The sequence below is a fragment of the Colossoma macropomum genome, unplaced genomic scaffold (assembly GCF_904425465.1).
Source record: "Colossoma macropomum unplaced genomic scaffold, Colossoma_macropomum, whole genome shotgun sequence".
Lineage (NCBI taxonomy): Eukaryota > Metazoa > Chordata > Actinopteri > Characiformes > Serrasalmidae > Colossoma > Colossoma macropomum.
The window spans coordinates 15112262-15173912 of record NW_023494788.1 but is presented as its reverse complement, the minus strand read 5'-3'; the positions used below and the strand labels follow the sequence as shown (position 1 = coordinate 15173912).

Genomic DNA, 61651 nt, shown 5'->3' with positions numbered 1-61651 from the left:
TTAAAGGGCCCATATCATGATGAACCAAGCGTTCCCTTTGTTTTGTTTTTTTTTGAATAAAGAGTGTGATGGAGCATATAACACTGTTAAAGCACATTGTTCACTCCCCAGCCCATTAGTCCAAGCCCATCAGCAAAAACAGCCTGTTTTAATTCACTGCATTTTGTGATGTCACTGAAACCAAGCAGTTAACATTTATCCTTTTTTTGAGCCTACATCAGTTTAGCTCCGCCCATTCATTCTGTATATCGGTCTTAAAGGTGTAGTGACAAAAACAGGTGGTTTAATTCTGAGGGATAAAGAGAGCTTAGAAAATGATCATGTTAAAGTGAACTGTTACTATTTTTGGTACATAAACCACATGAACGTCATAGGTAGACAATAAAAATGTAAGATATGGGCCCTTTAAAAGTACATAATAATACAGTATGGTTTGAGTCAAGTGCGTGATGACTTAGGCATGCAATTTACGTAAGAAGCAAACTTCGGACACCAGACTTGTCTTGGCTGAATGACTACATTTGGATTACATGGAAAATTGGGTTAGTTTCTTATTTCAACATTTCTTTAACATAAAACCAGTGTATAGGGTGTATATGAATGATAATACTTGAATTATATCCATATTGACAGGTCATTGCTTAAAGAAAATAGAAGGCAAAATTGGGCTACACTAAAAAGTCTGTATTTTATTGATCTTAATACATTTGTAACCCTATTAAAATTAATGTTATATTTCTCTCTAATGCTAATCAAGGTAGATGTAATCCCAATATATGTATTTCATAAATGTTTATGTATTGGTGTTAATATAGTAGCCAAATTTGTATATGTATGTATGTGTATTCCAACAAACTTTAAGCACCAATATGAGAACCTAAGGTCTAAGGTCAGTCTACCTGTCCATGCCTCTGGGCTGAGTCAGCATGCTGGCTGTATACCAAGTAGAGAGCAATGGCCTGCCGCAAGTCATTAGGCCAGATCAATTAGCCCATTCTCAGCCCTCAAGCAGATATCAGCCACCTCCTCTCGCTGCGAATAGCCAAGCAGACAGTGGATTGAGTGTGGATATCGACTTGGCATAATTGCCTCTCTGTGAATTAACGCAGCCAGGATAAAGGAGGAAAGGATCAGCATTGAAAAACAAGGTGTTTATTATTTGCTGTTTATTCCTTGAGAAGCTCCTTAAGGCAGGACAGAGTGCTTAATGTGACATTGATAAATGACTGGCCACTGAAGGTGTCATCCAGCACCGTGCGCAGTCAAATCGGCGCTAATACAGGAGCAGAATTTGGGTGAATTTGATTCTGTATAAGACCACTGAGGTTACTCTTTGATTTAAATGGCTTTTCTAAGTTGTTGGTGTTGAGCGAGTTCTGCTTCTTGGCAGGGATTGCCTCAGATGTGCTAAGCTGAAACAAGCTGGCATAACTGGAATTGGTTACAAAGTACCAGCCTGCGTTGGTGAGAAGTGGTGAGAATGTGAGTTTGTTTGTGTCTACAAAGCTGTTGATTCTCATCTGGGAGTCATTAGTGATGATGCAATGTGCATGGTGCAATGTTTACTGTGTTACTTGGTTACAATGCTCAGGTAAGACTGCAGCAAAATACATTAGATTTGAGTCTATTACAGCAAAGTTCAAAGGAAGTGGGAAATGAGTTTTTAGTGGAAATACTGATGCTTATTAAGTGGAATTAGCCTTCAGATTTTGTTATTTCACACAAGTTCAGTCTCATGTCTGGTTCATTGTGAGTCAGTCATTACTGCAAATGTCCATTAGATGGAGCTGTGGTATACTGGATGTGAAAGTTGTCTGTGTATATGTGTGCAGTGTGTATTTAATGGTTTGGCAGGGATAATGTGAGAAAAACAGCTAATCTGTCTTTATTCTCCAGAGAATATCACATTGCGTGCCTGTTTTCATCATCGCCTCTGCCAGAACATGAATAGGAGTCCAACTTAATAAGACACCAACTGTGTGACTCACACAGGCAATTATTTTACACCGCTCCCCCAAATAGAGCTTAATGTACATAGGAGCTTATTAGGATCTGGGTTATACTCATCAGCAGCTGTCTAAACATCAAGATACCTTTTTATTATTGTTTTTTTAGGGGGCTATATGGTAGTACTAATAGGTATTTTAAATGCACCACTGGCTCTTTAAAAGGTGGAGCCATCAGGCTGGTCCTGCCCTCCTCCCTTACTCTGCAGATGATGTCATTGTGGCTTCCCCCAAAACCTGGACAAATGATGTGAGGTCTCTCAGTGAGGCTTTACTCTTCTCTCTCTCTCTTTCTCTCTCTTTCTCTCTCTCTCTCTGTTCTTCACTCTTCTGCTTTCTCTCTCAGAGTTGCTGCAGCTGAAGGAACTTGATAGTACCCTGTCTTCCTCTCTCTCTCTTTCTCTGTCTTTCTCTGTCTCTCTCTCTCTCTCTCTCTCCAGCAGAGATGTAGCCCCTGTCCCTCAAACTTCTGCACCTCCGAAGCATCACGTGCCCTCCGTAACCTTTCCATCCCATTTGTTCTCCCTCTTCTCCGTCTCCATGGATCATTTCTCTCCTCTTCTTTGACCACCTGCACTCCTTCCTGCCGGGGTTTCCTCTGCTGCAGTTTGCCACCCCTTCTTTCTCCTCCTTCCTTCCTGGGACCCTCCGCGGCCGGACCATGGCCATGAAGGAGACGGTGCTGCCTATCAGCGAGGTGTCCGGCGGCCCCTCCTTCCCGGAGGTGATCGAGCTGAACGTGGGCGGCCAGGTATATGTAACCAAGCGGGCCACACTGTTGAGCGTGCCGGACACACCACTGCATGCCATGTTTGCCCGGCGGCCACCACGTGAGCTACCCCGCGACAGCCGTGGGCGCTTCTTCATTGATCGAGATGGCTTCCTCTTCCGCTACGTGCTGGACTTCCTACGTGACCGGCAGCTGGTGCTGCCCGAGCACTTTCCAGAGCGTGAGCGGCTGCAGCGCGAGGCCGAGTTCTTCCAGCTGGGTGAGCTGCTCAGGCTGTTGGGACCAAGGGTGGCCAAGCAAGGCTCGCTCAACGATGAGGGCTGCCAGAGTGACATCGAGGAGAGCTCACAGAGCAGTGAGCTTCAACTGGGACGCACTGGTGGATCTGGGGCCGCTTCTGTCCCGTCGTCCTCTTCTGGCCAGGATAAGAGGTCAGGGTTTATCACCATAGGCTACCGAGGCTCCTACACCATGGTGAGGGACAACCAGACAGATGCAAAATTCCGGCGCGTGGCCAGGATCATGGTGTGCGGCCGTATTGCATTGGCCAAGGAGGTGTTCGGAGACACACTGAATGAGAGCCGTGACCCCGACCGGCCCCCGGAGAAGTACACCTCACGCTTCTACCTGAAGTTTACTCACCTGGAGCAGGCCTTTGACCGGCTGAGCGAGGCTGGCTTCAACATGGTTGCTTGCAACTCCACGGGAACGGCCGCGTTCATCAACCAGTACAGAGACGACAAAATCTGGAGCAGCTACACAGAGTACATCTTCTTCAGTAAGTAACAGAGGTGGAATTCTCTGACATCTCAATTATTTAGTTTGATCATGATTATTTTAGAAACCATTCAGTGCTTTGTAAAATCTTAGAATTTCAACACAATTTGTTTTTATTTTATTATTTCGACTAGATGTGCTAGACTGCGGCCCTCTAGCACTGCAATTGATGACCCTGGATGTTAAGTAGTACTTAAACAGGGTCACCAGTCTTATCCACTCAGGGCTGGTGTGACTGTGGTTTTTCATTCCAGTTAAGCAGAAGGACACCTGATCCTACTTATTTAATAATTTGGTCTCAGTCTGCAAACAGTTGATTAATTATGAGGTGTGCTCCTGCTTCATCGGAGTGAAAACTTGCTGGTGACCCCTGTTCCAGAATATAGACAATAAAAAATGATGCAAAACAAGTAGCCAGAGAATTTTATTTTGGCCAAAAAGTGAGGGCATATTTTATTAAATATCATTAAAGTCAATTATACCTGGCATGAAATTCTAAAATGGGTACTGTTAAATCACCACCTCAGATGCATTATTATTCTTCAGTTCACTTTCACACCTCTAATAAGTGACCCTGCTGTGTTCAATCTCTCTCTCTCTACCTCACACGATCAGTCACTTCTTCAACCTAACTCTGTCTGGTTGTCTCTCTCTCTCTGTCTCTCTGTATCTCACCCCTTTCACTTTTACATATGTATTGGGTCCCTATGAGTTTATCTTGTATTACGGTGCATGTAAATGGGTGTGATAATTGGAGCACTTTGAGCCTTAGGCCTGAATAAGTGAATGTGGATAGAAGCCCAAAAATTGCACAAGCAACCCACACACCAGTAGTTTCACTGTGGGCCGCTGCCTCTGCTTTAAGCAGATCATCATCGTTTGTTGTTATCATATTGGTTGCTCATTGTAGGGAGGGCTGGAAGATTAGTCATGTGTATATTGAAATTGCAATTTGAACGAATGCAGTTTTCAAATCACAAAAGCTGCAGTTTTATTTATAGCCTATATTATCAATAATGTTTTAAGTTTTAAATGGGGAAATTTAACCCACTAACATGGAACTTATTGGCAGACTGGCACAGAACATTCAGAAAAAATGGATGTGCTGATGCTGATGGCCAGGAAATATGTCTGGATCTTCATTTATAGAAAATAATCATGGTCACAATATTGGTCATAGAAATCAAAATTAGACATTTACTCCAAATCGAATGGTAAAAGTATGGCATTCATTGTATAAAGTAAGTATCCTTCAGTACCCTTGCACTGTTGAATACACCGTGTTGCCTGTAGCCTGTGATATGATTAGCAGGTGCACCAGATTCAAGCCTGTAATTAAGGATGATTTGATTCGGGTGAGAGTGAGTTACCTGTGTATTCATATTCTTGATTAAACATCTGTTCTGAAGCTCTGCAGGTTTTTATAATGTTTCAGCAGAACACTGTGTCCTTATACATACACATATGTGTGTGTGTGTGTGTATGGGGCTGTGAGTGTGTGGGTGTGGATCTGCGAGTGTATAGAAAGATAAAGCAGTGTGTGTAGACTGACAGCATAGAGGAAACATGCTGATAAAAGGTGCAAGTGATTGACTAGAAGGAGGCATGGCGGTGGTCTTAAGCAAGTTAATAGAACTTCAGTGCTAATCCCACCACTATGCAGCTCAGATGATGAGGCTGCATATGTGTGTTTGTGTTGGGGGACGTGTGTGCCTTAAGCGATGCCTAATGAAGATAAAATACCCCTTCAGTAAAGTCGCTAACGGTCCTTACGCACCTTACACATCTCTCTCTCTATTGCTCTCTCTCTCTCTCTTTTTTAGCTTGTAAATAGAACTCCCCTCTCGCCACCTCACACCCATTACCCCCTCCTCTCCTCTGTCAGCCTGTATTGTGAAGGTTCACTACTCTGGATGTAGCGGCAGAGACAGGGACAAGAGGGAGCCAACACATGGAGAGAGAAAGAGCAGAGGAGGGCAGCCACAGAGGGGGAGAGAGAGAGAGAGAGAGAGAGAGAAGGAGAAGTATGAAGACACTGCGACGAGGACCAGCTCTCTAAGGGAAAAGGAGCTGAAAAGGAGAGAAAAGATCAATAATGGAGGGAGAGACAGGGAGATGGAAGAGAAAGATAGAGAAAGCAGAGTCGACCAGAGAAGAGAAGAGAGATAGAGTAGAGACTAGGTGACCAGAAGAGCGTCAAAGTTGGATAGGGTAAGTTTGGGTGATATGGCACAGTTTCACACATATATCATTCAACATCATTCACAACATAATTATTAATCATTATTATATTGTTAATATCATAACAAAAACTTCAAATTTATTTTTTACCCCTTAAACAAATACTCCGGATGGATTTTTAAAAATATTTTGCTGCACTTTTTTACTGTATCACACATGCAATAACAGCTTTATGACACCAAAACAAACATACGTTTCGTCAAAAATAGATATGATAAAATATTTAGTTGGAAGGAAAAAAGAAACAGTGAGAAACTCACATCAGAGTAAACTTAGGTGCTTCTTGAGTGGGTCGTTCCATGTTGTAGATCAATAATTGGGGAAAGAATGAGATGGAAGAGAAAGATAGAGAAGAGTATAACAGAGAAGAAAGAGGGATTAGAGACTGGATGACTAGAAGAGCATCAGAGGAATATAGAGTTGGACGATATAGCTAAAAATCGAAGTATCACAGTATGATGTCAGTTATTCAAAATTAATAATTACTGATAATTACTATATTGTCACTGTCATATCAAAACCTTTATTTTTTAACCCTTTTACAAAGTTGCCCTTTACAGTAGATAAACTGAAATACAATCTTGTTACATCAAGATATATTAAGCTAAAAATGTTTTTTTCCAGATATAAGGTTTTCTTAAGAAAGTGAAGATTTCTTATCAGTCACTTTTGCATTTCTTATCAGTCACTTTCAAGTCTAAATAGTATTTTTAACAAAGAAGCAAACAAAAGGCTTACTCAGGAGTAATAAACCAACTTTTTTAACAGAATATAGATAGCACATAAAATAAATGCATCTAAATAAAAAACATAAATGAAGTCTGAATTTTGAGGTCATTGCACTTTGCTGGGCCTTACATTCAACATCCAACATTCAAAACAGTCAAAAATAGGAATAAAAATATAAGAATAGAATGAAGGTGTTTTGCATTTTTGCCACATTTTCCTTTTGTGGAAATTCACTGCCAGTACAATCTGGTGATTTCCTGCCTCAAACATGCCAAATAAACATGGTAATTAACTCATGAGTTGAGTCAGGTATGTTTGAGCAGGGAGGTCACCAAACCTGAGACCTTGATGGTCTCTCCTGTTGAGCTGAAATACCTAATTTTATAGAGTAGTAGTAGCAAACTACCAGGCTAGCTAGCTGTTTAGCTCTTTGTGTTTAGCTAACACAGGATTCTTCCTCTCCCATGTAGTGTACTGAAGTAACAACTGTCCAAAGTTCAAGTCTTTGCTGCTAATAGCAGCTTGAGTAACATTGGCAAATTAATTAATTTATTTAAAATGCCTCAAACATGCATTGCCAATATTAAAAAAAGTTTGATTTAGATAATTACCATAATCATTGTATCACCCAGGTCTAATACAGGGACTGGTGGTAGATGGGGAAATAGAGAGAGAGAGAGAGAGAGAGAGAGACAGCAGGGTGGAGAGCAATCACTGGAGGCCGCAGCAGCACAGGCCTGTTGACAGGCTTGTCGTCAGAGTTTAACGTGATGTGCATTTGCCTCACGGGAGCCCCCTACCCTCCTCATCCTCATCTACGCCCTGTCAGCATAATGATGGCTGTCCAGGGAGCTCAGAGGAAGGGCACAGACTTGTTTCAGCATGTCAGAGGTAGTTAGGACATACAATAATGACTAAATAACAACAAAATTCTCCCCTAATGGGGCCTCAGGAACAGAAATATACAGCGACTGAAGCCGAAGCTCTCTCTTATGGCTTTATGTGTGAAAAGAAAATCCAGATTAAATATTGCAATGAAAGTTTTATAAGCAGCATGAGTCTTAAGCTTAAGAAGTTCTCAGTTTGACACTGTTCCTGCATATTTTTTCTTATCTTTAGAGCAGTGCACTGAATATTTGCTGTCTAATCTTCTTGCTTTACCCAGTGATATAGGCTTAAAATACACATGGACATTTTTGTGGTGACTGTTGTCAAATTGAGAAAGGGTAAAACTTTTGTAATGTTATTTCTGTTCTAGGGATATTCAGATGTTATGCACTCTTAAATGTAGAGGTGCCAAAAAGGACCACTTCTAGTTCTCTAAAGAATAGAGATGGCATTGATCCAGTACCTGTGTTTGCCTGCTATAATCAGATATCAGAGGGAAAAATAGTATAAATCCAATCCTGTAATAAATCTAGCCACACACTCACATTGTGGCATGTCATGTTGCTGTCTGCGTATTCTTCCTGTGGGGTAGGAGTGTATGAGTAGACTTACTTCAGTGTTGTCGCCCATCCATGCACACCTGGTGCTAAATCTTGTTTCATATCTGAAGTTGGCCTCATATTTGGCAGCTTTTTGTTCAGTTTTTTGTTCCACCTTAATTGGAGCAGCAGTTGTTAAATTTTAGCACCTACAGGCAAGTACAGGCACCTGAATATAACTGCCACACCATTTAAGGTAGAACAGGAAATTCAACAGCATATGATGATTTAGAGACTGCTGAGCTTTCATTTTCATTTTAAAAGTGACTGGAAAAACATCCATGACTCAATCATTCAGCTAAACAGGATAACATTACTGCGGTTTCCACTGTTTGTGCATTGCAATATCTGTTTTCATCCCTAAGGAAAAATTTCAATCAGTATATAAACCACTTATGTTTCAATTGAAGCGATCGTAATCCGATCACAAGGTGTGCTGGGTGTGTTTAAGCCTGTTTTTAATGCAGTCAGTTGAAGTCTGAAAGTGATTCGATCAACGAAAACACATTTTGATATGAGGTGTAAGCAACCTATTACATGCTCACCTTAAGTGAAATGCTTCAGTTAAATTGACTCTTGTGGCTTCGTTTTTAAAGAAGAAATATTGGATTGGTATTACCAATACTCAGTTTCAATTAGAGCTCGACCGATGAATCGGCATGCTGATATTATCAGCCAATAAGAGCTAATTGCACATAAATCTGTATTGGCGTTTGTAACGGATATACTTTGGTCGGATTTTGCTTACACTTTTCCTTAAAATGTGTCCCCAATTTGACCAAATGAAATTCAGTTTTACTTTCCCCATGTAGAAAGCACACTTTACGATACGTGTCGACAAGCTTGGCTTGAACACTTTTGTCGGCCCAGAGTGCAAGAAGGCACTTGATTTAGGGATACCATACCATTTACACTTGTGTTAAACGTGGTCAAGATCTCTGACCACCACCGAATGTGGTTCGTGATGTGGCAGAGCTCTCCATAGAAATGAATGGGATGCAATGAGTTGTAGTTGCAAGCGGATACATACTGTTACTATGTTTACCTGCACACCAGTAGTTTGGTATTCGTCTAACTCAGACTGATAGTCTAAGATATATTGATGTAAACAGCACAGTTCGAGCAACTAAACATGATTAAGATGACCACCACCAAATGTGGTTTGAATGATCTGTGAATGTGTCTGAGACGTGTGTGTATGTGAGTGGGTGTGTCCTCACCGCAGTTGTATATCGTCATCTCTCATTATTATTCCTGTTGAGTGACTGACTGGTTGGTGTGGGTGAGCCCTGTGTCTCTCGGGGCGAATCTAAACTCTGATTGCGTCTCTGTCAGAGAGGAGACTGACAAATAAATCCCTGTCATCTGTCAGACGTGTTCATGCTCCAAGTCCCTTCATGCACCCTTATGAATACGACTGCAGTCTTTCAACCAATTTCAACTCAGGTGGTGCTTGCTGGTCCTCATCACCGTAGCCGTCCTCAGAAGTCAGTGACCTTGTCTGTTGGCGTCCCTCTCTTTGATGGGGTGCCATTGCCAACATCTCTTATCTGACAAAACAAATAGAAATCTAGAATTTGTTGTGATTGTTGACAATTTCAGTTTGTCATCACAAAAGGAAATTGGGGGAAACAGCTATTCTGACAGCCTCAATAGTAACCTTCTGCATCCGTTATCAAGTATTATCAGTCTTATCATACGGCTCTGACCGCTAGGGGTAAGACGTAATTTTTTTCCCCCGCCACACCCCAAAACAGCTTAACACACCATGCGTACAAATGTTAAAAAAATCAATTTTTTCTTTCTTAGTAAGGACTAAAAAGACAGCAGTTTGGGTCAAGGTTATGGATCCAAGAATAATGAATATTCATAAGAATTGATGCAGTTTTTCAAAGGTTATTAATTTGACCAGTGGCAAAAATGATGCATATACCTACCTAATGTAGCTGGATATTGATGCACCTATTACACACAGTGTGTCATCAGCCTCACCACAGCATGTCAATCCTTTGATGTGTAAGTACTGATGATGCTGGGCCATCATGCTTGAATGTAAGAGCTTTCTTTGCTTTCTTTCTGTGAGAACATAGAATTGACAGGTTTTACTGGCATGTTGTATTTTTGGAAAGTAAATTAGCATTAGCATGATAAAATTCTAATCTTTTTTTCTTACTTGTGTTATTGGCTGAGCGGTACTAACACAGCACTTGGAAATACTAACAACCGCAAATGGATAATTGTATTGACAGCTGCATGGTTTTGTACCAATTATTGGAACATGAAAGCTTTAACTAAGCCTGATTCATTCCTACTTCCACAAATGGATGATTGTATTGACAAAGTTGGTTCTGCACATTTCATTACTAAATTGGACCTTTTGTAAGAGTATTGGCAAGTGCCTTAAACCTCTCAACAGACACTTTCCTTCTATATTCAGTTATGATGTTTGGAATCCATTTTGCAACACCAGACACTTTCCTTCAGTATTCACTTGTGATGTTTGTAATGTGTAATGTTCTGGCTACATTCCAGTTTTTGATGAATAAAATGTTGGTTGGCCTATCCAATTGTGATGCATATTTGGATGATCTAGTGGTTTGGTCTAATACAGTGATGCTTGAAAGTTTGTAAACAATTTAGAATTTTCTATATATCTACATACATTTGACCTAAAACTTCATTTTCACACAATTCCTAGTAGTAGATAAAGAGAACCAAATTAAACAAATGAGACAAAAATATTAGACTTGGTCATTTATTTATTGAGGCAAAATGATCCAATATTAAACATTTGTGAGCATGAACCTTTAGGATTAGCAAATAATTTGAAGGTGAAATTAGAGTCAGTTGTTTTCAATCAGTGGGATGGCAATCAGGTGTTTTATTTAAAGAACAGGGATCTATCACAGTCTGATCTTCACAACACATGTTTGTGGAAGTGTATCATGGCTGAACAAAGGAGATTTCTGAGGACCACAGAAGAAGAGCTGTTGATGCTCATCAGGCTGGAAAAGGTTACAAAACCATCTCTAAAGAGTTTGGACTCCACCAATCCACAGTCAGACAGACTGGGTACAAATGGAGGAAATTCTCAAGCATATAAAATTACTTGACAAGATGTTTGACTGTCTGCAATTGTTTGTTAATCATCATCACAGTTATCGGTGTGTATGACACATATGGTGCGTGTCCACTTGCACTTATTCCTCCGTGCCAGTTTGCTCTGCTCATCGCTGGTTGATGTTTCTATGTCACTTTTGTTACAGTAATGAAGTAACCATATTAAACAAATCTGGGGGAGTTTATTTGTTTTAATGTAACACAGAAACTTGTAATAAGAATAAAACTTTTAGAATTTTCAAAATGTATCAGTCATCCACACAAAGAAGCTCAGTCTCACTCAGTAAGTAAACTTTGAGCTAGTATGGTTTAAATTTTGCCTTCCCATGAACTTCTCTTATCACATTTCTTCCTTTCAGATCTTCACTCTCTACAGTTCTGTATAAAAACAAATATTTTCTTTATTATGTTAAACGGTAATGGATTCACATAGGAGAATTCGAGCCATGGTGTCCCCTCTGTACCCTCAGAGAAGTTTAATGTTTGCCATTCGTGACAGAGACCGGTCTACTCTTGCCCGATTGGCTAACCCCAATGTGGCGACCACGCTCACTTGCATAAAGTTGTGATCTGCAGAACTTTTTTACCGCACAGCAAGGTCGATTTTGAGGTGGCAGAGCTCTCCATTGTAATGAATAGGATGCGACGAAGTGTAGTTGCAATCGGACACATAGCATTACTATGTTTACCTGCACACCAGTGGTTTGGTATTCATCTATCTCAGACTGATAGTCTAGCTAAGATATATTGATGTAAACAGCACAGTTCGAGCAACTAATAAGTGCAATTTAAATACGTGGTCCACTGCCAGGTATTGACTGGACAGTTTGACATAGATTTGGACTTTTAAATGCTTACATCGCTCTGAGTTGTTGTGACATTTTGCAGAGTACCAGACGTGTAATGACAGCTTTATGACACCCAGACAAACATGACTGACAAAATGCAAAACGGCTCGCACTTTTAGGGGAGGTAGAGACGTTCCTTGTGTTAAACATTTTGTCAGACACCATGATAAATTTAGATGGAAGGAAAAAAAACATATGTCTGTAAACTTAGGTGCATCTTGCACATTGTAGTTAAATCAAGACTGTGCTGGTGTGCATATAAACAAGACTATAACTTTACTCGTCTGATATAGCTGAAGGCTGCCAAATTGAAATAAGCCCTCTAACCAGTCACAAAAGTCTGTGTGTTTTGTAGACCTCTTAAGTCATGTCATCATTCTGTAGTCGGTGTCATGCCCATATTAGGAATTCAGAGTCTAAGCCATTTTTATAGAGTTAATTTTGTGTTTCCAATAAAATATTAAAAACCACAAGCAAAATGTAGGTATCAAAATGTCCTAAATATGTTAAATCAAATGTATTTTTTCAAAGATTTCTACTCATTTTCTCTCATTCTGATATAAATATGTTACTCACCTTCCAGTCTTTCCTTTTTTTTCTGTTTGCTTATTTTGCTGAGGCATTTTTTGCTTCCAAAATTGCTCTTTTGCTTCTGACTTTTGGCACTTTTTAACAGGGTGTGGGTCTTAGAAGAGGGTATTCACCTGTACTCTCTATTGTCCAATGGATTTAGATTGACAGGTCTTCAAAACATATAGCCACTCCCACTCCGTAAGCCGTGATATGCTATGAACATGGCAGAGCACTTTGTACTGAGTGTAGTATTGCCAGAGAGGATTGCTCTGGGGTGTCTGACATTATGAGCAATGTTTGTCATATTTATTTGTGTAACACATGCTCAGGTCATGTGTCGACCTGTGTAATATATATAAACTTAGCTGTTGAACAAAGCTTTATGATCTTTTGGGTTTACAGCTGCCAGCACTAACTAGTAGCCTTGTCCACTAAAGGGCTAACTAGGCAAGCTTTGCAGCAGTTTAAATCAGGGTTTCTTAACCCTGCTTCTTGCAACCTACAGCTCCTACCCATACTACTCCAACTATTTCTTACTTTAAAACACCTGATGCAGTTAATCAGCTGATTATCAAGCCTTTAATGAGCTGAATCAGGCGTATTGGGGTAGGAAATGGTTGAACCTGCGGTGATGTGGGTACAAATACAGCGCTGACATAAACACAGTGAAGAGTGTATAATACCACTGATTACTGCCAGAGTTACTGCTGCCGTGAGATAGTTAATAGACGGTCAAGGTTTACTCACTATGAAGGGAATAAAGTGGGTATGTCATGGTTGACCATTATGTTCTGGGTGTTATAAAGACTGTTATGTCAGTCTTTTCTTTTTTCTACCCACTGAATCCCTCTGTGTCAGTCACTGAAATTGGCTTTATAACTCTTTACAACACTTTACAGAAAGTGCTGCTCCAAGTCATTGTTTTCACATTAATCAAGGAAAGTGATCTGGATGCTCACATAAACAGTTTTGTGACATTGCATTGTTTATGTGAGCATCCAGACCACTTTCCTTTATTAGTGTTTTGTGGGGGTTTTGATTAATGAAGGCACTTGAATGATCTAACAAGTGTGAGTAATACAGATCAGCCTTTAATTGTGTCACAGTCAAGGTTCACAGTCCACAGTGTTTTTAGTGTAAAGCAAGGCATATCAAAGTTGCAACATGTAGCAAAAGAATCTAAATGTGATATTGTCTGTATAATTAAGCAAATTTGTTCATCATTGCAATATTAGTTTCTGCAATAAACAAGTACCTTAGACGCTCACAGTGATGAGTAGCAGACTGCTTGCATGAGCAGGGCCTCAAAGCCCTGTCTCATTCATGCAGCGTAGGTGTTTTAGCCACATTGCTCTTTTTATATTCTTTAATATAGGTGTATTGGTTGATGCTGAGTTGGATCTGATAATTGTGTTTACACAGAGTATGCCGATGTAGGAATGTCAGGCTGCAAAATTTATGTTACTTAAAAATCATTTCATTTTAGGTGTGTACATAATGTGCACTCTGGACTGATGCACTTGCATTTCTTACATTGTTACATTTGTTGACCTACATTTTTTGGAATTTGTGAATTTGTTTGACCGACATGATGATTTGGCTACCAGTGATGTTAAAGTGGTCAGTGTGCTGACCAAAGTTCAAACCAGGTGTGAAAATTTGGTCTGACCATTGGGCAAACTGATGTCAGGAAGCTATAGCTTACATACAGCAATTCAAATGTAAAAACGTAAACAAAGTATGCCTGCAGTTACACGTATCATATTGATGTCCCACGCTTTATAGGTCAATATAAAAACAAAAAGTATCATACATATTTGGTATAGAGATATTTTTTGCCTATTACAGTTGCATCTTCTTCTTTTCATCGACACTAAAAGTCTTTGGTCTGTCTGTTGATATAAATATTTCTAGAAGAAATCCCAATAATAATAAATATGTTGATAATTGAAAAGAAAAAAAGACTGACTTTTAATAACTGCTGTGGTGTAAGTCATAGTACATCATAGTACAGATCATGGTAAAGAAGTTACTGTTGAAGATGATTCCAGAACAGGTCAGTCTTTCTCTTTGTCGTAACTATAAATACATGAAACAGCATTCTATTTTGAATTTAATTTGAGTTTTTAATTTTGAATTGAATTAAATAGGCAGCTAGCCTATAAAATAGTTAATATCTGACAACTCTTTTGCAACTCAGCTGTGTACTTTTTGACAACCTTCCTGTAAACCCCAAAATTATCTTGCATAATTTCAAAAAGTGGAGGGGACATGCCCCCCAAATCTGTACCAGCGGTTGAAAGACAACAGAAACATTAGCGTTGTTTCCGCTTTAAACTACTTCCACCAGCAGACATTTTAACCAGTGTACCTTTATGACCACACACATAACACAAAAAAGAAACAAAGAATCAGAGGTGGATCAGGCTTAATGTGGCTGATACCCAATCCGTTAAAACAGCCTAGTCTACTGGATTAGATCGAGACATGATTCACTATTTTTATTTTGCACTTTGCACAAGAGTGCATAGTGATTTTGTATTTTTGCCATTTGTGCTATTTTCTTAAAGGAGAGGTTACAATGATACTCTTTTTCATCAAGACATAGCAGGAAAATGCACATGGGATATGCAGAACGTTGTCATTACTATGCGGTAAACGTAGGAAAACAGACCAAACCCAAATTGTTTTGGTTTAATTACACAGCAAACAAAAAAGTTGTACCTGCTGCACATGCAATCAGAGTAGTTTAATTTGTCACTGCTCACATTGTCATTGCAGTATCCAAAAAATTCATCACACATCTCATTTTATGTCAAATCATTTAGCCCTGAGCAGTACTGACCATTTCAAAAGCAGTGGGCTTCAAAAAGAACATTTATGAAAATCCACTGTTTCAGAAAAGCCTAGAAACTGTCCTATTCTCTGATAGGTATGATAAAACTCACCTGATTTCACAGTCACTCTCTGCTTTTCCCTCGAGCTATGAATATTCAATTAGTGAAATTTCACTGTGACATGGGTGCAGATGATAAAGAATGCCCTACTATAGAAGTGTAGCTACCATGGGAGCCGAGGATTGTCTCTGGGAAACAGGAAACACTGAAACAGCACAACACAAGAGTTAAAACTGCTGCTCTGTGCCCTCCCAAGGGAGACATGAATTATTCATAGGACACACGCTGACATTGTATTATATTGATATTTATGAGCAGCTCTGTAGCCTTATCTACGTCTACATGAGAGTATGGCAGGTATTGTTATGCCAATATGTCTCCTTAGAAGAGTGCATTAGTTTGAAATGACTGTTCTCTGTGTGCTAAAGAAGACATGAATGCGAGTGCATGTGGCTGGAGTGAGGGGACGTCATGTGGGTTATTGAAATGGTAAATATGACTAAAGAGATTTGCCCATATTTGTTGTTCAGTTTTAACATCAGACATTTGCACATTCGCTCGATAATGATAATAATAATAATAATTATAATAACAATAATAATAATAATTATAATAACAATAATAATGGTAACAACAACAATAATAATAATAATAATAATAATAATAATAGAAGTGAGCATTGGGCTTACATAAAACTGAATATTTAGCATTTGTTCCTTGATGCTGTGTTAAACTTTAAAGGAATGATATTATTTTTTATGTGTATTTTTTTAGCTCCACTGTTGGTGTGGTTGTATGTATGAAAAATGGTAACATAAGCAGTTCTTAACCTTTTTCCAACTGCTCTTTATTCTTTACAAACAAACAGGCTGTTTTTGTTACACTCCTTGTAGCTGCTGTAGGCTGAATCTGTGATATCAGTAAATGTATTGGTTTTGTTGCATCACAAAACAGTGAATTCAAAGCAGATTGTATCTGAAGCTCAGCTTCCATATATAGACTGTATGTACTGGAAAGTGAACAGGGGTATAACGAGAACTTTCACAGTGGGGATGGCCAGAATAGACCCAGTGAATTTATTAGGGTGGAAAAATCAAACAGTGGTTAATAAAATCAGTCTTTGTGTTTATTAACCCTCTGGAGTCTAAGGGCATTACCTTGATTTTTGCATATCTTCTTAACTTTGCTTTTAAAGACAAATTACATAATATATGCATATAACGTGATACTCATATGTTTCATATCAAAATACTCAGTCACTACGATCTCACGGTAAGATGGAATTGAAAGGGACAGACTTTATAGATTCAGGAAATGTTTGAACTGAATTTCTGCACTGTATTATTGCAAGAATAGAGAAACATATATAGAAGCATTGAATTTGACATGCAGACAAGTTAATGTACCCCAGAGGGTTAAAATGCATTGAATTTACTCAATTACTGGTGGAAGCAAACTGAAAGACAAAACAGATTTTTATTCGTTCATGAGGAAGTTATGTAAACTTTTGAATCAAGTAAATTAAATGCATCACTTTTTCTTGGTGCATTAACATTTATATTTTAGAAGTTAGGCTGCCCTCACTATGGGTCAGTCATGGGTCTAATGATAAATCAGCCAAGAGGAGTATAAGGTAATGTTATAAGTGAACAGTCTTTGGCTGGGGGATGAACACACACATAATCATTATTGTCCTGGGCAGGTACTCATGGCAGGGCAGGTAAGACAGCGTGTCTCTAGTGACTGCTTTGCTGATGATGGCTCAGTGTCTTACTTTACATAACTGGGGAGGCCAAGCTTTATGCTATAGTGGCACTGGCCACCCATGTCCACCCCTTGGCTATGCCCCTGTGAGTGTATGGCACATTTATTTAAAAAAATAATAAAGTGAAGAATGTGTTTTTTATGGTATGAGTCCTTTAATTGCATAATTATCTTCCTCATACAAAGAATTATATCCTCCTTTTTGGGTCCAAAGAATATAAAAAGTGGTCTTTAAAAAAGTGAAGACAGCAGAATGTCTCTCCTCCTCCTATCATTAAGCATACAGAGATAAGAAGCATCTCATGGGGCTGCAGTCTTCAGAGCTCATCACTTTTAGCCTGCTGGCTTGATGCTGAGATGTCATTGGACAGCAATAAATTTGCAAAATTGGAGCCATTTAAAAAAAAGACAGGGCCAAATCGCTTGTGATCGTCTGCCGTCTGTGCCTGCTCTTCAACTTCTGTTTAACTCTGCTTTCTTCGTCCCTGAACAAGGACTAAAAAGGTCATGCCCACTCTAGAATCCAGGGACAACAGCATAAAACTTGGGCCGAAAGACAGTAAAAAAATGTAGTGCAAGATAAGCTACAGCTACAGACCTTACAAAAGAACATTTGTTCTTATGGGATTAAAAGCTGGTGTCGTCAGTCCTATTATCTGAGTATTGCAGACTACAGCATCTATCTCTTCAGTAGAGCAGAGTTAGTTTGTAACAATGTATACGGCCCTTCTGAGTCATGTCTGAGCTACCTGATGTAGCTGCAGTATCTTTGGCCCATAAAGGAAGAATTATTGTTTGTTTTGTTGTTTGGGTGAAGGATTGGACTGTGAGTATAGTGTTCTATATCAATAGTGGCATAACGCAACAAGCTATTTTCTGGATTTTAATCTCGAAAACAAAAACATACACTTATCTAAAAAATGGTTTAAGATTTGCATTCAAGATTGACAGTGAAATATAAACTGGCTGATAATAGAATTTAAAAATACAATAGCATATTTATGTGTACTGCACATGTAGTGTTTTAATTATGAACTGTCAAATAGTGTTATGTTATATATATGTATACATCTGTATGTCTGTGTGTGTGTGTGTGTGTGTGTGTACTGGAAGTAGCCTACATTAAGTCCCCTGTTATTCACAGGTCAGAAGACCAGAAGGAGGCAGTAATTGGTAATATACTGTGAAGAGGTGACTCTCTCTGAAGTGCTTGGACAGAGCGGGTAGTTACTGACTTGGAAGGGTATAGTTTAAAAACAAAAACATGAACTTTTTAACTTTTTTTCCACTCTGACATGATCAAGTTTTGATCAATCCCTTATAGCACACATAACAGAACAGCCAGATAGATTAACTATTTCCAAGGGCCTCATCGAGCCTATTATTTACAGATACACTAAATGGCCAGAAGTATGTGGACTTCCCTCCTAATTATTGACTTCAGGTGTTTCAGCCACACCCACTGCAAACAGGTGTATAATATCAAGCACATAGTCGTGCAATCTCGAACAGGAGATGAACAGTAGAATGGGTCATACTGAAGAACTCAGGGACTTTAAACACAGCACTATCAGCACCTTTACAGTTTGTGAAATTTCTGCCCTAATTGATCTACCCGGTCAACTGTAAGTCCTATTACTGTGAAATGGATGTATGGCTTAGTCACAAAGTGGTAGACCATGCAAACTAACAAAACAGGGCCACAGAGTGCTGAAGCTCTTAGTGTTTAAAAATGACACTAGCCTAAGATCACTGTGCACAATGCCACCACTAGACTCTGGACCAATGTAAACATGTTGTCTGGAGTGATGAATAATGCTTCACTATCTGGCAATCTGGTGGACAAATCTGGATGCGTAGTGCCAACAGTAAAATTTGGATATTTTAGACAGTTATATGCTTCCAACTTTGTGGCAACGGTTTAGGGAAGGCCTATTGCTCTTCTGACTGAATGGGCACAAATTCCCACAGATACACTCCAAAAGCCTTCCCAGAAGAGTGGAGGTTGTTATAGCTGCAAAGTGATGGCCAACTCTATATTAACATCCGTGGTTTTGGGATGTCATTGGATGTTCACAGAGCTTATTCATAATCAGGGCTTTAGTAAATGAAATCAGGTGTGCTGCTGATGGAATTTAACAAATCCATGCAATGGCTGGAGACCATAGAAATTCAAACCTGTGTCCCTCTTGCTATATTCTTCTAACCAATGTATAAACAAATTTACTGTAAACAAACATTCTTGTTACATATTACTGTGTTTATGTTTATTTGGCAAAAATACACTTACTGCCAGGATAAATAGTTGGAAACTGTTTTCTTGGCTGCCACAGACTTTTGTATATGGATCCGACCCACCCAGCTGTGATGTTACAGACAGGTTGACAAAACATAATTACTTGTTGAGGTTTACTACTGTGTTTATAGTCATAAATTTGCTTCAGACAGCATTTTTCAGCAGAATACAGTGTGTCTTTTAGGTTTTTGAAGATCTATTGTTTTTGTCTTTGTGAAGTAAGTGCAGCAGAGTCATTCTCCTGGGAGTAAAATTACATGTACTTTGCTAAAAAAGTGATGAGAGAGAGACTGAGAGGGAGAGCAGATAGTGTTCAAAGAGCCAATAGTGTTCAGTAAAGTAGCAGCTTGATCCCTTCTCATAGAAAACAGTCATCAGTGTGTGACGTGACATTTTGGGCTCGTTTCCCACATTTGAATTAAGCCTAGTCTTGGACTAAATTGGAGCACCAATAGAGAATCACCATTGAAAATTCTTTTTTAGCCTACGTTTAGGCTTAATCTGGGTCTGAGAAATTGGCCCTTAAGGTGTTTTACTCTGTACCATCTCATCAGACATCACACTAAGCCTACCCATACTGCGGTCTGAACTCTGGATAGACTTACTGCATTTTGAAATGTCCATCAATTTGTCCTCTAAATGCTGAGACATTTCTTACGCAGACTGACCCCAGAGAGGATTTGTTCACCCTGTACTCTATGAGCTGTCAGGATCTGACACCTGATTGCTTGTCCGGAGAATCTACTTCCTCTGCTTCTTTCTTAAACTGAAACGCCACCTTGGCACTCATCAACATTCAAACAGAGATGGATGTGTTTTCCCAACCGTAGAATGAGATGATACGCTGCCGTCATGCAGATAACGACCCTGCAGGCTTCTTCCTGCAATTGTGTGCTGCGAGGTTTGTCAATTAAATAAGGTTTGCAATCCTTTCATTAATTTAGATAAGCATAGCTGGGTTAGGTGCAGGGACGGGTAGTGAATTGGCCATGCAAAACAAATATTCCAAGCTCTAGATTGTCTTCTGTTGTATAGTCCTCTCAGAACGACTTCTACACAATTGACTAAACTCAAATGAGAGAATGGGGAATGCTAACAACAAGCTGATTTATTCTAGATAGGCAAGTGAATTCAGTGTATCTCTTGGTCTTTAACAAAGGAAGATATTGTTTCATTTGCAAATCAGTTTATTTCTTTGATTTTTCACATTGAAGCTTTTAATAAAAATAAAAAAACTTTTATAGAAAGGGTGCACAAGTCAATAAAAGAGTGTTCCTCAGGGACCCAATAGCATGAGGTGTTTTAATCTGGGCTATAGCCCATTTCTCTGAACACAGTGTTACTGCCATTTACTGCCATTTTCTATGAGACACAGAGTGCATAGTTAGTCATAGTCAGTTACTTTAGGGTGCGTTTATACTTGTAGTTTGGTTCCCTTTGTCCAAAGCAGAAAATGATATGTTGTAATTTATATTTGACATATTTAACATGGAACCAAAAGATGTAAACAACATTATATGAGTAAAAGGACACAACTGATTGGGCAGAGTTTATGATGTACAATAGCTGTGATAATGTCCTCTGAACTTTCTGAATTATGCTGTTTTCTATTTCATCTGGGCTTGTTGATTTATTTATGCCTTGTTTTTTCTATCTTGTCATATTGGAGCAGTAAGCCACGAGATTTGTTGTGTTACCCTGGTTTTGAACGATGTAAAGCAGTGTGAAATCCCTGTAACAGGCTCAGATGGCATATTGCTTTTACAAAACATAGAAGCCTTTGTGCCTTGATGCATAGTACAATTTATATATTCATTATTTTGTAATGCCTCAGCCTCTTTTTAAAAATATCCACTCTATAATTACCGATTCAGAGTTTAGAAAGAGATGATAACCCTGCTGAAAGAAAAACAGCACAGACCAGCATGCTTTCCATGCTGGGTCAAGCTGATCTTTGCTGGTTTGTGCTGGTCTAGTGCCGGTCCGGTACTGGTACAGCTGGTCACCCAGAATGGTCATGCTTGTTGACCACCATCCAAAACAAAACATATGCTGGTTTTGCTGGTGACCAGTATATTAACTTCCATTGCTGCTCACTAGGATACTAGCATCTAAAACACAACATATGCTAGTTTTGCCAGTGACCAGACATGCTGTTCTGTGCTAGTTTTTTGGGTCTGTTGACTGTTATTGACTGTTATTTCTGTCTTTGGTCTGTTCAGATGTTTTTGGTCTGTATTGTGTTTATACTTCAAATGAACCGCACCAGAGTCTGTTTTGAAGTGAACCGAGACCCGCTTATTTGGTGCGGAGTTCAAATGGCAGCACTTACTCTCACTTACTACTTGCTCTAACAGACCACACTAACAGAGCAATCGCACCAGGATTCATTTTATTTGAACCAAACCATCCAAGTCTGAATGCACCCTTAGTTTCATTTGTGGCTGATTTCGGTTTTTAAAATGGTATGTGTGAAATCAAATGTCAAAAAGTCTTGTTTCTCGCTACATTACAGATATATTTGGCTAAGAGAAATAAAGGTTCTCAAATAAAAAATGTTCAAAGCATGCTCATAAAATAACTATAACAATACTATTGCTATTTGATTTATTTAAGGTGCATGAATGTTTCATGTCACGGTCTAGTGGGTTCCTTGCTGCTGGATACGTTTCAGTATAGGGCGCAGCCATATAGCATTATAGTCAATACAAACCTTTGTACCACTTCTTAAGGTGACACTGAAAATGAATGAAAAGAGGTACTTTCAACTTTGTATTTTCAGATAGTTTAACAGAACATTAATATGCTAATGGATATCAGAAACTATATCAGAAAGAAAAACATTAAATCATTACTCACATGTATGCAGGAACTGGACAAATATTAGAGGTTTTCTGAATGTCCATAATACGGCCTCTCAACGGTGTTCTGGATGTCTTGAAACAACAGGCATGAACATCTACAGAAACAAATAAGGACAAAACGAGTTAGGATTGAAGTAGTGACATTTCTCTTTATATCATACATACAATAAGTATATTGTTTAATAAGTATATATAATATTAAGTTTCATATACTAAATGCTATTTGTGTGTTTATTTTGGTACTTGGAACTTAATATTGTTTAATAAGTATATATAATATTAAGTTTCAAGTACCAAAATAAACACACAAATAGCATTTAGTATATGAGTCAGCTTTTATGCCGTAGTGTAACAAATTATGATTTTTTATTCTCTCAACTATATTACATATGAATATATACAACTAATCCAAACAAAAGAGACAATACTGACTTACTTTTCTTGTTAACTTTCCAATTAGGGCTTCCATTTTTATTGTTCTCTTCTAAGCTGGACATAAAAAAACTACATTAACATAAGAAAGATTTGAGTATTTTATGAATAATTATGTACAGCCGTACTCAGTGATATTAACTTGGTCCACATACACATGCTGATCATCTTTCATAATGTGTCTGTAATAGATGTAGACCGGTGATCAGTGAGTCACAAATGTAATTTACTTTGGCTACTTTTTATAAAGACCTTTTTCTCTACCAAATGAACAGATGAAATGTAGACATCTATATGCACCCTTCATGAAAATGAGCTAAAATCAGTATATTAAAAAAACACGCAGCGAGCAGTACTGTGGGCTTGAACAAATGGGTAAGCTGCATTTTTATTTTTACACTGTGTTTTAGAACAAAAAATATGCTCAAGCGTCCGCTGTCAAGAATAACAACACTGAACCGCTTTCTGTAATGCTTAGCAAAGTTAATGAACACTTGTTGAGGGATCTTGGACCACTCATCTATGGAGAACATTCCAGTTAAGGTCTTTTTTTGTGGACTGCTTTTTTTCAATACACACCACAGGTTTTCAAAAGGGTTTAGATCTGGAAAGGGTCACTGAAAACTTTAATTCTTTGTGCTCCTGTAACCACTTCTCTGTGGATTTTGATGTTTGCGTGTGGTCATTATCTTGCTGAAAGGTCCATGCATGGCCAAGTTTCAGATTTCTGGCAAAGCCAGACAGATTTTAGGATGCAATCTTAAGGTATTTAGTAGAATTTATTATGCCATTGATTTTCAACCACTGGACCACTAAAGCAACAGTGATTCTCCACCATATTTGACAGTGGGTATCTACGCCAACGTGTTGATGGTGTGCATGACCAGAAAGTTCAATTTTTGTCTCATCTGACCACATCACAGGATTGCATTTGTAGTTCCAGTGACATTTTGCAAAGTTCAGGCTCTGCATTTTGTTGCTTGCTCTTAGAAAAGGCTTTGTTCGGCAAACTTCCAGAAGGATTTTGGTCATGAAGGTGACGTCTGGCTTTTGAAATTTTGAAACCCTGAATAAACTGTGCAGTTCTGAAACTGATCTTTTGATTACTCTTTGCTTCTTACCATCCCCCTCAGTCTGTGTGGGGGCAGTGTGCTGATGCATCCTCTTCCTGGGACTTGTTAAATGCTTTTCAAACTTTTTTTTGTTATTATTGCTAATTTTTAATTAATGTTATTATTGTTAATTTTGACAGCTCTTTGATTGTACCCATGTTGCTTGATAACAAAAGAATTTAACATGTATGTAACCTCACATTTATACCCCTAGGAAAACAGAAAATGGTCATAGATAATAATTAAGTTCTTGGAGACTAGGAGCAGTAAATAGAAATGATTTTTCCCCCAAAGATGCTAATTTCTTTTTTTTTATATATATATTCTTTAGGAGTGCCAATAATTTTGCCCCATGTGTTTTTAAAAGAATGTGATAATCTTAAAATGAAGCAACACATTTACAGGAATGATTTTTATTGGATAATTTTTAATTTCTCTGAACATTCTTGATAATAAACTACATATATGTGTAGTCTATGTTATTAATATGATTGTTTTTGCCCAGTTTCCTGAGAGGTGCCAGTAATTCTGGAGTTGACTGTACATGTAATACATTAAACTTCATCCTACAAACTGCATAAATATTAAACACATACAATAACATAGCTTGATGAACTGCAGTTATATTGTTGATTTAATGTTCAGCAGGTTTAAAACTCACCTGGTCACAGTTGAGTTAGATGCTGATTCTTGACGTTTTTGAGGCACTTCACTAACAGAGCCACTTTCCCCATTCACTGTTGGCAGGAAATCATGATTAAGAAACAAAGCATCTTTTAAAAAAGTGTTTTTATTCAGAGATATATGTATATTTGTGTAACTTACTTTCTATATTCACTCAAAGATAATTGAAATCATCATTATACGCCTTACTGTGTATACAGTGAGTAGCAGTAAAGGAACAATCCTTGCTGTGTGCTCACCTGTTGTGTCTGTGATTAGTGGCTCATCAGTTGAGTCTGTAGAGTTGGCATTATATTCATGCTCATTATAATAGTAATCGACATCTGCTTGATCTGCATCATTCAGGCAAAATGTTTGGTAGGATGAGTCTTCTTTATCTGCTGCACCTAACCAACAAATGTAAGCAATGATGTTTTTGTCAGACTTAGTTATTACAGCTGTTATCTTTACTACATTAACAAAGACTGTGCTATTAATTAAGTATATTTCTCTAGACAGACCGAAGCACTTACTCTGAACTGAAGACACTTGCTGACCAAGAGCTTGAGTTAGAAGCCAGATGATAAGCAGAGAGGCCATGACACTTTCTCTAAACGTCTTCTCAATGAGAAATAGATTCAGCTTAATATTTAAGCAAAAAAGATGTTTGTAGGCCTGTGTTGGAACTTCTTTATACAACCAAAGCTTACCAGGAAGGGGCCTCTAACCAAATTTCTGCTGAAAGGGTCTTCTAACCTTATCTTCACTGAAACTTCCTGTGGAGGTTGTGGTGTATGTTGTGCGTGTGAAATGGAAAAACTGACATCTAAGGTTGTGCTAGATGTGTGATGAAATCTGTTTGAGATCTAAAATAAGAGCACAATAAGCATCTGTCTGCATATAAATAAATCAGTAAACATAAACGACGCGCCGCACCAGTGGTTCAGAACAGATGATTGAGAGCTGTTAGAGGACAGTGTTTCCCAGTTTAGCCTGAGCGTGAATGTGGCCGCAGATGGAGCTTTCTGTGAGTTCAATTACTGTGGAAGCATGAGAGAACACAATATGTTTACACAGTTTTGCTGCACATTATTTCTAGGACATGGCTTTGGCCCCCAGAGAGAATTATTCTAGTGAGGACATCTGCCGCTCCTCAGTACAGGTTATAGACTCCCTATTAGTGACTGCAGTCAAACAATACATTTAGCTTCAGCTGTTCTGCAAATAATACAGTGATGTACTAAATAAAGACAACTAACTGCATGTGTGTGAACTAGCACACTGCTTGTTAGAGGCGTTAAAGGACTTCCTTGTAATTTATATAATCTATAATTTATAATTGCATAGTCTATAAGAGAAATTGGAAAACACCAATGTAACTACCTGGAGACATTTCTAGAGACTTCAGCATTGAGATTTGTAGATGCAAATTAGTACATACTTAAATCACTTATTCACTGGGCAGTGCAGTACAGCATGGAAACTAATCAGAATGCAGAACTATGCTTACTCTGGTCAAGTACCTGTGTCATTTCCCATCGCATAACAGTACGTGCAAAAGTAGAAAGAGTTCTGGGTAATTCTATTGTTGTTGTAAGCAGGCAATTAGGCCTGTCACCATCATGAAATTTTACCTGACAATAAGTTATATAAGTAACTATGATTAACAATTTAATTGTCTGTTTTGTTCGTTTTATGCCACTAATAAAGTACAATTCTACAGCAGCTAAAATAGCTGTCTGACTAAGCTAGCTATTTACTTTGCAGCTAACAAGGAATGATACACTGTACTGCTCTGTAAAATTAGCATTAGCTATACTAGCTATCAAATTAACAAACATTTCTCCAAAATGTGTTATAACACACAGTTAAAAGCTAGAATTTCAAGTTAAAACTAGACAAAAAAAGGACATGATTTTTTTATTTGCCTTTCTTTGGCTCAGGCCAACTCATGAAAATGCATCCAGCTCACATTCTGATTGTGAAATATAATGACCGCAGAACATAATTGCAGTCATGTTAAATAACTGCGATCATCTGAAATAAATGCAATCAGCCGATTATGTAATAATTGTGACAGGCCTAAAATCAATAGTCCCACCATTTCTAGTTCCCCCTCATAAGTCCCTGTTCGGTGGGCTTGGTGAAACAGCAAAAAGGGTGACCAAATTCGGCACGGGCACTTTGGAAAATATGTAGAACATAATAAAAAAATTGTTTCAGCAATGGCATTAGTACAGGTGTGTTATACTGAAACAGAAAAGGTGAGAAACTGTGTTTGGAAAACTGCACTACGGACCAGAGGGCTTTACTATGTTCACACTGACATTCTGTCAGTCATTTTAGTAGGCCCAACCCTATTCCACACCACTCCGCCTCAACTCCATCTGTTCGACTAAGAAAACATGGAGAAATCCAGTAAGCCACCTGCACCTCCAGCTACTTGTTAGAATTGGAGTACCTGGTTTGGGGAAACAGATTATGATTCCAAATGATTTAAAAATAAGAAGCATGATAAAACATAAATGAATATATCCAGAGGGAATAAAGTTGGATGCAGAATTAGCGACGTTTCTTCTGGACAAGTATGTAAAGGCAATGTGTATAAAGAGTTAAACTGTTCAAATGGCGAGCTTTACATAATGAATCAATTACAAAAAAGTATTTGAAGAGTATGATTAATAAAAAATCTTTCTGGATAAATGAAATGTAATGATAGGTGATCATAATTTGCCAGGTAGAATAAATCAATATTTTGCCAGGGGAGAGCAGTGTTGTATCCCTCTCTTTATGCTTATATCTTTTAGGTAGGTTCCTGAAAGCAAGCATAAAGCACTCTGATAAATTAGGTGATAGTTATACATTGTGTGAAATTCTTGTTTTAGCTAAGGAAAGGACTGCATTCGTGCTCTGTTGAGATATCCTCCTCTCAAGCAACATTACCGTAATGCTGTGCCACAGTGCTTTTGTAGCTATATCTAAATAATGAAGTAAAGCAGTACCTTTAATAAACAGCCTACCTCACTGCTTGAAAGTGAAATCATGGCAGTGCTTGGTAATATTAGCAAACTCAAAATGAACTCCACTGTCCACTGTCTGTGAGTGTGCTTTGTGTTGATGGGTGGGAATGGGAAGCAGATCCAAATAGGAAAAATATTGTTTCAGTGTTGTTGTTGTTGTAGTTCACTTTTTTTAACCTATTTAACAGATTAAATATCTTCAGTCTTGACTAAGGCATCTTTCATTTCAGTACAGGTCTCTCGTGTGTGCTGTTCTCAGTGCAGTCTTTAAATAACACACTTCTCAGTTTTCAATCCTAAATCTACTCTCACTCTTGTTCAACTCTTGTAATCAATCATTTCATTTACCACCCAGATCTAATATAGTACATTCAAACATTCACATTTTTGTGTATTTATCATTTTTGAGTCTTTTGGGTTTATCTTCAGGTTCTCACCAGCTGTTAGCTGTTCTTAAGCTGGTGGCCTTGCAGCTGCCCTCTACACCATCTTAATCCTGTGTTTCACCCAACGGGATTACAGCTATATTGAAAATGCCTATCAGATTTTTGCTCTTTTCCCCCTCTTCAATTCTCCCATTTAGTTTTTTTTTTTTTCTCCAAGGTTTGTGCAGAAATGCTCTCTGCATTTCAATTATAGATTGACATCACATTCAACTCCCACCACCACCCCCACCTCCCTTTTCCTTCATCAGTAATCCATGGTCCCTTAGCAAAGGTCAGGAGGCGTTGGGTTGCTTCAGGATAGCAGTGTTGAAAAATGCTAAGCAGCCTCGCGTGCTGAGAGGCCCAGGCTTTCAATTCTTCCCCCTGATCTTGTCCAGACAAATTCTGAAAGCTTTCAGACTGGCATCAGAAGTCTCATGCTGTCCTTTCAATAATCAGCTTCTGTTCTTGTGAATTTTAAAGAATGTGTTGCTCTCATTTTCATAGTCCATTATTATTTTACTATATCCTTGTGGTTTGTATAAAAAGTTTCCAAAGTTGTGACAAAATCTCATACCAAAGCTGTCATAGCAGTGCTTCATATTTCTGAATTTTGAACATTATCAGCAAACTTCCATGTGCATTTAATGTAATGCTGATGTAGCAAGATCTTTTTCCACTTAACTTTGTGTCATTTTTGTTAGTCATGAAATATTTCCCCAGGATAAAGTACAGCTGCTGTTTTCAAATAGTGTACAACATAAAAACTGGAACAAATGGAGTTGCAAGATTTTGATGATGATAAGCTCTGTGGTTGGGCCCTCAAACATACTGATCTGTGCACAGTTACACATCATTTAAGTCAGGAGAGCTATACCCTGCCTTTATGCCAAAACTGTGTGTTTTCCAGCAAAGTATTCCTTGACCAAACAGTCTAATTGCAGAACACTATTTGATTCCTAGAGATTCCACAAGATTTGTGTTTGCCTAATGAGTTAGTTGTGCTGCTGTGGAAAAATCTCTCGTTATATCTAGCTCTCAGAGCTCTCGTTTGTTTTGGCTTTTTATATTTTGAAAAGTATTCAAATAGCACCTCTAAGCCTCTCCCTCTCTGTCGAGACTAATTGGACTTTTCACAGAGACTAGATGGGCGCTAATTTTATGCTCCTCCACTAACATGTTTCTGACAGCTGTGCTGATAATTACCATTTTCATTTGTCATTATCATTCTATTAATGAATCTAGTTTCCCATGTTGTTTATTTTGTATTTACAAAAGCAAGTCAGCTTGTATGAACGGATAAGCAGACAGATACATTCGAAAGTAAACGACCCTGTCCAAAGAAGATTTCTGTGCAGATGTGAACATATATACTCACCAGTTCTTTACAAATTCTGTTTGCTTCTTGATGGTGCAACTACCAAAGAAAATATTCAACAGCATAAAAAAATATAAACAATTTTTAGTAGACATAAATGGCATTAAAATACTAATAATAAGACATTATTCAGTAACTACAAGGAAAACTGTGCAAACTGGCTGAATTATTCTCAACAGAAATGAGGAATAGAAGCATATATCTGATGGTGGGTTCTTGGTATTTAAACTCAGTCTAATATTAGCATTTACAAAAGGCAACAGAGTGCATAGATTTAAGATTTCTTTTTTTTCTGCAATCATGACATCTATCTATCTATCTATCTATCTATCTATCTATCTATATCACACATAATGGCATGTTATTGTAAAGGCTCCTTTCTCAGTCTAAACATTCTTTTCTGGCATTGTATACGCAGTGGACAGCGATACAGAGGAGCATAAGATATGTAAGCAGTGGAATGGACAGTTTATCGGTTTATCTTTGTGCTGTCTATTCCCTGATTTATCTGTGTGACCTCCGTTAAGGCTAAAAGGCTGTTGAGAGCGTGTTATATGGAGCAGCATATTCTGAGCAGAACAGTCACGCTGGTGAAGAAACATTGCTTGTTCATGAGCAATATGAATGTAAAAATGTCATATTTTTGATTTCTTTTAAAATTAGGTTAAATAATATTTATTTTTTAACTAAAAAGCCTTTATGTAAAAATCATAGAAAAAACCTTCTAAATAAAAATCTGTCCCATGTTTTCATGTATCTACCAAAACACAAAGTTTTAGGCCACAGGCGGAGCCTTATTTTAGCCACACCTCTTCATTTTAGAGCAAGAAGTTAGACTACATCCCTGTGTAGTTCTACAAATACAGACTGTAGTCCATCTGTTTCTCTGCATAAACTGTTACCCTTGCATACCTCCATACCTTTTACCCTGTTCTTCACTAGTCAGGACAACCAGAAGACCAGCACAGAGCAGGTATCATTTGGGTGGTGGATCATTCTCAGCACTGCAGTGACACTGACATAGTGGTGGTGTGTCAGTGTGTGTTGCGCTGGTACGAGTGGATCAGACACAACAGTGTTACTGGACCTTGTTGGTCCACCTTGTAGATGTAAAGTCAGAGACAGTAGCTCATCTGTTCCTGCGTAGTTTGTGTTAGTCATCCTCTTGTCCCTCATCACTGGTCACAGGACAAAGCCCCTAGTACACTGTTGGCAGCAGTAACATTGAGGTGACCAGCAGTGACCAGTAGCATTGCTGTGTTTGATGCACTCGTACAAGCACAACACACACTAACACACCAACACCACATCAGTGTCACTGCAGTGCTGAGAGCGATCTACCACCCAAATAATACTTGTTCTGTGGGGGTCTTGACTGTTGAAGAACAGGGTAAAAGGAGTCTAACAAAGTGTCAATATATCGTCTGTGGACCTGCAGAGTGGTGAGCACGGGGTACCACGGTTACTGCTGTACAGCTGTGAGAGAGAGTTATTGTTGTAAATAAGTTGCTGGTGTTAAGTGTAAGAGGTGCAGCAATATTGCGTGTGCTGTGTTGGGCTGGGCTTTGGGGATGTTAGGTGGGATGTTAGAGGTGTATGGCTAACATTCCCATTGTATTTGTTAGCGCTGGCAGCAGGTTTCCCCTGCTACATGTAAATAGAACACTCATACAAAGCGCTACATTTCCAGCATCTTCTTCTTCTTCTATGCCGACACCACAGTATGTAGAGAAACGGAAACAGAAACATATGTACTGTTTCATTATTAATTTGATGAAATGGCATTATGTGATAACCTTTTTTCCATGCTTTTTCGTGTGTATGTGTGCATGCAAGTGTATGTGTGTATGTCTGGCTTCTCTGCTACTGTGTATGGCTACACACCTTACATGTTTATTTGGCCAGCTTATGAAATTTGCATCTCTGTTCATGTGACAATGTCCCTGTGAGTGAACATGCATTGTGCAGTGAGAGGTGATCTGTGGATCTACACGTGTAATTGCTTTCTGTGATGGAGCTGCAGTGTGTATTAACTGCTCTGCAACCCCAGAGGCACTGATGCTTACTGCTATTGGAAAGACAGTAAAGCAAAGAGGAATTAGCTATTATGATTCCTCTGAGATTTGAAGTCCAGACTCACCCGTGTTTGCTAATGGGTTGCTCACCATATGGCCGCTAATGGCAAAATGCTCACTTTAGAATCATCCGATCAAATAGATAAAATGAGGACAGGACAGACTTTTATGTCCTTGCAATTAAAGTGGCTAGGTTAATTCAGGATGGCAGGAGAGTCATGATGGAACAGCTGTTTGGATAGGTTTGAACTCTGTGGGACTTGTGTGACTGACCTTCTGACCTCACAACATGTTCAAAGTATGATGATGGATGGATGTTCTGTTTGTAGGGAACTTGTTTGATTTATAGATAGGGGTGTACCTGTATCATGACACAATACTGTATGTAAAAATGGTCAAAGGAGATTGTAGAGATGGGCAGTAACAGCTGTATTCTGTTAACTATGCTATCGAATGCAGTTCCATTGTTTGAACATCAAAGCTCACAGTCAACCCACACTAGTATGTTCAAGGTCATCTGACACACTCCCAGCCTCCACTTATTTTCTTCATTACAATTCATTTTATCCATTAGAGCCCCGCAGGTATGGCAGCAACCACACTGCACAGTTTTTTTTTTTTAAATGATTGCCAAAAGTCAGTCATTCATCACAGAGAGATCTGGCAAAATACGTTTCTTGAGACTTGTTTCTCCACAACTTGTGACAAACTGGTCAAAGCAAAACTGGCTACAATAGCTCATTAAATTCACACATATTGTCCTTGGATTTCAGTTTGTTTGGCACTTACTTGATATAATGATATAATGTTTCATTTCATCAGTGTCATCACTTTGGATCAAGTAGCCAATGGGGATGACACAGTAGTATATCCTAACTGCCTAATGTGCAGAACATCATGCAGCTGATTGGAGTGGGAGGACCGCAATATATAAAATGCACCTATGATGACTATACAATACATATACGTTGTTACCTACTAACAGAATGTAGGCTCCACTTATATTTCAGATTTTTATAAGACCTCATGGCATTTCTACATTTTCTGTTTCGGGAGATTTCACTTATTGAATAAAAAAAATGTCCTTAATTGTCTTGGAAATGTCATGTATAGGCATGGGTCAGTATTTAAAAAATAGCACAATAATTAATATATATATATATATATATATATATATTATATTTACAATTAAATAATAATTGAAAAAAGAGTAAAAAACTCACCACATAATCATGTTCTCTGTGTATCATTATCTCACAGGACTATTAGCAGTCAGGACTGGAGTTGAGAACCCTGTCAAACAGCATATATCATTTAGTCATCATGAACGTGCTGTGCTAGTCATTATATAACAGTGCTCAATGTGGAAACCTTTACATTAGTAGTCTCTGTCTGTCAAATACACTTAGAAGTATTTGCTAGCAGGGAAATTAGATTCTACATTATATGAGAGCTTCAAGCTAATGGCCGTGTTTTTTTTCCGTACTGGGTTCAGTACTAATGCAGTTTGAGGCTAAACACGGATTGTGGATAAACGAAGCTGGAAACAGACATTCAGGTGACTTTTTTTTACTTTGTATGCTGTAGATATACAGTGAATCATTCAGCAGGCCTAAATATTTCAACTTAACGGCAAACTACTAGACTTGCCTGTTAGGGATGGATATAGGATTTTATCAATACCGATATCGATACCAGTACTGCTTATCAACACAAATACTCTTTATTGATACTCTTATTGATACTACTCTACATAATTTGGTGCAAAAAAGAAAGACATGACATGAAAAGATTCAAAAAGATTCAAAAAGAAAAAGGTGTGAAAAGGCTGTGGTCATCTACAGTTGAAAATGTTAACCATACGATAAAATAGAATACAATACAACCATACAAAATTAGTTACCCCTGGTTATCAGGACAGCCCACATGAAGTTCAAACTTAGGCTACCTAGCAGTTAGCGATTATGCTAGCTACTAAACAACATGTCGACATTAACGTTGCAGTGCACGTTTAATTTTGCAGTATACCAGATACTGGTGTTGAAGCAGTTTGTCACGCTTTTGTGTTGTTTTACTGTGTTTTTAATGTTAATTCTATAAATGTTAAGCCTTACCTCAAGTCTGTTTGAGATTCTTTATATTATAAATGTCCCCCTGATAAGGTGATTTAGACTGCTAAAATATCCTGCTTATTCCTTTAATGCTGGTATCATTTTCTGGTGATTTAAAGTGATTAAAAATATCCTACCTGTAGTTTTACTGCTGGTAGCATTTTCTGATACGATGATTTAGGCTGTCAAAATATCCTAATTACAGTCTTACGTACAGAGCTACCTATAAATATGCCCTACGGTAGGACATTTCAACAAGGTAGGACGATTGGACAAAACACTGGCAAATGTCTTTGTTTATCTTTAAAAGTTGTGTTATACTTCATTCCAGAGATTTGTAAATTACTACATCTGTTTAGATTCTGAAGATTTCATAGACATGCAGACTTGTATACTGCACTCAGAAATGGATCCACTGTGAACTTTAATGTGAAGATTGAAAAATACACCCAGGAATGGCTTGGGGCTTCAAGAGTTAAAATATCTTAAGAATGGCAAATACTCAGTATTGAAAATCTAATCGAATTGTAACTTGAGTATATGATAACATCTCTATTCATAAATGCATTCTCCAGATTTATGGATTTAAAAAGCATATTCAATGAAAGTGTGGACTGTGATGCACGTTTGTACTGCATCTGCACTCCTCTCATTCTATTTATTTGCTTGTATAAAACAACATCTTGATAAATTCCTTAGAAGGTCAAATAAATAAGGAGATGAATAGGCCTCTGTTTTAGCTGTCCTAAATGTTGAGTTGGTATGGAACACCTGTTTGCACTTATTGACAAGTTATTATGCTGTTCCTCCATCTAGTCTGACATTTCTTCTGAAAAGCAAAATGCCAGTACAAGAGTGTTCACATCTGTTGGGAAATGTCTGGTCAGTGCGCCATGGCACTAAGGTTGTTCTCACATAATGGCATCTGGTCCAGTGCCTTGGATCACTTGTGAGAATTCCATAGAAAAAACACTTAAAATGCATCACTGCAGTCTGCTATTAGAAAACTGTTTGTTCTAAACTTTTGTAGGGTGTTTTAGACAGTGGAGTTCCATGAAGAAGCAGATGAATTTAGGCTTCAGATGAGCTTTTTGCAGTAGGTAGAAGTCCCAAATGCTTCAGACAGACAGACAGACAGACAGACAGACAGATAGATAGAACTTTATTGATCCCGAAGGGAAATGTCAGTAGCAAGACATATAATTGCACATAAACTTACATATACTATGCAGAAAATAAAAAATAGAAATAAAATTAGACATAAGTAAATGTATAAGAGAGTAGATATAAAAGTATATATTTGTATTTATTTGTATATTTACATAGCAAAACTCCCCTCAATCATAACCAGTATACTCTGCATGAAAATGAAAGCTGAGTTTCAGTTTACCTATAGAGCGCATGAGTGTGTATGTCGTTGACAACATTTTGATAGAACTTATTAACCACTGCAGTTTAGCATGCTAATGCCTCACATTATGCAGTTTGTGAGCAAGTGGTACATCATCATTGATGTATTATAAGTAAAATGCCGTTTGCAGGGTTTACATTTCAATTTCTTGGAATCATCTTTACAAATTTTGACGTGCATCCACATTGTATGACTGGTGCACGTGAACAAAACTAGAAATGTCTACAGCAAGTGTCATCAGATTTAGTTCTGGAGGGCTGGAGTTCAACACAGTTTGCTGATTTCCTGGCTGCAACAATAGTAAACCTGGTAATTAAACAATGAATTAAACCAGGTGTGTTTAAGCAGGGAAATCACCAAACTGTGGTGGAGTCCAGGCCTCCACTGACTAAAACAGATGACCCCTGATCATGAGGTTTAACTGTAATTCACTTGTAAAAACACATACATATGTACACAAGCACATACATAAATAAAGAAATAGGTAAAAACAAATTGTTTACTGACAGGATCTTAGTCAACCAAGAACGCTATGACCGATTAGTGGACATAGAGGGGACAAGGGACAGTCGTACAGTGCACAGATGTTTGCTGATGCTGAATATGGGTCCCAGCAGGACTGTGATCTGCCTCCACTGCCCCCTCAGCAGGCATGATCAGCCTGGGGAGAGACTGCCTCCCTGCTTCCCCTGTGCCTGGACATCAGCATCTAATCACCAATTAGCAACTGCATATCGCATTAAGGGGTGCACTGAGGCATGCGATTAGTAGCTGCTCTCTCTACTCTGCAAAAACTTAGGGAGAGATAATAGAGAGAAGATTACAGTTAGAATATTCTTGTGCCTAGTGTTCTATTATTCTTCTTCTTCTTCTTTTTTTTCCCCAGATTATATTAAGCACAAATCTCAGACACAGACTAGACTGCTAGACTGTCTTGGGCTTAAAAGGAATTTGAATGGAGATTGAGGTTTACTTTAAGCCTATAAAATACCACTATTTGCATTAAGTCAAATGGAATCAGTCACTATATGTGCTTGATTTTTCACTAGTTATTTTTTTACCATTTTTTTCCCAGCTTGTCCATTTTCACACTGTAACTGGTGACTTGGTTTATGTCAGTTGTGTTTGTCTTTGTCTTTTAATTCTTGCAGATTCTCTCTGCTCCTCTGCACTCCAACAGCATGTTCCTGCTGTGTTTGTTTAGGACCAAGTTACATAACTCACAGCTCTAATGTCCCCTGAACCAGTTTCTCTTTCTTGCATGCTCAGTCAGGCTTTATGGTCCTGCTGAGGACTAACTCTAGGAAAGATGTTTTGCTTTTTTTCACTTTGATGGGAATAACATGAACGATTATTATGCACATTATGCTCTCACATCTGTTCTTCTTGTACATGAACTCCAGTGCTTAACATATTGCATAATGGCAACTTAGTTGATATTGGCATACTGTTGTGGAGACAATAGCAAGCTAGGGTTGTTTTACCAGCCTTTCATGATTTATTGTGTATTCATGGTTTCATGCTAAGAGTGAAATTCAGTTCTTGGGGGACTACAGCCCTGGGGAATTTAGTATCTCAGCAGCAATACATGATTCGTTACAAGATGAATCTTATAATCAGTTGATGAATTTATTTGTTAATCGAGGGAAAACACTAAATAATGCAGTACTGTCAATCAGAGTACATTTATTTATGTACTGTAGGATATATTTATGTCTGTATTGACATTCTACTACCTCCTCTTTATCTGTGACCAATGTTATTGTTCAACAAACAAAAGTGACCTCATTTTACACAAATTCTTCCTAACCTGACACAGTACCACTAAAGCAGGTAAGGATCACAAGGAATACTGCTTAATTGCCCTGGGAGGGTACATCCCTCTGCATCAGGCTTTTAGAGAGTATGGCAGTGTGATAACCTGTAGAACCAAATAAATGGATTCAAATGTTGAGCTTTTTATCACCATATTATTCAGAGTGAACTATGTTGCACAACAAGTGACTGTCACTGCACAATTAGGGTCACTATTGATGATATGGGGAATCAGTTTTATCTGTTACTTATTTTGGTGACTAATCATCATTTGGTGACTGTTACTTATTTTGGTGACTAATTAAAAAATAGTATTATTTTTTAAAGCCAAACAATAGAATTTAAGCTTAAGTAAACAAAATAATATACTGTGCAGAACTTTTCAAGATTCCAGAATGTCCTGAAAAAAGATAAAAAGACTTTGAAAATACTTTATATGTAACTAAAACACTGTTTTAATTGGCAAAACTCCACAAAAAATATTTCCATCATCCTTTTTTTCTGACTGAAAAAGAGACTTGTAGAATAATTTAAAATACAAAGAAACTGAGAAATCTAATTGAGAACAATTGAGCTAAAGCCAGTCATTTCCTAAACTTTTCACAGATGCACATTTTATTATATAGCAGAGTTTACTGCAGACATCTTCACTTTCTAATTAGTTAGAGTACCCCCGCTATACATGCATTTGTGAGATCTTTCTGGTGTGGGTTCCATCTCTTTCACAAAAAAAGTGATCTCAATGCTAATTGCTGCCCCTTGTGGAGAATCTTTAGCCTGCCAAACACTGTTTTATTATGACCTGTGGATCTTGTTTATTAAATTCCTAACCAATCATTTACCCATTTATCTAGCAAGGAAATTTCACTCATTTTTTTTAAACTGAATAATTAGTTTTAATCTAGTAATCATGACAGCCCTACATGTAATATACGGTCAGTTTTACCTCCCCAAAAGAGTTGATCAGTGAGACCTGGTGAGGTTTGACAGTGAGTCAATACAGGTGACTTCAGAGCTGTAAAATGTGGTTCATGGCAGTGTCTCTACATTTCAATGTCCCTTGATCAGTACATCACTACAATGTCTTGATTTTTTTTGTCTGTGGTATTCACAATAAAACACAGATGTAGGTTAAAAAATGCTTGAGTGTTTCTTTGAGTCTTAAGTGTATATATTCTTAATCATTTTCTTATTTCTGTGACAGGGCCTGCCTGCAGGACAGTGTCCCCCAGGGCAGAGTGCGAGGAGCCCAAGCCTGAGAAGCTGGCAGATAAAGGCAGTGAAAGTGGAGCTTCCCTCAATGAGCTCTCCACCTCCAGCTCCGAGACCCACTCCGAGGCGACCTCACCCCAGGATGGAGGCCCTGTCCTGGCATCACGTGGAGAGGTGGTGGGAGGGTCGCTGGCCCCCTGTGGAGCCCTGCACTCAGTGTCCCGTCCACCCAGTACCCTCACCCTGGGCAGGCCTCCCAAAAAGGGCTCCTCAGTGCAGTGGATGGAGCTTCCAGATAAGAGGCGCAACAGCGAGCTTTTCCAGTCCCTAACCAGTGGGGTGGGGCTACGGGAGGGAGGCGGGGGAGGACTGACACGGAGGAAGACTCTGGAGAGACCTAGTGCTGAAGAGGAGATGAAGCAATGCATCCGGGATTTCCGCAAGATCAAGATTCCACAGGCATTCCCAGAACGGAAGCGCCAGTGGCAGTCGGAATTGCTCCAGAAATACGGGCTCTAGGGAAGCATGAAGTCAGAATCTTACTGGGTTGAATTTTCCTTCACTATTCTTTCTGTTTGAACTTTTCCTAGCACAAGGGATTCCTTACATCAGTGGTATTTGAGAGAGGAAAAGAAACTTAGTAAATTTGATTATTTAAAATGTACACATTCATAGAAGAGTGGATACAAGGCTATGTACTCTGTTTTCAGGTTGATGATGGATTTTTTGCAAGCATGTGGACTACCTGTTCTAGGTAACCCCAAATTATGTTCTACATCATTCAAAGTAAGAGGCAATCCAGTTGAACTTTGTAAGAAGAGTACAAACTTTGAAAAGAACCAAATTAAGGAGTCTCCTTTGTCTATGCGCTGAATAGAAATAGTTCCAGATGAACCAATCAAAGTGACTACAGAATCAGAATTCCATTGTTTACATTGTCTCATATATGGAAAGTTTTGGAACACTTGAGGAAGTACAGGGTTTATGTCATGCGTGTGTCATGTACAGTTCCATTGTGCAGATGTAGACAGTTTATACCTCACACAAATTCATTGATTGAAGAACCGTGATGAATGCATAACACATAAAGTAATGCTATTTGCCTCAAATACGTAAAGTTAATGTGTTAAATACTACAATGACAAAATCAAAAATCACTGTCTCATCTGATATTCAGAAGTTATTTCAGAGGAGCACTGTTTCTTGATTCATTTAGTGTCCACATTATGTTGTACAAGACGTTTAATTAATTTAAATGTCAGTCAGTATGATGAATTGCCATGTGTGGATGTGTATTTTACCATTGGATGAAATATAAAGGCTGTCCAGAGTCAGCTAGGTCTATACGGCTATAGCTATTTCACTATTTACGTAGATTCCGTTTGTAAAATGACCTGTGTCTGCATTTTTGTGAATATTTCTAAAAGTATGACGGCAGAAAAATAATTAGAATAATTAACAGCAGTTGCTACCAAACATACAAAATCTTAGTCATGATGAAGCATCACAAAGTCTTAAATTTTAGGGCTTTGTAAAAACCATTTCATAGAAGCTGGATCACTTCGGTCGTTGCTGAAGTCAGTGTGCAGTGTTTGCCAGTATGTGTAAAGCACAACATTCAGTAAATGCTGGACTGAGAAGCTGAATTGTCTCTTTCCAGGGCACAGGTTTGAGAAGCACAAGGCACAGCTGTCTCTGTGAAATCATAGTTGCAGTTGCAGTATTACAGTGAGTCTCTAACAAGAGTTAGTGTTAGTCTATTATATGATGTAAAATAAGAGAAATGAAAGTTATGTTTTCTATCAGTTGACTTCTGTTGATTTGCCTCAGTGTTCTGTAATAAAACGTTGTGCAGAAAAAGAACAAAAAATGAATTTGTCTTCTTGGTGTATAACTTCTTTATCTTAAAGGTGAGATAAGCAAAAATAAACAAGTGCTGGGTCTTTAAGTGTTATCTGCTACTGATCGGTGGGAATGTTTGGGCAAGTTCAGTCTTCCTTTATCATTCCCTCTGTGTTTTTAACAGCACCTACAAATATGCTTCTATTTTTTTTCCAAAACATCAAGGAAGTGGTAGCTTTGTCTGTAGTAGCACATCTGAAACATCCTCTAATTGTTTTGAAATTGATATATAGTGATCTTATACATATTTGTATAATTTTGTAAGCAGTCATACATATTTAATAGAATAGTGGATAATACTACTTCCCTGCTCAAGGGTCAAAAGTTTGATTCCCTGTCTAAAAAAGAATGTTACTGCCGTACAAATAAGAATCCTTGGGCCAGACTCCTAATGCTACATTTAAAGCTACATTGTAAGTAGCTGTAAATGTATTCAAGAGCATTAATGGCAACATACGGCAATAGCAACGCAGAAGCATTGCATAAGGCAATTAGCCAATTTAGCCAATCAAAGCACAGGGTCCAAATAGCCAATCAGAGGGTATGATTGAACTAGCCAATCAGAATGCAGGATTCAAGTAACTAGTCAGAGGACAAGACTGAACTAGCCAATTAGAGGACAGTGGTTTAATAGCAAATCAGATTTCATGGTTGAACACGCCAATCAGATTAGCCGATGTAGCCGATCAGGTGGCTGAGGTTGACACACAATCAAATTGAATTTTTAAGTAGCCAATCGGATTGTAGAGCAATCAGAGACAAAATTTGACTAGCCAATTAGCATGCAGGGTTCAACTAGGTAATCAGACTGCAGGAGCCAGTGGTGTAGAAGTAGCCAATAAGATTACAAGGTTCAACTAGCCAGTCTCTGTGGGATTCAAGTAGTGAATCAGATTGCAGGACTCCAGTAGCTAATCAGAAGAATTTGACAGAGTGCAGCTGCCCTGATTGTAGAATTCAAGTATTCAGTTAGAGGCAAGACTGAACTAGCCAATTAGATCACAGAGTTTAAGTAGCAAATCAGACTTGAACAACTCAATCAGCATTTTCAGCATTTAAGTAGCCAATTACATTGTAGGGTTTGACAATCAACGAGATTGCAGTATTCAAGTAACCAATCAGATTGCAGGACTCAAGTAGCCAATCAGTGAACAGAAATTTGACTAGGCAATCAGACTGCAGGGATGAGCTAGGTAATCAGACTGCAGGATCCAATAGTGTTGAACTAGCCAATCAGATTACAGGTTTTAACTAGCCAAGTGGAGTGCGGGATTCAAGCAACCAATCATATTACAGGTTTCAGCTAGCCAACTGGAGGGCAGAATTTGATAGAGTCAGCATCATTGATGTTTTATCCACTAAAAATGCCTATGAGAATGAACTTTGGGTGACATTCTTGACTTGACGTCTGTTGCCCTAGGGTTCCAAGATACTGGTCAGTTTGCTTGCCATCTAACTTCGACTCTGCTGCTAGCCGTAGTATACAGGAGTACACACTGAAGATGCTTTTCCCTCGATTTCTATATGAGAAGGAAATACTTGTCTTCTAGCCCAATGGGGCTGAAAAGTCATCGAGAGTGCGTTCATTTCTAATCAAGTCAGGACTGCACTTATTCATGAGAGGAATGAGGCCATTCTGTGCTGAAGTGTGTCAGCATTGTCAGCAGCTCAGCCATTTCAATGAGCTCAGTGTGATCACTACAGACATTTGAAATAATGCATTTAATGAAATCTCGATTTTAGTTCACAAATAAAGCTTTTGCCGTTGTTTTTTTTCCTGTTCTGCTTTGTTCACTGGTTATTTCCTTTATTGGTTGAAATAGATTACTATACCATTTACATTTTCTCCAATTGTAATTTGCTTGACCTTCCCTGTGGTTACTTTTCATTTTGGTTTATATTGTTCTACAGTTCCCATCTGATATTTCATATAGTAAGATCAATATACCACTTAGTTTGTGGATTTTATACTCTTTCCTGGTATAAACTGCATGCAGATGATATGTGATCATATCACTAGATGTGCTCCAGTAAGGCTTTCTTTTTGCTAGTAGTGTTTATCCAAAAGATAAGCTGTTTTCTGGGAACGTCAAACATTCATGCAAAGTTCAGTTTCATCAAGAAAGTGTGAGTATCCCAAAATCTATGAAAATTTAATTTGCACACTAATGACTGTCTGGTCTGGTGCGAAGACAACTGTCTGCCTAAAACTTTTGTCTTAATGAAGAGGCTCATCCAAATGGCAGTGTCAAATGGAAATTAAAAAGATGAATTAGAGAGCTCTTGTTGTTTGGAGTCTGGCATTTACACGGATAATGTGGAAGCAATGCATGGAAAGTCTGAGCACGTCGATGAGATAAAACTGCCTCTGCGTTGAACTATGCCCTGTCTATGGTCCTGAAGTACAATGCTGTAACTGTGTGAGGCATGAATTCACTGTACAATGCATGCATACATGCATGAGTCTAAATTACAACATGTAGTATTCTACATCATAATATCAGCTGACATCTCTTCAAGAAAAAGCTAGAGGGAATATTGCACTTTCCATCTCCATCATTCTCTCTTAAGTAGGCCTATTCAAAGCCTGTGCTCAGCTGAAGAGGACCACTTAAATATGTTTGAGTAAACAACAAAAGATGAAGATTTCACTGCATTGTTCTCTACCATTTCCATGGCAACTCACAAGGCGAGTGGCTCTCTTCCCGTCTGATAGAAGCACCTCCAGTCGTACTCTTTGGCGTGGTGGGGGGATGCGCCCACTAGCGTTTTTACACTAAGAAAGCACGTGTCACTTGGCCTGGCAGTTCTGCCTAGCTGTGTTACAGCAGGGGGAATAGCACCTGTAATTATGAGCCACTCAAGAATCCATCCAGCATAATGCAAGACTGGCAGTGTGAGAGGCTCATGGATAAACCTAAAAAGGCCTTTATTATCATTCGCTAGCCGCAAAACACCCCTTATGCGCGCTTGATAGGCGGCTCTAAGAAGAGTGACATTTAGAATTATGTGCAGGCCTATTACCGACCAGGTGGTGTATGGCGAGAGGAACTGAAAGGTTGCACTGCCTGACTAGTGGAAGTGCATATGATGAACTGTCAAGAGCATCAACAGGCCCCCATTTATCAGCCTACTACTGCACGCTTCCCAGATTTGCATAAATTCCCTGTCAAATAAGGCAATGAATATTTTATTTGTATTGTCAAGGAAGATTCAAGAGGCCCATTTCGAATAATGTATACAAACAGATTATGCAGAAATCCCCATGTCCCAGGGAGACATTATTCTTTTCTGCAGTGTTTTAATTACGATATTTGTCATGCTCGAGGGCTGAGACGTCACCACAGTGCTGCCTTACATGAAGCCTGGGATTAGAGCGCTGGTGAAAGCTCCTCAATCAACAAATTAATTGGAGAGTTTGCAGCACACAATGCACATGCGTCCACATTTAGAAATGTTTCCGTCATAAGAGTTTGTCATATGGGACAAACATAGCATCCTCTGTGGAGAATACAGGACGTCACTGATATGGATAATGATTGGAATAATAATGTAGATGCTGGAAGATCATCAATAGAGCGTTCCTCATCTGATTGGCCAGTCTTCTCCCCCTGCAAACCCTATCCCTCTTTCCAAAGCTCGAGGAGCCATTCCGTTTTAGGCAGGAGCCTGAGTGAGAAGTGATGGAAGCTCAAAGCAAACAGAGATTTGAAGCTTTCTTTGATTGCAGTCACAGCCCAGAACATCAAGGACACAAAGACGCACCTGCTAGAACGAGAGACTTCAAATGAGCACAGAAACAGGCACACTTTTTTAAGGCTCATTTGTATGTAGTTAAGTGCATGGAATAATAGAACACATGCTAGCCCTGTGACTGCAGTTTTAAAGAATTAAACAACACGTCGGCCTGTCTCTCTCTCTCAACTCCTGAAAAGAGTGAATAGCAGCTACTTGCGGCATATCAGCTTATCACAATGCCATCTAAATAGCAGAACAGGCAAGTAAAAGCTGGTTTAAAACACGGCGGCATCTCTCATTTGACCAATTGCCAGCACTAATGATTTGGCCTCGGATGAAGCAGCACTTTTTTCAGTCAAATGTGCCAATTTATTCAGGTTCTCAGGGCTTACAGTTTTCAGTAGCCTTGGAGGCGACATGCAGAGATGTCAAATGGAGGAGATTTATGAGAATTATCCTTTCCCCTGCTGAAATTATGGAAATGTGGACAGTGTGGGCTGCACACTCACAATGGCAGTCATAAAGTATTAGAACTTGAGGTAAAAAAACACGTCGGTTGTAGAGAATATCGGAAGAAGTCATGAATCTTGTCATTGAAAGTACTAAGGGGTGAGACAGTTTCTGCAGTATTCTACAACAGTAAGCAATAAACACAAAGTGCGTGTGTTTTGGTGAAATGAAACTCACTTTTCTCTCGACTAAACTTTAATCAGTCTCCTCTTGTGGGGCAGCGAGCCAGCATCATTATTCTAAATTTATGTCAGCAGTTTTCCGTATTGTCTTGTTTTGTGCTGCTGAATAACCTTATGCGTAATGACAGGTGTGAATTAATGGACAAACGAGTTAACCGACAGCGCCAGACACACTCTGGTGGCAAAGGAGAACAAACGGCATTTTAATGCATATAAAGATCTTTCTGTCTCACACCCCTGTTTCAGAATGCATGAATTCAAGGCCCTCTCTTCATCCCAGCTCCAGCAAAAGCAGAGCCCTGATCTGTTTGAATAAGTAACATCTGTAATGCAGGATTTGGTAAATGTGTTGACATTGGCTTTTCATATGAGGAAGTCCTGACAGGCAGTGTACAGCATGAAAAACTCCTTTCTTTAACGTCTTTTCAGAAGTCATCTAATACGATAAACCTACCCATTCTCTGCCCACCAAAGCATTATGTAGTAGCAACTGAACTAAAAACAAAAAAAATTCAACCTAATGAATTCAGTTTGGAGTATGATGCTCACATTACCATACTGAAGTGACACAATCTGAATTTTTTTTTTGGCTTACTGTGAAACAGATTTGATGTTTTCACAGTTGTGTGGATGCACAAATCAGATTTTTTCAAATCATATTTGAGCCACTTCGATTATGTTCACATTACTAAGCTGAAGTGGCACAAATGTGATTTTTTTTGCCTTAATGTGACAAAGATCTGATTGTTTCAGAGCTGTGTGAACACACAAATCTGATCATTTTGATCCAGATCTGAGTCACTTTGGCCACCTTGACATTACAAGCTTCATTGCTCAAGTCTCATTTTTTGGTCAGATCTGATCTTTCTAACATGATGGTTCACTTTTGTGGAAGTGGCATAACGCCTTTAATTGTGAACGAACTTGTGCAGTCTGCCCCAGTAAAATGATCTGCATACACACATCTTAATAACATCACGAGAACCACATGCATTATGAACAATAACCAGCAAAACAAGCCTTTGTCGCTAAGAGAATTTATTCAGAACAGCTCTCAGCTTCAGGTTAATGCCAAACGCAATGCATCTGACCCTTTTTAACTCTCGCCTCGCCCTATTATTATACAGCTTTTCAGAGACAATCATCTTTGTGATGAAGGCTTGTTCTGCTAGTTTATTTATTATTTGCTGTTGTTCATAGTGCACTCACAATTGAGCAATAAGGCTTGTAATATGAATGCAGTGAGTGAGAGAGTCACTACATAACATTTTCCAATGTAAAACCCCTTCAACGGCAAGGGCCAATATTTGGGCTTACACTTCAGTTCCTTCCTAACAATATAATTTACAATTTAACTTTGTAGAAGTTATTGTATAACTCAAAGTAGTTACTTAAGCAATAGAACACTTTATTTATTTAACTGTTGTATAAAAGCATAGAACACTTGAGGTTGTGTGTTATTCGTGATAACACAAGACCTCCAGTGTTCTATGCTTTTATATAACAGTTAAATAATAAAGTAAGAAATAAATAAATAAATTGGGCCATGAACATGGCATTTAATATGTTTTAAAAACAACCTGGAATTAGCTAGAAATGAACCGAATACCATTCGGCAAACGTGTAGTCTCATCTTCAGAGTCTGACCAAATCGGACTGAGCCATAAAACTGCCGCAATATTAAGTTTAGCTCAGTTTTGTCAATTTTTGCTAGATCAATATTAATGTTTTGTTCCAGCCAGTCTTTAAAGCATTTCACAGCCCATTTTGTTTGGCGAATGGTATTCGGTTAATTTCTGGCTGATTCCAGGTTGTTTAGGTGTTCTTCTGTCACAGCTGCCCACCATGCTAATTTTAGCTTAATTACACAACACTAGCTACTGACATGCACCCACTCTGTCCTACCAGTGTGAATTTTCACATCCATACAAAAGAAATACATTATATAACCAAACCTTTGTGGATAGTCTTCCTAATTATTAAGTTCAGGTTATTCAGCCACACGCATTCCAAACAGGTGTATAAAATCAAGCACATAGCTATGCAATCTTCATAGATAAACACTGGCAGTAGAATGAGTCGTACTGAAGAGCTCAGTGACTTTAAACATGGCACTGTCACAGGGTGCCACCTTTGACAAGTCAGGTCATGAAATTTCTACACTGCTAGATCTGCCCTGGTCAACTATAAGTGCTATAATTGTGAAACAGGATCTAGGGGTAACAGCAGCTCAGCCACAAAACAGTAGACCGTGCAAACTCACAGACTCATCTATACTCTGTTGCATCACTCACCAAACTTCCAAACTGAGCTCCAAAGTGTCTCTGGAAGCAATATGAACACAAGAACTGTGCGTTGAGAGCTTCATGAAATGGGTTTCCATTGGCGAACAGCTGTACACAAGCCTAAGATCACTGAAGCATGGCACCACTGGATATTAGAGCAGTGGAAACATGTTCTCTCAAGTAACGAATCGTGCTTCACTGTCTGGCAGTCTGATGGACGAATCTGGGTTTGGCAGTGCCAGGATAACACTACCTACTGGAATGCATAATGCCAACAGGAAAGTTTGGTGGAGGTGGGATAATGGTCTGTGGCTGTTTAGTTCCAGTGAAGGGCAATGTTAATGCTACAACATACAAAGACATTTTAGACAATTATATGCTTCCAACTTCATAGCAGCAGTTTTGGGGAGCGCTCTTTCTTGTTCCAGCATGACTGCCCCTTTGCACAAAGTGAATTCCATAATGATATGGTTTGATGGGTTTGGTGTTGAGAAACTCCAGTGGCCTGCACAGAGCCCTCACCTCAACTTCACTGAATACCTTTGAGATGAATTGGAATGTTGATTGCAAGCCAGACCTTTTCATTCCATTCAGACCATTTTCATATCCAAATTTTGGGTTTTCTGTTGTTTTGTTAATTTAGATATGCATCAATAATGCACTCTAAATTCCCATATTTTGAATTGCATGCTACAATTTCCCATTAGATTGATCTGGATTTTGCCAGTATTCTATAAAGCTTGTCTGATCCAGCAACAATTGCTTCGAAAAAATAGATAGATAAGTCAACTCTATATTTTATATACTGTATATTGTATATATATACTGTATGGTTATGGTTCTGCACAATTACCAACCATGGAAAGGGTTCATTTCTGTGTTTCCTTTCCAGTGTCCCAGAAATATGCATCTCCTGCTGTCACTTTCCTTCCTTTCACATCATTCTTTCATTTCAATCTTTGACTGCATAAAAACCTCTATCTTTAATCCACATGACATCTCCTCTATGGAGAAGCATCCACAGACTCAGGGAGGTACAAACACCTGTTTTAGTGAGCACGTTCTCTTCTCTGCATGAGTCCGCATTGCCTTGGGAAGTAACTATACTACATGTCATTCATTCTGTCCTACTACAAGACAAAAGCAGACTCAAAGCATCTCTCAGCTCCCAGTGAAGCCGGTCTAAATGCCATTTCATCTAAACACTGGTTTGCTGTGATGTTGATAGCACGTTTTTCTCTTTCTCTCACTGTTAGCACTGTTTTCTTACTCATTCTGTTCTGGACATGAGTCACTGGTCTGTTGTCATTCATCTATTCTTCTCTCTGTAGCCATTCATTCACAGATCCTCCTGTCCACCACTTCTGTTAAATAAGCTTCTTGCCACAGAAGCTTAAAACATGCCACAAAGAAACAACTCTTGATTTCTAGTAGCCTAACAATATTCCCTCTCTCACTCCCACTACAAAGAGTGTTGGCGGTAAGTCCTGGGAACACACAACGTGCTTATGAATGTTTATACACGACTACTAATCCATCGCAGGCAGAGATCTTTAATTTATCCAGTAAATCCACAAATCCATCTAGTCATGCAGTTATAGCCCCTTAAGTACTGTAAATATGAAACTGGCACAATTGCTTGATTAATAGAGTGACTGGATATTTGGAAATAAATACTTATAAGTGGTCTGTGATTTAAGCACTGAAGTATGTCTACCCACCAAGCCTCAGTCAGAATATACTGAAGGACAGATTACCAATGTTAAAATTGTCCATTGTCACCACTGCTTTCCACCGGTCTAACCAATTCCTGTTCTTGTTACACAATCAACTGATGCAGCAGCAACCTTGGTGTGGGGGGTGTACGTGTGTATAGGGGGGTGGTATCACACTGGGGACCATGGCACAAGCCTGAGCTTCATAAAATCTTTATTGGGCCACTCATATAGGTACTGAGTAAATAATGACATTATTGTACACTCATGACTCAGAGAAAGATCCAATTTCTCAACAATGTGTACAAATTTTGGGTGCCCCTATGCAACCACAATATGTACATGCAGCACATCTGAAATAACCCTTACTAAAGACGGAGCTAATCAGACAAACTGTGCATAGGACCTCTTATTAATTTCACTATGTATGTGAAGTAAAAGGGGTTTAAATGGTGCAGTGAAATAGTGAAGTTGCCAACAAGCTTGAGACAAACAAGAAAATATCATATCAATGACAAAAAATGATGATAAATGAAGTTATTTCCCAGCAAATCATTCTACACTGGTGTTATTCTCCTCCAGCTGCAAAAAAAGAATTTGAGAAACAATAACAAGGAAAACTAAGGGTGTAGAAGTCACTGAGAACTTCTGAGAGTTGAAACAGTGGAATTCTGTGGGTAAATATACTTTCACCATGTGTTTGAGGCCTGTGCCTCCATCTAGCCATTGACTGTTCCCATTATTGAAGTCAACCTTTGCTGACTTTATGAACAAACCTTGTTAGTCATATCAACTACGATTCAAATAATTCACAAGACGAATGTAAATGTAATTAGGGCTGAAACAATTATTCAACATCATCGATAATGTCAAAAATTAAAAATTATCAGCAAATGTTTCTGTAAATGTTTTTGTATATATACAGGGAGATTAACTCCAAAGAGGACCCAAATATTCTGTTGTAATTCCCATTTAGATGAAGCAATCTGAACCAAAAAACATGCGACATACCTTGATATATGTGTAATCGATTGCATTACATGCAAGGCTGGAAATGATCTTCGTTTTTTGGCAGATACATGAAGGGGTACGGGGGTATGCATCCACAAGTTGCAAACCTCATCACTCTGAACGCCGGGGCATTCTGGCTTTTTCGAAGCTCCATATACTGAGGAGCACATTGCACGTTGTTACGTTCAGATTGTTTCATCTTAGCGAGAGTCATTACAGAATATTCGGGGCCTCTTTCGAGTGAATCTCCCTGTATATATTCTTTTAAGTAACATCCAACCTAGAGTGAGTTAATGACTTGGCCTGAAGAGGGCAGCAATTTACTAATTGAGCATATGAGCAGATAGTGAAAGAAAAAGAACAGTTATAGCTAAAAGTTTAAAAAGTAAAGTCTAGGAGCATTTTCTTAAAATGGAGGATAGAGTAGTCACATTCAACTTATAAGCTGAGTAAGCTTTCCCTCCATGCCAGTGTACTACAGCATTGCATAGATTACATTACATACATTAGCTAACTAACTAACTAATTGGTTAATTACCTTAAAATACAAGTCATTCTGAAAAACATGGTATTCAGGTGAAAAAATGCCATCCCCTCATCCTGGAAATCTATTCACACAGAGCTCATCTTCTGAACTAGCACATTAAAATGTTAAACCATGGTCAAATGATGCTGCAGCCTGAAGAGCTAAAATGTTAATCTACACATTTATTATTGTGTCATTTTTTTAGGTATTGCTTTTTGCTTTGCTCAAAATTAAGCTCAAGATTAAACAAAGCCTGTTTCATCATGTGTTCACCAGGAGAACATTACCAAAACATTTAATGGTATCTCTTCAAATTTACAGGCCATTTAAGCCAATGAATTGATTATTATTCAATTAATTCACACGAATTATTAAATATCAGTATAATATTTTTGCAGCCCTGAATGTAACATGCATCAGTGGGTGGGGAAAATAACATTGTAGTGTTTACCACTACTAATGACACAGTTTATGCACTAGATGTATATGCACTATTAAAGGCTGTAGTCAACCACACCCACTTTGTACAATAAGCATGGCTTTGGCTAACAGCTCACTCTAGCATTAGCTCATGTCCGCACTCTCTCACTTCCAAGCTCCAGCTGACACAGTTGTTCCTGTTGTAAAGCATAAACACAGTGAAGGAAGTTTTTGTCAGAATAATAAACTGCTGGAGAACAATAATCTGGAATTAATATGCAGAATGTTTTTTTAAATAATAAAAACATTAATGCAATATTAGCCAAAAAAGGAATGTCATATTTTGAGCAAAAACTCTAAAAACTAGCTCAAAGACCCTCCCAAATATCATGTTTTAAGGTATACATCACGAAACAGAAGGAAATTAAAAGTTTCCCAACAACATGCTATGTAATTTACCTGCTCTGTAAGAGGAGAAAATTTGCACAAAACTGTCCATCACAGCTAGTATCTCCATCTGCTTTTTGTGCAATCATCTCTCAAGCAAGAGAAACGCATTTTTACATGTGCATGCCGCATCAACCATGTTTAAGCTTAAACACCAGGTTCATTCATACATGCATGTTTTTCAGGCAAAATTATCCTATTTGCACATGAATCCTGGCACAAAAAGCTTAGTACATACAACCTGCTTTTCTGTCTCTCTCTCTCTGTCTCTCTTGATCTGCCAAAGCCTCTCTTTCACTGTCTCCCTCACACAAGAGCCCCTTCACACCATACATTAATCCATCTATTCTGCGGTCTATTCCAGTGGCTGGTATGATGCTATTACACATGCCTACCCTTAGTATACCTTCTTGTCTTGATTATTGCTATTCATCATTTGGCATAGAGAGCCTTTTTCAAGGCCCTCTGAGCAATCATCCAGCTCTGCTACGCAGAGTATGGCCAGCTGAACCTCAATCCGTTCCAGTCCCCATAGGAGTGCCTCTCTGCTCTAGTGTTGGAAAAAAAAATCCCCATCTGCCACAATTACATTGCTAAGTGATCAACAACAAACACATTAATGGACAGAACAGAACACACAAACAGCATCTGCAAAAAATGTCAGAGCATACCTTGTGTCAGTATACTGTCACTGTAGACACATACACAATACTTACACAACACAAATGATGTCCTAAATGCATTTAGCTTTATCTCAGTTTTTGTAAGTTATTAAATTCAGTCCCAGTGGAGATTGCATTGTCTAAATCAAAGGCTCTCTGAAATGCCAGAGAAATCTCAACATATATCTGCCAGCGTTTCAAAAACGGTCTGAGGCACAGGAGTGTTTCAGGCGATAGTGGGGATTGCATCACAGATAACGTCAAAAAAGCAGGAATAACGACCTCAAAGCGGCTAAGGAAAGCTTTTTTTTTCAGCGTGACAGCACTGGAAAAAAGACCCAAGTTTTTCCTTTCACAGAGTAAGCCGCTTACTTTTATGTCAACAAAGTGTCTTGGAAAGGGAAAAATCCTTGGATTAGTGCGTGATTTGTTGCTATTGATTATAGGACTGAGGGGTAGGTGGCACCGCTTGCTGTGTTATTTGGCAAAGTAGGCCTCGCTGAGAAGAAATCTTTCAGAGGAGAAAAAGAAATAAGACATTTTACCTCTGACAGCCATTTAAGGCAAATCTTTTAAAAAAAAATTCTCCAATCTAGAAGAAGGGACTTGCCCACTGCTAAACACTGGCTGGCCTAAGAGGGTTTCATTACTGCAAAGCTGGTGAGTTCAGTCAATAAACATTTCTCATTTAGGAAAAGGCTGTTTATATATATATATATATATATATATATATATATATATATATATATATATATATATATTCAGACATTTCCTAATTTCAAATCTTCAAATGAATGTTACATAATTTGCTCAAGTAAGGTCACGTCAGGACATGAGGAAGCAATAGCCTTCTCTTTTGCTGCAGAAGAGTAATTTTAGATTCAGCGTGCATTGCCTCTGCAGCCCGTGCCACGGCATATTGTTGTTTCAGATCAGAGGGGCTTAGCAGCAATAGCGTCTGTTAGCTCTGAGCGTAGACCGCTCTATTAGCTCTGACTATCGCTCAGCTAAAGGAGACCCTGCACTTAGAGCAGGTACTGAATCATCGCTTTGGTCCAGCTATATTAACCCCCACTAGAAAAGTCACAAAGTGCTAAAAGAGCAGGAAAAGATATAGATTTGTTGTTTTTGAACCCAGCTTGAAGTCTTAAACTGACTCTTCATTGTCTGCTTGATGATCACATAAACAATTCACATTATTGCTTTATTTTGTAGCTTAAATTATATATTGATCTATAGCATGACAATGCAAAGTCTCCTCAATGCACTAAATAAGATGTTAACAATGATTGGTTCTTGCTTAAAACTGCTAATGTTGTTTTGTTTCATCTCACTACTCAACAGTGAAATTACAAATGGACGAGCATTGATTTTTACCTGCAGCCATGACCAAGCTAAAGCTAATCTGACTCTTAGCAACAAATGTCTAGATTTTTATAGATTATTGAGATTGCTTGGAAACGTGGAATGGTGCCGACTTACTGTTGACTTTTAAGGAAAAACATTTTTGAATTTCATAATCCAAGGTTTTTTCAGTCATCTTTTTCCATTTTGCTGCAGTAACAGCCTCTACTTTTCCAAGGAGGCTTTACACTAGGCTTTGGCACACTACTGTGAGGGTTTGATTACATTCAGCAACAGTGAGGTGAGGCACTGGTGTTGGATGATTAGTTCTGGATCACTCCAGTTCATCTGAAAGGTATTTAAAGGGGCTCCATCTCTCCAGACAATGCAGTTCCACTACTCCACAGCCTAATACTAGGGAGCTTTATACACATCTAGTCGATGCTTGGCTTTGGGCATTGTCACCTTAGGCTTATGTGTATGTCCATAACTAGGATTACAATTTTAGTGAGGTCCATTTTGTAGAAAAGTGACCTACTTCACATTTTCTTTCTAAATGTACTTTACTTTCTCAATTACTAATCTGCATTATATTTGTCATCAATTCATTGCTCCCTTTTTATCCATATTTATTAATGTATTTTTTCCTTTCATTTGTTCATTTTCCATCCCTACATTCTTCCACAAATTGCTATTACTGTTCCAGATTTTACTCTAGATACACTTATTTTTTAATTTTGCTCAAACCTATATAATAATTTTACATGGTTCATTTTTATCTCATTCTTTCTCTCTGTGCTTGTCTCCTTTTCTCACTTGCTTCTATGTCCTCTCTAATTACTGAAAGATCATATGAAAGGTTTTGTTCCAAAACGGACTGTGGACTTTACACAAAAAATATCAATGCTGTATTACGATAAATATGATAATTGAAATAAATGTTTTTCCATTATATGTCATTTGTTATTCTTTTCAAAAACGTGTTATGCCCAAAGTTGTTAACAAAGGGATGTACAGCATTTTGGAATGAAACTCTTGATACATTCCAAATATGTTAGAAAAGGACCCAAACAAGCTTAGGGTCATTGGCTTTCAGCATGACCCACGTTCTCTTGAGTTTCAGCTCACAGACAGATATCCTGACATTTTTCTTCAGAATTTGCTCATATAATTCAGAGTTCATTGTTCTATCAATGATGGCAAGCCATCCTGGCCCAGATACAGCAAAACAGGCCCAAACCATGTTACTACCACCACCATGTTTCACAGATGGGATAAGGTTTTTATGCTGGAATGCAGTGTTTTCCTTTCTCCAAACATAACATTTTTCGTTTAAACCAAAAAAGATCTATTTTGGTCTCATCTGTCCATAAAACATTGTTCCAATAGCCTTCTGATCTGTCCATGTGATCTTTAGCAAACTGCAGCTGGGCAGCAATGCTCTTTTTGGAGAGCAGCGGCTTTCTCCTTGTAATCCTGACATGCACACCATTGTTGTTCAGTGTTCTCCTGATGGTGGACTCATTAATGATGTTAATGAACATTAACATCAGCCACTGTGAGACAGGCCTTTAGTTGCTTAGAAGTTACCCTGGTTTCCTTTGTGACCTCGCAGACTATTACACGCCTTGCTCTTGGTGTGATCTTTGTTGGTCGACCACTCCTGGGGAGCGTAAGAATAGTCTTGAATTTCCTCCATTTGTACCCAGTCTGTCTGACTGTGGATTGGTGGAGTCCAAACACTTCAGAGAAAGTTTTGTAACCTTTTCCAGCCTAAAGAGCATCAACAGCTCTTCTTCTGAAGTCCTCAGAAATCTCTTTTGTTTGTGCCATGATACACTTCCACAAACATGTGTTGTGAAGAGCAGACTGTGATAGATCCTTGTTCTTTAAATAAAACAGGGTGGTCACTCACACCTGATTGCCATCCCATTGATTGATAACACCTGATTCTAATTTCACCTTCAAATTATCTGCTAATCCTAAAGGTTCACATACTTTTGCCACTCACAGATATGTAATACTGGATCATTTTCCTCAATAAATAAATGAGCAAGTCGAATATTTTTGTTTAATTATATTATGTTTCTTTAATTTGGTTCTCTTTATCTACTATTAGGACGTGTGAAAATCTGCTGAAGTTTTAGGTTACATTTATGCAGAAATATAGTAAATTCTAAAGGGTTCACAAACTTTCAAGCACCACTGTACATGATACTGTATGCCATCATCATGCTGGTTAACCGTGAAGCTTCTCTTGTAGTATGTTATGTGTAAGTAACACAATACACAAACATACTGCCATTCAGTTTTCATTTAATTGCTAACTTAACCAAATACAGAGCCGGTAGCTTAAGCCGCAAGTAGGCTATAGCATTATGAGGTTTGCATTGTTACAAATATAATTTATTAACTGCCTTCACATTTACATCATAGCTGTGATATACACTGACTGAGCACTTTATTAGGTACACCTACCTTGTATCTACATTCATCGTCCATTTGATCAGCTCCAATTACCAGCTTGGTGCACTTTACACTCTTAAGAACTGCAACAGCACTGCTGTGTCTGATCGGCTCGCACCAGTGCAACACACACTAACACACCACCACCACGTCAGTGTCACTGCAGGGCTGAGAGCGATCTACCACCCAAATAATTCCTGCTCTGTGGTGGTCCTGTGGGGGTCCTGACTATTGATCAACAGGGTAATGGTGGGATAACAAATTATGCAAAGAAACAGATGGACTACAGTATGTACTTGTACTAATTGAACTACCAAATGCACCTATATGGTAAGTGGAGCTGATAAAATGGGCAATAAGTATAGATACAAGGTAGGTATTTTAGCCAATTGTATGTGTGTTGTTCAACATACCTACATCTCAAGAAGTGTCACTCTTTCAAAACTAATCAAAGTGGGCCGTTGAGTTTTGAACGAATCTATGGGCAGACCACAGCTCTTCTGTGGTCAGCTGAGAACCGGTCAGTGTTGAGTGGTCTTTATTCTGAATGGGAGGCTACCACATTAGACTACTATGCAGAATAAAATAAAGGCAAGAATTTTGGTGCATTATCAAGACATCTTCATTTCCACATTAAATTTAATGATTAAGTGAAATAAAACCTTACATGACTACTGAGGTCTGGTGTCCTCATGCTAGTTATAGCCATGCTCGAGAGCAACCCATTCTATTGGCAGTGCATTTCTATGGGGATTATACAAGCTGTGTGCACACAACTGAATTCCTGTGTCAGCAACGAGTGCACCTTAAAGTAATTAGAAGGGGTGTCTGAATACTTTTGGATATGCACTATATGTCATTGAGATGGCTGTTGCACTGGACAGCATACTGAGATCCAGTCACTGTATTTTTGTCACATCCTCTGCTCAGGATTCAGTGCATGCCAACATATTATGCTACTGCATGCTTCCGGAAACCACTAAAATCTACATCAGCCAGTGACCTCGTGTCACAGATCAAAATCAAAGCATCGCTTGGGTCTTATTAATGGTTGCCCTACTTTTAGCTATAAGATATTACATTTTAGATCTCATTATAATTCACTGGAAGTCCAGTGAATCAAACAGAGAATTTAAGTCTTCATTTATTAGTTTATTATTACAAGTTAGCACAGTCACTGTCCTATTAGGAAACTTTTTCGAACAAGAAGGCATAACTCTTTCAGGCTCAAACTTTCCATCACTGAAACTGCAGTTTGCTACTTCAGCCAAACAGCTGAGGCAGTTAGCTCTGACTGTGGGGAACATTTGTTATAAGGCAAACTTAACCAGATCTACATAAGTGCATAGTAAGCATTTTTCTGATAAGTAAGCAAGACTGCTAATTAAACTGAGATTATTCTAAGAAGACAGTGCATTTCCCTTCAGCTGGCTGACATACTTATTGGCCAATGTCAAACTCAAGTGCTGATCATTCTCTTCCTGTCCATCTTTCTTCTCCCTGATCACTCCTGCAGGCCCAGAGCCAGAATCAGGCAAATGGGTGTGTTAGAGCATCAGATAAAATGCGTACTTTCAGGTTCAGCTTAAAAAGTGATTCATTTTGTCTTGGATTTTTTTATTGAATACATTGGATAGCAAAACTGAGTAACTGATTATTGTGATTTACATTGTCTGAGATATGTTTTTAAAGGAATCTAAAACATAATTACACACTGCACAACCTGATCCCACTTGACTTATCATTTAACAAATGATATACTGTATCTGTATATTATTTACTTACATTTAATTTTTTTTTCATTATTTTAGTTCTAGTTTTAGTTTTTAGTATTAAGTTCTCTGCCTTGAGATTTGATCTGCATGCTGTAAAAAGGAAGTTAATGTTGTAAAATAAAAAGTAAGTAATGTAGTTGCTCTAAAAATGTTGAGGTCATTGAACTATTAAGAATAATAAGTTAATAGAATGTAAAAAACAGATTATTTTTCTGTTAACTTACTATTAGAAGTTCAACAAACTCAAAACATTAAGGCAACCAGGTGGCCTACTTTTACAACATCACAATTTCCTTACATTGCACTTTTATAAAATGATGAATTCTCAATATACCTCTGTTTATTTCTGTTTATAGCTTCATTCATAGTGTCCTGCTAATAATTTAAAACCTGTGAAGTTGCACAGGTCTGATATATTACAGACAACTCATACATAGTCTGCAATCAATTTGGTTATATTGCAAACATTGGATTCCAAACTACAGTACAATATCCAGTATACAACAAAAGCCATGTGCCAAACTACAGGGTGACTAGACTGCCAACATCACAGACTGAGCCAAACAAACTCGTCTTAAGATAAGGAGTGATTGGATGGCTAAGGCTCCATTTTCCTTGGCCATCTAATCATTGCTTAGAAACCATTGCTAGCCGCTTTTCAGCTCTTTAGCAGAGCATGAATATATTTTTGTCAAGAGAAGTGTCTGCTGTGTTGTGAAAGATACTATGGCAGAGTGGAGGGTGTTGTATTCTCCAAAGCCACAAATAAACTTAAATAAATGTCACCTGTGAATTTGTCTGTGTGGTAAACTCATGTGGTTTCCAGAGACAACTATGTTTACCTACATTAGCTAAAACAGTGGTACATTATCCGGGTATCTTTGGGATACTAGGGAAATCATGTTGGTCACATACTGCATACTACTTACCGCTTTTGGGCACAATCAGTACATGAGCAGTATGCAGTAGGCCATTTCAAACACAGTATATATTTATCTTTGCAGATTCTGAGCTGCCTAATCTTCTTGTTAAGATCTAAAGGTATGCAAAACTAGAAGCCATATAGATATGATATAAAGGTGAACAATTACGGCAGAACAAGTGTTTATGAGGGTAATGATTTTCACCTGTAATATGCAGCCCCCAAAATGTGTTCTTTATTTGGACCTTTTGTTACATTGCTAAATCTAAATCAGTACATACAGCTAAATCAGCACATTTGCATTTAGCGGGTAAATTTGATTCACCCCCAGACACTGGTGGGTTAATGGATATAAGCAATGTAAAATATTGCTACATTTGAGGGATGTAAGAAACTAACATTTGTGCTTGTAAATTGCACTTGAACAGTTGGCAAAGTCATATTTATAAGAGGGAAACTGGGGATTATAGATAATACACAACTTGAGATGTGACGTATAACATGACCCTTCACTTCTCCCACTGGTAAAAACAATACACTTGGTGTTGAAAGGGAAAAATGATACATGACGCACTTCTGTGTAATCTATGTGCTTTTTAATAACTTAAAAAGGGCAGAATATGCATTTGAAGCAGTTCATGGAAGAGAAAAAGCAGTTTATTGAAAAATGGAAGGAACTAAACAAATGAAATTGGTACATAAAAAACATTATAAACAGTTTAGTACGTGTAAAAAAGGCAGTAATGAAGTGTTGAAAAACATAAAAGAGATCAGAAATTAGCCCTTAGTGTAGTTTACATATTTGGCAGCGCAGTTTATTCACTGTCTGATGTGGGTCAAACTTCTGCAGTTTGGACCTCACTAAAATGTTTGTCCTGGTTATGACTCGGCTACCAACCTCAATATTTTTAATATACTACTTTTGTGTATGAGAGCTCTAAATAGGTCGGTGTTCTTTTGGCAAAACGGCTGTGTGCATCCCTGCATTTGCATAGTCTGGCTGCAATGGACTGAATTATGTGTTAAGTTGTGTATTGCTCACATAATCCTGTCAAGTATGCTCTGGAAATGATCCAAGAAACTGAATCTGCAAGCCTTTAAACTAGCAATGCTTCACATCTACATGTTACCAGATTTTTTTTTCCTATTCCATTTTTTCCTGTTCCATTTTTATATTCTTTAATCCAAAAGTTTCCCTCTCTTATATCCTGGTGGATTGGAAAACCTACAGAAGACTTCAAATGAGCTTCCTTCAACCCTTCCATCCTTGGTAAAGGAAGAGAAAATGAACAGTGAGTTAAAGCATTAATCAGAGCATATTTATGTGATTATGGAGAGCAGGGTCTGGGAGATGGCAGTAAGTCACTGGGAGAAGAAGTGGGCCACCGATTTAAGCACACAGGTTTCATCTGTCACAGTGTAGAGATTGATTTCTCACTGAGTCACTCATTCATTAACTCAGATGGAACGAGATGTAGATTAGGACTTCAGGGAAGATTGAATTTTAGCAAGAAATGGTGGCAGAAAGGAGGTAGATGGAATTATGGCACACTGTATTTCATCTGTTTTACAGTCATTGTGTAAGCACTCATTGCTGTGTTTAAAATAATGAAATAGTTGTTGTGGCTATTGCTAATATGTATGACTAATACAACTTCAAAAAACATTTGCATAACAGCACAATTATAAGTCATCAAAGCGTAGAACTGGAGAAGTTTTCTGTAGTGTTGTTCGAGTAACAATGCTTTTAACAAGATGCCTTCAACATTTCAATATTGAATAAAATTGCAATCCTTTTTTATTTCAATAATCCAGTCGGCAGAACATTTCCTGCTGTATCTCAGCTGGTCTTTCAAGGGTTATACTTTCATCTGTCGGTAATAATTGGCAGAAAATTGTGTATGCAGTGTGCGGTATTATTTTTTTCCCATCAAAGAGGAAAAAAGGGCCAGCAATTATGGTCCCCCTTATCTTGCTCCTCCCCAGTGTAGGACTTGTGCTCTGCAAGGCAGCAGAATGGGGAAAGGAACATTGCCCCTCGTTCTGTGAAATTTGCCACACTGCAGCGAAATGGATTCAGTCTGCATGCCCTGGCAGAGTGCATATTTGATTCTCCTTTTTCATTCATATACAGTTCAAATGTGCAGTCGCAGCACTGTATAGATCCACTTCTTCCCATGTCTCTTTTTCCATGCAAGAAGCTGCACTGTGTGATAACTGGGGCCATTTTATGCATTGATTCAACACGTTGACATCCAACATGATTATCTGAGAGAAAGAGAGAGAGAACAATGTGTGCACAGCCATGGGGGTCTATATATTAAAAAGTCCATGTCCTTCATTTTTCTTGCATTTTTTTTTTTGTTGTGAGGTCCACTTATAACATTTGTGTGCTTTTATCAGCAGTGAACCATGACTATTAAAGATAGGCTTTCAGTTCAGGCCATAAATGTCAAAACTTTCTGCTAGCAGTCCTATGGGAGTTTATTAGCACTATGCTAACAGCAATTCGCATGGTCATTTTTTTGGCTGTTCTAGATTAAACACAGAGAGTTGAAGCTTCTAAAAGACATTCCTTGTCTTGAAGCTTGTGACAGATATATCAAGGCCTTTTATTTGGACCATAAATGTCAAACTTTGGTCAAAACATGACAATAATCCATAGATACAGTGTTAAGTTCAGCCAGGCACGTCAGCAGCGGCACCTTATTGGGATGGTCAACAGCACTGCATTCAGCTGCCGCACTGCATTCAGTACATTCAGAGCGGAAGTTTAACCACACAAAAAAATGACACTGTTTCAAGAACACTGCACTCAGAAAGTGGGATAGGATTATGTGATGGAAAGAACACAGCAATCGACACTTATGTGTGCGATGCTTCTGTGGTTGGTGAAGCACATAGAACTAGTTAGTGTAATTGTTTGTCCTCTGGTTTTGTATTAAACTTATTTCATTTAATAACCTATACAGGATTTTTTTTACTTCATGTGAAGTAATTATGCTATTTTATTTACACAGATTGTTAGTGCTGAGTAAGTGTGCATTGTGGGTACAGCATACCTCATAATCTATATGGAATATTCACATTAGATTAGCACCCTCTTACTGTGTTTTGTGGTTTTATTGCATTTTTATTTGCATGCAGTTCAGAAATAATATATGCATTCATGGACTTGCTGATGTGTGTAAGTTTCTTGTTGTGTTTCTACCAGAGCTCGCTCTAAACCCATGTTGTTGTTTTTAGACATCAGGTGCAGACCGAATCATTTTCCTGCTGCTCTGAACAGCATGAACGTTCACAGGTCTGAAATAGAAATAAAAGCGACTGATAGCAATCCGTGCAACCTAGACAGCTATGTGTTTTTATTTATTTATTTATTTATTTATTTATTTATGTTTTGCACTTCATATGTACACAGGTGTAAGGAAATTGTCAAAATAAAGAATTCTTCTTAGCACTTTGTGATAATTTTTATAACACTCTGATTGAGCTTTACCACAGGACTGTAAATACACTTGTATTTACATCTGGTATGTATTTTTATTACCGCTATTTTAACATTAATGTTCAGACTTCTAAAATCTAGATCAAAAATATGTTAATGGTCATTTGATATACTGTCTCTTTGCTGAAGAGTGATCCCATTACTGCCGGTAAGCATCTGATAAATGTAAATCAAATATTAATTCACTTGGACATTTCTTATCAGCTTCCTTGTTTCAATTCTGACAGATCATATATAGCCATCTGTTGGAAT

At 38.3% G+C, this 61651-nt stretch overlaps 1 protein-coding gene across 1 annotated transcript; it reads left to right on the top strand.

The window, feature by feature from the left end:
- The first annotated feature begins 2160 nt into the window (after positions 1-2160).
- On the top strand, positions 2161-39856 carry kctd8 (potassium channel tetramerization domain containing 8). Its single transcript, XM_036568603.1, has 2 exons — positions 2161-3514; positions 37979-39856. Exons 1-2 carry the CDS (start codon positions 2668-2670, stop codon positions 38503-38505), a joined length of 1374 nt encoding a protein of 457 aa, XP_036424496.1. The 5' UTR covers positions 2161-2667; the 3' UTR covers positions 38506-39856.
- The last annotated feature ends 21795 nt before the right edge of the window (positions 39857-61651 follow it).

Coding starts and splice junctions, on each gene's coding strand:
- kctd8 (XM_036568603.1), top strand. CDS start 2,668: ATGGCCATGAAGGAGACGGTGCTGCCTATCAGCGAGGTGTCCGGCGGC. Junction 3,515..37,978: donor CACAGAGTACATCTTCTTCA/GTAAGTAACAGA, acceptor TTTCTGTGACAG/GGCCTGCCTGCAGGACAGTG.